Source organism: Elgaria multicarinata, chromosome 13, assembly GCF_023053635.1.
Source record: "Elgaria multicarinata webbii isolate HBS135686 ecotype San Diego chromosome 13, rElgMul1.1.pri, whole genome shotgun sequence".
Classification (NCBI taxonomy): Eukaryota; Metazoa; Chordata; class Lepidosauria; order Squamata; family Anguidae; genus Elgaria; species Elgaria multicarinata.
In genome coordinates, this window is record NC_086183.1 from 24403262 (window position 1) to 24460972 (window position 57711).

The 57711-nt window shown below is 46.5% G+C and overlaps 1 protein-coding gene across 1 annotated transcript; it reads left to right on the plus strand.

Moving 5' to 3' along the window:
- The first annotated feature begins 9473 nt into the window (after positions 1-9473).
- On the plus strand, positions 9474-42651 carry LOC134408389 (free fatty acid receptor 3-like). Its single transcript, XM_063140648.1, has 2 exons — positions 9474-9771; positions 41663-42651. Exons 1-2 carry the CDS (start codon positions 9474-9476, stop codon positions 42649-42651), a joined length of 1287 nt encoding a protein of 428 aa, XP_062996718.1.
- Positions 42652-57711: the final 15060 nt, after the last annotated feature.

Consider the following 57711-nt stretch of genomic DNA (forward strand, 5'->3'; position numbering starts at 1 on the left):
GGAAAGAATCCACCCTGCCTGGTCCATAAAGCAATCCTTCTCCCTGCAGCCAGAGAAGAATCAGAGGGGAAACTGCTTGTTCAGAACTTCCCTTGTCATCCTCCAACTAGCCTATTTGTCACAATAGGAATATCAACACCCTTGATTCATAGATGACACCTCACTGTTTGGCTTTAATCTACTAAAATTGTCATGGGGACAAGTGTCATGGCATTGGAGGAGCCATCTTAGGGTTTGAACTCTGGGCATGGCACCAAGACCCGTTACCCGCAGTGAGAGACTAATGCCACGTTGCTTGAAATAGGAGCAGGCCCTTCTCTCTTCGGGATACACCAGGAATTTCCAAGCTCAGACTTCCTGGACCAATGGAGAGTCCAGCATTGGTTGTAATCACTACTAGGGTGGTTGTCTTTCAAGCAGTCCCCTCTGAGCAATGAATGTGATAACAGATTAATAAAGCAAAGTGAAAGAAAACACAACCCATTGCTGAGGGAGTCTTGCCTGCAGCATTAATACAAAAGGAGTTTTATGGCAAAGGGATCAATACCTTAACAAACAAACCTTTGATTGCTGTTCAGGGTTGTTAATTGAAATCCAGGAACGGTTTATAGGGGACTCTACCCTTACTGCCCCACAATGTGATTAATTGCTTATTTGCTCCAGGAAGGAGAAAGATAACCACCTGCTCCTAATACATTTCATGGACTCTTCATATTTCCTGAACCCAGTCGGCAACAGCTAGAATGCTTTTTATTATGGACAGAATTGTGGGGTGGGAGCAATTCTGCAGGAGGAGAGGTTTTATCTCCTAATAAACAACAAGGTCAATTGCACATGAATGACAGTTTGTGCATTTTCCTCCATAATTCCATGTGTACTCCAGCAGCTTACAGATTGCAGCAAGCAGGCCTAACATCTACAGCATCTGGATGATTCGGAAGATTATGCTCAGTTGGGGAATGCTAGCCAACGTTAAACTGTAAGACTGTAATGGCTATGAGCCATGAGTTTCCTGTTTTTCAACATTGCATATAAGTTTTAAAACTATTTAAATGCTGTGGCTAGAATCATGAGTAAACCATGAGTAAACCATGAGTAAACCATGGTGACTGGGAGCTTCTTGGCATCCTGAGCTTTAGACCTCGGCATCCTGACAGATGGACACATTCCATTAAACATACTAGGGACTTACTCCGGGTTAATGATAGATGGAATCATCGGACTGCACACCATCTTACCCCGCTGTCACTGCATGTCTGGAGTGGCCATACTTTGTCATGCTAAAGAATATTGGTAAGCTTGGGAAGTTATGGGGGCTTCAGGAGAGAGATGGTTGTGCCCCCTTTCATCCAGAGATGACTTGCCTGCTGTGGGGTACACAGAACAACATGGCCAACAGGGTCTATGAATAAAGACAGTTATTTATCCCAACAAAATTCTGCATTTTTGCTGTTATGTGGATAGGGCTTCAGAGGGAAAAAACTAGAATCCTAAAACACCTGGTGGGTCCTATTTAAGTGTTCTTAACTCAAACTCTGTCCTACTCTTCAAATCTTCCACAAGCATCATTGAGCTGGAGGAGACAGTAAGCTTATGTACTGGGGAACATGGGAGGGAGGGCCCTACATGTGGGTTCCTGATTGACAGCTGGTTGGCCACTGTATGAAGAGAGTGCTGGATTGGATGGGCCCTTGGTCTGGTCCAGCATGGCTCTCCTTATGTCCATATGAGATCTTGTAGCCCCTCAAGCCTTTCTCAACATGGTATCCTCCAAATGTTTTGGAGAAGAACTCCTGGAGTTTGTGACCATTGGTCATGCATAGCTGGGACAGATGGGAGTTGAACTCCAAAATATCTGGAGGGCACCAGGATGGAGAAGACTGCTGTAGTCCAACCCCCTGCTTGATGCAGCCAATTGGTGGCCATCCAGCCTCAGTTGAAAGTCCTTCAGCTAAGAAGAACCCACCAAACATTTAGGTAATTTGTTCCATTTTCAACAGTGGAAGCTGGTGGCCCCAATACCAGTGGGGCAATGAATCTGCTCTGGGCTTCAGTCAGAATTCTCAAGGAGCTATCCAAGGTACAAAGCCACCACCCTCTAATGATTTTAAAACTGTTTTTAACAACTTGACATCATTGATTCTTACTATAGCCCCCTAATAATAATAATAATAATAATAATAATAATAATAATAATAATAATAGATGTCTGTCCATCACCAGCATAGCACGGAGACTGTGAAACCTAGACACTTGAAACTTGGAATGCATACCAAGGGGTCCTATTGGATGTGTGCTTTGGGTTTCTTCCCCCACCCCACCCTACCCCAGTGCATTCATTCATTTTAATTAGAATTGTTCACAAGTGACCTCTCAAGATTCTCCATCCTCTTTGTGGGTAGAGAAATTGGGAGGACAATTTCACTGATTTTCTCCAGGGGGAGGAGAAATTCTCCAACAATTTCTCACAGGGAGGCATCCCCATTAGCAAGGGTTCTAGAACAGCTTTTTCCTCCCCTTAGGTTTTTGTTTATTTGTTTTTGCACTGGCACTGCAAGTGCCAACAGCCTGCCCCCTATTTTGCATCCTCCACAATGCCCTATACATCTAGCAACTCTCCAGGGAATCGAGAGGGGTGGGGATGCAGCCATCACAATAAATAAAGGGGAAGAAAATAGGGAGACAATTCTGAAAAATGTCCTTTTATTTCTAGAAGGTTAGAAAAGAAAAGAAAATCGCAAATTTCCTGAAAGTTTATTTTCCCCATGAAATGGGCTTCCATAGTTCTGCCTCATTCTCAGGGCATTTTATTTTGAATGTGTGTCAGTGGTGTTTTTGACCAAAACACTGTGAAGTGGCTGAGGGGACTGTCTATATTTTTCTTTCTATCACACATCTCACCATTACTCTACAGTCTCACAGGTGGCCTGCAGTTCCAAACCAAGGTAGGAAGCCAGGGAGGCTACAGGCTGTCAGAGAGACGATTGTACAGTGAAACACAGGACATTCCCACACACTCCTCAGCCATCTCATGAACCACCCTGAACCAAACCCATGAGCATTTCTCCAAAATTTCTTCTCCTTTGAATTTCTATTTGAAAGCAATTTCTTTTCTATGTAATTGAATAAGAACGGCCAACATTTTCGTAGGAGAAATTTTCGGCACAGCACTCGTTTTAATTAAAGTAATTGTGTCCATGCTGTTGAAGCATGCAGTACATCCTCAGCCATTTCCCTAACCAGCGCATAGCTCTGCAGTCCATACAGTTTGAAAGGACACAGGGACAAGGGACAGTTCTATTTTTCTCCCTCTCCCCAAATACTAGAACCCGGGGTCATCCCATGAAGCTGATTGGTGGGAGATCCAGGACAAATAAAAGGAAGGACTTCTTCACACAGTCCATAGTTAGACTATGGAATTCACTTCCACAATATGTAGTGATGGCCACCAATTTGGCTGGCTTTAAAAGGGGGTTAGATAAATTCCTGGAGGCGAAGGCTATCAATGGCTACTAGTCCTGATGGCTATGTGCTGTCTCCAGTATTTGAGGCCGTAAGCCTGTATACACTAGTCGTTGGGGGACATGGGTGGGAGGGTGCTGTTGCACCATGTCCTGCCTTGTTCATCCTTGGCCGATGGCTGGTTGGCCACTGTGTGAACAGAATGCTGGACTAGATGGACCCTTGGTCTGATCCAGCAGGGCTCTTCTTATGTTCTTATGTTCTCAACTCTCCCTCCTGCTACGGGGCAGCCCCCCTCAGGGGAATGGAATGGCGATGGGATGCACCGTGGCAAGGGTCATGCATAGGGGTGCTAAACAGGCATGACTTCACTCAGACAGGGTAGGCAGAACGTGTCCAACTCTGACAGCTGCATAAGTTTGCTTACAGCCATTGCTGTATCAACGTAAGAGTCATTCCTACCCACGCAAAGCTGGATCCATTCTTTAGCATTAAAAACAATAACATCCTATGTATGAATCATAGTTTCATCTATACCCGTGGCTTGCTGTATCATGCGAACCCAGTGAGGATGGATTGTTGCCATGATTAACAAACCACCCACAACCCTAAAACAACCCATGGGTTATGGGTGGCTTGTTAACCACTCCAGCAGCCCACTCTTGCCAGGTTTGCCTGACACAACAAGCCACAGTTGTGGCTTAAATATTTATAATATCCGCCCGCACATGCCACTAAGCTCTGGGGCTTAATTAGCAGATGATGGCTTAGCATGACATGTGAACAGGCTAAGCCATGTGAACAGGTCAAACCCAGCAAGTGAAGTTGGGGTAGGCATTTAATTAATTAAATTAACTTCAGAGAATCAGATGGATGATAATGGGTATCAGGTCAGTAAATACACACACGAATGCACATAGAGTGATATATTGGGGAAACAATATTAACAGAGGGTTAATGGATAACAGATACTAGGCTGTGGCTGCAGCACATGGGATGGGGTCCAAGAGGAATCAAACACAGTTCAAAAGTCTTCCGTAATATTTGCATAGGCAAATCCATATGCCAAGACGCAAATTTAGAAATAATTACTATGAGTTCAATAGATGTGCAATGACCTTTGTGCCTTCTCAGCAGTAACAGCCTAAGTCTTCCTGATGCCCCACAACCCCAGGTCAAGGTGCCTAGCAGACACAAGCCGCCCAGTTATTTTGATGGAAAATCCCACAAGCGCCTCTTCACTCCCCTGGCAGTAAAAATAAAATAAAATGCAATCATGATAATTAAAATAACAAACCTTTTGCCAACTTTTCATGACAGCTAAATCAGCTGTGAGAAGGGACCACTGTTTTTTGCCCAATGGTAGGACAGGCCTTGCTACATGCAGGTGCTAACTGTGTCTGGGTGACGTTGAGACTACTCTTCTCCCTTTGTATGGTTCTTGCTATTTAAAGTAAACAGGGACTGGGCAGCATTCTAAATAATAATAATAATAATAATAATAATAATAATAATAATAATAATAATAATAATATTTCTTACCCGCCTCTCCATTCTGATCAAGGCAGGGAACAACAATAAATGATAAAATACATAAAACTGAATTAAAACATAATATACATTGTTAAAACCATCCTAAAAAACATCCTAAAAACATCTTAAAATTCTACTGGATAGTCCTGCTGGACAGAGGTGTTGAACTTCAGGCCTAAATCTGGCTCTCTGGACCCAATCCACTTTAACTTAGGGTGCCTCAGGCTGACTAAGTGCCACCTTTTACTTGGGGCAAATCAGGTCGAATTGGCCTGCCTCAGCTTAGATTTGGGGGTTCGGTGCGAGGCAGCCCACATTCGTGATCTGCCTAGCAACTCATTGTGCTCACGGGCCTAACCCTTCCCTGGAAGTTGCACTCTGCAACCTCCCCAAGCGTCAAACACCATCTCAATAAGGTAGAGGAAGCTGCACAGGGTTTTCATCTTGCCGTGTGAGCCCCCTTGCCAGGGGAGGCTGTGTATGAAGTCTTGTCCCGCTCCTGCAAACGTCCACGGAGTTATAGCTGTCACCCCCTTTTTCAGTGAAAAGATGCTTTTGCTCATGTGGCCTTGTCTGCAGACAGGGTTTTCAAGGGTCTCATGTGCATCCCTGATAGGGGACGTTGTGTTTGATGTTTCATCCCAATCCTGCAAACTTCCAAAGGGTTTATTTTCATCACCCCTTTTTTGGAACACCTGGGATTTTTACACCTATATGTGCAATCGCACAGGGTTTAGATAACTTCAAATTTATGTTGCTACATTTTTCAAAATTTTGTTTTAGAAACACGTCACAGACACAAGGGGGCAGTAGTGTACCACATGCACAGGTTTCCTTTGATATCATTGGGGGTTCTTCTTTTTCCACAACGAAGTATGGTCGACACTGACTCATCAGGTTTTCAGACATATTCCCCACCCCACCCCTTAGCCTTACCTGGAGAAGCCAAGGATTGAACTTTGGGCTTCCTGCATGCAAAGCATGTGGTTGACCATTGAACCATAGTTCCTCCTGACCGATGGAGGATGACATCCACCCCACACCCAATAAAATGGGTGGGGGAGGGGTCCCTGAAAGACATGCCACTTAATCCTTGATTCGTCTGCTCGGCTTCCTTTTTAAATAAAAAACCAAATGAACACTTATGCTCATCTGTGAATTTTTAGGCACTTAAAAGACTTCCTAGGGATCAAATTCAGATTGAATAACAGCCCACTGGAGACCAAATGTTGCTGAATCAGTAAGAGCCAGCTTAAAGCATTTTTATTTATTAAATTTATATACCACCCCATAGCTGAAGCTCTCTGGGTGGTTTACAAAAGTTAAAAACAGTGAACATTAAAAAAGTATACAAAATTTAAAACTATCAAAAATATAAAAACAGTATAAAACAACAGTATCCATTTAAACAACAACTGTTCTGGGGTCCATTAAAAAAACAAAACAACTTAGTATATGTTGTTAAGGAAGGAAAGGAACCTCTTGTGCAAGCACTGAGTCATTACTGACTCTTGGAGGGACGCCAGCTTTCGTTGACGTTTTCTTGGCAGGCCTTATAGCGGGGTGGTTTGCCGTTGCCTTCCCCGGCCGTTATTACCTTTCTTTTACCGACCTCGGGAGGCTGGAAGGCTGAGTCGACCCGAGCCGGCTGCCTGAAACCAGCTTCCGCTGGGATCGAACTCAGGCCGTGGGGAGAGTTTCAGCTGCAGAAACTGTTGCTTTACCGCTCTGTGCCACACGAGGCTCATAGTATATGTTGTTAAATGCTGTTAAATGCCTGGGACAGAGCAGCAAATTGCACCCATGTCTCAAGGTGCACAGTTCCTGAGGCAGGGTAAGTTCTTTTGGGCAACCACTAATAATATACTAAGGGGGCCTGAGAGATGTGCACCGCGGGGAGAGGAAGGGGGCAAGGGGAACCGGATTTGCCTGGTGCCCTTTCCACAAGGCTTAGACACCAGCTGTCTCTACAGTTGGCTGAGGATACCAATCCCGGGAGAGCTGCAACAGCGACTTCTTTTCTTCTTCCAGGTTGGGAAGTGGGGCTCTGTTTTGCATCAAGGGGAGGCAGAGAGTCAACCTTGAGTCAAGCGGCAGGGAAGTGAGAGCCCTGTGTCTCTTTCTACCCAGGTGGGCACTTTACTGAAGTGGGATTCTCTCTCTCTCTATGCACACACACACCTTTCCTTCCTTTCTTCCTACCAACCCAATCCCAGGCAGTGTTCAGTGCACCTAGTAGCCCCATGACCATCACAGTCAGTGCAGGGGTGTGTGGGGAGTTGTCCAACCACCAACGACCAATAAAGTGTAGAGGGAGGTATGAAGGAGATCCGTGGGCAGATGCAGGTGCACAGGGGAGGAGAGGTGTGAAGATGTATGAACCCCAAAAGCGCACAGGTGTAAGGGATCAGGGCTTCACACACTATGGAAACCAAGGATCATACAAGGGCAGAAGTGTAGGTGTGATGGAGCGCTAATGCTCATTTGTGGATATTTGGGCACTTAAGAGACTTCCTAGGAATCAAATTGAGATTGATTAACAGCTCACAAAGAATATCATTCAAACATCACATTCTTATGAGGAGTGCAGAATTGTCCAAGAATGTCTGCTATATATTTTAGTCCTTCCTCAGGAAATGCAAAAGTATTATATACTGCTAGGTCTTCTTCTTCCACACAGTGGAGCAAAATAGCTATATGCTGTTGCTGAAAAGTTTGAAGTTCATCAGATGAGCGTTTTATCGCACGCTCGCTACTGCCCACTTATGGATGTGCGTTGCGTCCTTTAGACGATGCCGTCCCCCCTCTTGCACACCTTCCGCTCGTTTTTCCTTAGCAAAATAGACCCTTTTTATTTTGACTTTTTTTAAAAAAAGAAACGGAATGTGCTGCGATCTCCTTCTGTGTGGAGGAAAAGCAAAGTCTCTGGGAAGAATGGGGAAGTGCAGAGAAGCGACGGTAAGGAAACATGATTTCCCCCCATGTGATGACGTTCATCACCAACTCCAGCTGCAGTAAAATAGAACTGAAAAGCTTGTTGCCAGCATTTCGAATTCTCAGCCAAATTACCTTGCAAAGCAAGTGGAAGCGGAGGCCAGGATGAGTCCGTATCTTTCACTAAAACAAACAGACTCCCAACTGCTGTGGACCCCTGCCCCACAATCCACTCCAACTTCTGACAACATGTAATGTCCAGCTCTTCAAAGCTTCCATGGTGATAGGCTCAAATATTCAAGGTTCCCATATAGAAGAGGGGAAAAAAAGGTTTATTCTTTAATCCAAATGCAGACACGCCCCAGCATACTCTCTAGACCAGGAACTAACTGACTCCCAAATTTTGATTATTTACTCACTCTTCAGCCATGCTCGAAAACCGTTCATCTTAAAGAGACAGTACACCATGAATGAGGCATGATGGGGCGATAAAAACTTCATCTGGAAACAACAGTAGCGCAAAACCCATTCCAGGCAGAATTGAACACTTGTGTGGAGGACTGAAACAACCTCCTTTCCAGGTCTCATTCTTTTAAACATCCCGTTAGTTTAAATATCACAGGTAAGCTATTTTCAGGTGTTGAAGTCCTGCTCCTTCCTTGCATGTCAGTGAAACCAGTTTGAATGGCTGCAAGGGCCAACATGTCCACAGTACACCCACCCCCTCCCTGTGCATTTACCCAGGTACGGATGAACCCCAGGAGGAAATACCTTCAAAGCTGGGAAGTCATAGGTGGGTGTACCTATGGGAAGTCACAATCTTCAACTGGAATGGGATTTGCATAGGGCTTGTATGTGAACGTGCTCATCTTCTCACTGTGCACAACCGCCACTGAATGCTGTGAGCAGAGACGCTGCCTTTAACAATCATATCAACCCCATGACAGGCAGAAGTTTTACAGGTTCCAATTTGTCCCTGTGGCTGCACACCTATGCCAGGGAAAGCTGCACCTGTTCAATTTCTGCCTGCTGAGTCCTGCCGTCCAACGCTTAATCGTCATAACCTAGCACCCCATTTTTCTACTTCCAAATAGAACATAGGATCAGGCCAAGGGTCCATCTAGTCCAGGATTCTGTTCACATAGCGGCCAACCAGCTGTCAACCAAACCCATAAACCGGACACAAGTGCAACATCACCGCCCTGCCCATATTCCCCAGCAATTGGTGTACATGGGTATTCTGATTCTGGAGGTAGAACAGCCATCAGGATTAGTCTAATAATTCGACCAATAACAATACTAGTACTATTACTAATAACAGAACTACTCCCATCGCTTCGTCCTGCTGCTCACTCTCTCCCAAATCCAGACACCTCGTTTTTCTAATCCGACAGCCTGCAACCCCATCTTTTGCTTTTTTGCTTGGAGGTAGCTCTCCCGGGATTCACGGAGGCTTCCTCTCCCAAGAAGTATGTCTGTGTGTGTGCGCACTGGATTGGATCCACACCCACATTTCCGGCATTGCTCAAGGAGGCTGCAGTGTTATGCCTGCTTACCTGGGAGGAAGCCTCCTTGAACCCACGCGGGAGCTACTTCCGAGTGAACACCCACAGGAGGGGATGCTCTATTCTGGGGTTTACCGATCAGCCTACAAAAGCGTCAAACGCCTCCAGTCGCCCACGCCGCGGCTTTCCTCGAAGCCCCGCCCACTCTCTTTAGCCCCACCCCCCGGGGCTGCCTACGGGACAGGAGCCGTTCAATCGCTCCACTATACTTTTGCTCTGTGTGGAGGGATCAGGGTTGAGGAGGAAAAAGGGCTCCGAGACTCCGCGAAGAACGGAGGTGCCGTCCAAGAAATCCTGGGGATATGGCTGGGCGCTAGCGAGGCAATATAGCCGCTCTTTCTTCAAGGGACCCAGGAGTCCGGCTCCTGCCCCAGCCTTCGGAGGTAAGTGGCAAGGTGCATGTCTGGGGGTTGGTGGGTAAAATCTTTGTTGAGAAGAAGCTGGCTGGCAGAATGGTAATTTCTGCACATCCTATTTCCGTCAGGAGTGGTTTGTAGTCCCGAAAAGACTTGAGACTTCCCACAAGGGGTACATTTTTTTATATCATCATCATCATCATCATCATCATCATCTTGCAAATCTTCAGACTCTATCAGATTCGCAGCCAGCTTGGATGAGAGAGAAAGAGAAATCCCTGATTGCACTGGTTAAAGACACTCTTATGGTTAGGGTGACCACATGAAAAGGAGGACAGGACTCCTGTATCTTTAACAGTTGTATTGAAAAGGGAATTTCAGCAGGTGCCATTTGTATGCCTGCAACACCTGGTGAAATTCCCTCTTCATCACAACATTTAAAGCTGCAGGAATTTCACCAAGTGTTGTAGGTGTTCTGTCTTAGAGCTGACAAATGTTTCAAAAGGGGGGTTCAGATTAACTAGGCTGACCATATGGAAAAGAGGACCCGGACTCCTGTATCTTTAACAGTTGTATAGAAAAGGGAATGTCAGGAGATGTCATTTGTATGCAAGCAGCACCTGGTGAAATTCCCTCTTCATCGCAGCAGTTAAAGCTGCAGGAGCCCTGTCCTCCTCTCCTAAGATTAACCTAAGATTAACACAAACAAACACAGGCATATTTATTTATTCATTAAGTTTATATACCGCCTCATAGCCAAAGCTCTCTGGGCAGTTTACAAAAGTTAAAAAACAGTGGACATTAAAAATTACACAAAATTTAAAACCATCAAAAATATAAAAACAACAGTATACAGTATCCATTTTAAACAACATTTCTGGGGTCCATTAAAAAAAAAAACTTAGCATAAGTCGTTAAATTAGGGTGACCATATGAAAAGGAGGACAGGGCTCCTGTATCTTTAACAGTTGCATAGAAAAGGGAATTTCAACAGGTGTCATTTGTATATATGGGGAACCTGGTGGAATTTCCTCTTCATCACAACAGTTAAAGCTGCAGGTGCCCTGCCCTCTTTTAAATCTGGTCACTCTAGTATAGCTCCTGCAGCTTTAACAGTTGTGATGAAGAGGGAATTTCACCGGGGGGGTGGGATCTACACTACAGCTTTAAAGCGCTTTATAACAGTTTTGACAACTGTTGGAGCCCAGGACACACTGCATATACAGTTTTCAAAACGTTTTCAAAATGCTTTAAAGCGCTTTAAAAGCAATAGTGTAGATCCCCCCCTGGTTCTCCATATATACAAATGACACCTGCTGAAATTCGTTTTTCCATGCAACTGTTAAAGATACAGGAGCCCTGTCCTCCTTTTCATATGGTCGCCCTATGTTAAATGCTATTAAATGCCTGGGAGAAAAGAAAGATCTTGACCTGGCACTGAAAAGATAACAATGTTGGTGCCAGGCGAGCCCCATCGGGGAGATCATTCCATAATTGGGGGGTAACCACTGAAAAGGCCCTCTCCCTTGTTGCCATCCTCCGTGCTTGGAGTAGGCACTCAGAGGAGGACCTTAGATGTTGAGTGCAGTGTATGGGTAGGTTCATGTCGGGAGAGGCGCTCCGTCAGGTATTGTGGTCCCAAACCATGTAAGGCTTTATAGGTTAAAACCAGCACCTTGAATTGGGCTCGGAAACATATAGGCAGCCAATGCAAGCAGGCCAGAGTTGGTGTTATATGTTCGAACCTTATCAATCTGGCCGCTGCATTTTGCACAAGCTGCAGCTTCCGAACTGTCTTCAAAGGCTGCCCCACATAGAGGTCATTGCAGTAATCTAATTTGGAGGTTACCAGAGCATGGACAACTGAAGCTAGGTTATCCCTGTCCAGATAGGGGCGTAGCTGGGCCACCAAACGGAGCTGGTAGAAGGCACTCTGTGCCACCGAGGCCACCTGGGCCTCAAGTGACAGAGATGGTTCTAGGAGAACCCTCAAGCTATGAACCTGCTCCTTCATGGGGAGTGCAACCCCATCCATCTGGCCAGAAGAACCACCCACCACCAGCATCTCAGTCTTGTCTGGATTGAGTTTAAGTTTATTAGTCCTCATCAGCACATCCTCATCCTCACCTGATGAAGATGAAAAGGAGAAGTAGGCACATGTGTTGAAAGAATGGGTGAGGAGGACCATGAGATCCTGTGGGCTAGCCCTACCCTTCTCCAATGTCAAGGTGCCTAGATGCCATCCGTCCCCCACTCCACATTTTCAGAACTGCATCAGAAAGGGTTCTGCACATATATGAATGCATTCTGATTGGGACACGATCTTCCCTTGCATGGAGGAGCTCGACAAGCACAACAGTACACAAATACATCCTCTTCTGATGTGCTCTGAATGTGTAGCCACTGGTGTGTCTGGGTGGTGGGTGGTGGGAGGCCATGGCAGGGGGCTAGCCCATACACCTCCCCTCCTCTCTGACAGTATGTGCATGGGGTGTGCTGAGACACTCTTCTGAATCCACCTGATGGGAGACTTGGAAGTGAATCCCCCACATAAGGATCCGTATGCCAATTTGATACTGCAGGGCTAGATCTCAACCTTTCCTGGATGTGGTCAACTCACCACAGCAAGCCATTGTCCTTCTTCAGATGTTTATTTTCACTGTTCCATGTAAGCCACGCATTGTACTATGACACACTTTCAGCTAACTCTTGTATTGCGGGTGGGGTGGGGGCAATATATTTTTCCCATTGTATATTCCAGGTTGGTTAGTGGATCACTTCATGAATGTCAGGATGTGACCGAAGACTCATGGAAGTTTATCCAGTCTTTTCCAACCGTGGGTCTCCAGATGGCAGTGGACTACAGCTCCCAGCATCCCCAACCATTGGCCATGCTTGGGATTTATAGGATTTATAGTCTATGGGACTATATCTATGCGATTTATAGTCAAACAATATCTGAGGATCCAAAATTGGAAAACGCTGGTGAATTGGAACACCTTTAAGGTGCTGTAAGACTCCTTGCTGGCATTTCCTGTAATGCCCTAAGATGGCTTCCCCTCTTGAATGGCATCCCATTGGAACAGATGTGACTGGGGCCTTCTTACCTTCCATGGAACCACAGATGGCTCCAGGTTTGATGCCACCACCACCCTGGCAATATGTGAAGTTGGAACCACGGTGGCTGGGCTTATCTGGCAGTAGCACTGTGATCAAAGGCACATGGCATGTTGTTTCCCACACTGGCCCAGAGCAATGCTGCATTGTGGGAAATTAAAATGGTGGCCTGCCACCCACAGTTGACCAAAGGGCTGAGCCTAAAGAGGGCATGGCAGCTAACTAATCATGGGCTTGAGGTTTTCAAATGTTAAGTACTGTCATAAGGTTCAACTTATTATGCAGCTATTGAAGGATCCCTGAACCCTTTGCATAGAACCAGTCAGCTCATGTCTCACACATATGGAACTGTAACCACTGGTCTTCCCTGTCTTCTTCTCCTGCCTGGGGTGAGAAAAGCCTTGGCTTCCACCGCTCTCCTTCTGAGACAACCAGGCTGTATTACACTCCTTCCCCAGAGTTGGCTGAAGGAGCCCCCAGATTCCAAGACTGCCTAACGACTCAATCCATAATCTAGGGAAGTCCAAATACTTACATTTGAGTTGATTTAGGGCAGGCTGGCACTTAATTTGTGCCAGGCGTCTGTTTTCCCCGTTAGGCCATTCTGCGCTGGAACATCTGACGTAAGAATAGATGAAATTGTTGAGCCGCTCAGAAGAGTCCTCACCCAGTTGGGAATAGCTGAGAAAGGAAAATTAGAGGATGGTGTTGAGCACAAAGGCCGCTCTTTTAAAAGAAATTAAGCTATTTACAAGGATGGCAGTTGCCTGACTGGGCCGCAGTGCCTGCTCAATATTTGGGGGGCCCTCAAGCAGGAGACTATGAATGCCCCCCCTCCTTCAAGGAGTTTACCTTCTCACTGTCATTGTCACCAGCTGCTATCGGTCCTCTTCCTCATCATCGCTACCACTCGCTTGCTTGACAGGCAGACAGCTAGTGAGCAAGTAAGCAGCGGTATCTCCTGCTCCATCTTCTCACCACCACCATGGTCCAGGTCAGAGCAAGAGGCAGATGAAGAAGCAGGTTGCCATGGTGAAGAGGAGGAGCAACTCCAGGGGGCTCTTGTCAGTGGGTTAAACCATGCCTGCTCTTGATGCCATAGCAAGGCCACAAACCAAGCCTGAACAAAATCGACCATTAAGTGACCTAAGCCTATCAGCCACGTATCATCTAGAGGCTCAAAAAATTTCATGTTCTTGGGGCTTTCTTCTCTCTTTCTCTCTTTTTACCCTTTTTTGTGGGATAGTCAAGCTCCTGATAGGCCACAATTCATGGCTGGTGGCTTGCATTTACGTTGGGTGGCTCTCAAATGATATAGGCCTGATTTCAGGCCTAGTCACACGGTCAGTCTCCACCTTTGTAATAGTCTTTTCTCACTCTTCAGCTCTGGTTGGTTGGTTCCCGTCTTGTGGCATGGGACGTCAGCCTAGATCTGCTTTTGGCACACCCCTGCAAGTATTTGGAACTAAGTTTTCCCCAAAGATAGATCAGTTTTGCTGGATGTGAACCTCTTCTGATAAATCTCCCATAGATGACAACAAGATAGATTATAGAGAAAAATAATCATGGCTGAAGGGCAGTAGACAAGAGCTGGTTCCCATGACTGTTCATGGCAGCCGCGTTTTTCCAGTTAGAGCATCATGAGGTTCAGCTCCTATTGAGGAATTGCATGTTTGAGGAATCTTTCCACATGTCCCCCTCCCAAAAAACCCCCCACCCGCCCTGCACTTAGAAGATAAGTATATCAGGGAGAAAGATAATCTAATATTTAAAACCCTGACCTACTCTTTGTACAGGGAGTTTTGATACAGGGGAATGGTGCTGGCTTCAGGTTTTGGAGGACTCTTGGGCATGGGAATGGGGCCTCTCCTTCAGCGGGTCCACCTTCTCACTGCCATTGTCACCAGCTGCTGTTGCTCATCATCCTCTTCCTCATCATTTCTACCTCTTACTTGGCAGGCAGAGAGCCAATGAGCAGAGGCATCTCTTGCTCCATGTTCTCACTGCCACCATTGACTGGGTGGCAGGAGAACAAGGAGTTTGCAGGGGAGAAGATCAAAGCCAGGGTGGGAGCGGTTGTCACTGCTCCCCCTGCTGGGATGTGGGCCATCAACAGGTGCCTGACCATGCCTACCCTTGATACCAGCCCTGCATGAGAGCCTTCAAAACCTACGTTCTCTCAAGTGCAGCCAAGAAAAATGGCACCCAAGGCTGCTAAAATGGCACTCAACGCCTTCTCCGGTGGGCAGCAATTATCAAGGGTCTCAGGCAGATGTCTTTCCCATTCTCTGGTACCTGTGATCCTTGCTTTTTAATGAGAGATGCCAAGGATTTATATGCAGCAGAAGGCTAGATCAAGCCTGGAGCTGAACAGGTGCACTGTGCAATAGTGCTCAGAAGTGTCTTCCATCTCCCGGCTACTGAGGTTAAAGGCCAACTTATTAAAGAAGTTCATAGACTTGCTGTGTTTACCAGTGTATATGTGTATAGTACAGGAGCTGCTCCTCTACTTTTTCCAAATCCCATCATGCACCAGTCAGCATAGCCACGACACTAATTAGTCCCCCTCCTGCTTCTGTCCCTCATTACTTCCTCTCTCTCTTCCCAGATGGGAAATAGGAAGTAAACAAAGACCACGTGACCCATTCAGGGGCTGTTTTGATCATGCCACTTTTTCTGCACACAGTAGGAGATTGTGGCACATTTTTTTTTTTTTTTTTTTAAAGGTGGTTTTTTAGGGTCTATTTTGCGATGGAAAAATGAGTGGAAGGAGAGGGAGGCATGTGAGTGGTAGATGATGTCATCATCATCTAAAGGACACAGAGACATTCATAAGTAGACAGTAGCGAGCATGCAATAAAATGCTCGAACGATAAACCTCAAGAAAGGGCTTTGGTCTGATTCAGCATGGCTTTTCTTATATTCTTAAGATCCCATTTTAATTAGTTTTGTATGGGGATGTGGGGAGAGACATTTGGATTTTCAGGTCTGTCTCTCAGACCAGGGAAATTGTTCATTGTAATATTCCCCTGCCTGCCCCCCACCCACCTCACTTGTTTCCAGCAAATGTATCATCATTGACATTCTTCCGGATTCCAGTAAATTATGGAATGCTTGTCTTAGCATACAATTAAAAAAGATGGAAAACATTAACTCTAATGATTCTCACTGTTGCCTGAGATGGGTGATTAAAGAGCAATTTACGGTGGGGCCTGGTGATGATGAGCCAACAATAGAAATGAGGTCTGGGATATATGAATGTTGGGAGGTAATTGTCATTACGGGGAGGACTGTTCGCCTTTGTTTGGACAGCCAGTCCTTGAAAAGCTTTGCCTCATGGTGTGGCAGCTTCCTCCAACCAGGCACCTTCCAGATGTGCCAGACTACAACTCCCATCACCCTTGGCCCCTGGCTGTGGGTGATGGGAATTGGAATCCAGCACACCTGGAGGGTGCTGGGTTGAGGAAGGTTGGCCTATGGGGGAAGAGTGAGGTGCAGGGCCACTGACAGACATGTGGAAACCATGTGCCACTCTCAGAGGGAGCTTCCACGAGTGGGGCCAACCGTTCTCTCACCATTGTCACTGCTGCCGATTTGTTTGCTCGCTCTCTCCCTAGCCTAGTCTATATCAATCAATTAGGGGGAGAGCACCGTTGGCATGGGCAGAGAGGGCAGGTCAACAGGAGTATAAAGCTGCCAAAGACTGAGTCAGAACCATGGCCCAACTAGCCCTGTGCTGTCAACACTGACTGGCAGCCTCTCTCCTGGGTTTCAAGCTGAATTGTTCCCTAGCCCTAACTGGAGATGCCGGGGATTGAACCTTAGAGCTTCTGCATGCAAAGCCTGGATTCTACCACCGAGCTAAGACTCCTACCTGATCAGTGGTGACAGCAGGGAAGGACAACTCCACCCATCCCTTTTCTGCTTCAAGTCTCCTGGTCTTTAAACCACAATAATCCTTTCATGACTATTGAAAGGTATTGAAAATTAGTGCCATGGTGAAAATTTCAACCATTCAACCATAAGGATTTCAACCATTCTCATTCAATTCGATAGAAAAGAAATTGCTTTAATGGAGAAGACATTTCGTAGAGATTCTCATGGGTTTGGTTCCGGGTTCTTGTGCTTACCTTAATTACCAGGTGGCTGAGGAGTGTGTGTGAGTGTCCTGTCTTTCACTGTACAATCCTCTCTCTGGCAGCCTGTAACCTCCTTGGCTTCCCACATTTCCTGCCCAGGGGAAACATCATGAATTGATTCCTCCCATGGGGCCTTTTCAGATCAGGAAGTGTAGGCAGCCTGGGAGACTGTAGAGCAATGGGGAGATGTTTAATAGAAAGAAAAATATTGACAGTACCATCAGCCACCTCACAGTGATTAGATAAGGTCAAAAACACCACCAATACACATTCAAAATAAATTATAAAATGCCCTGAGAATGAGGATGGAAAATGGAGACCTCTTTCATGGGGGACAAAAACTTTAAGGAAATTCCTGAGATTTTTCTTTTCTTACCTCCTAGAAATAAAAGAATTTTCACCACATTTTCTTCACCATTATTTTTTGTCATATCTGCATTCCCTCCCCTCAATGCCCTGGAGTGATGCTAGGTATATGGGGCACTGTGGAGGATGCAAAATGTAATGAAACTACCTCTCCCCCCAAAAAACCCTTAGGAAAAAGAAATAAAGAAATAAGGCAGCTGTTCTAGAACCCTTGCCAATGGTGATGCCTCTCTGTGAGAAATCGCTGGAGAATTTCTCCTCCTCTTGGAGAAATTCAGTGAAACTCTCCTCCCAATTTCTCTACCCACAAATGGAGAGTGGAAGCATCCGATCCTCATCCCATTCCCAGTCTTCAAACCCTTTCCCTTTTTGACTTCAGAAAACTTCACGGAACTGTATCAAAGGTGCAAGGAAGATTTCTGCTCCCTGTTGGTGCCTCTTCGAGGTGTCCGTCATTCAAGGCAGTTTCTCTTGCCTTGCTTCTGATGATGTCATGTGCAGCTCTGCCTGCCAGGCTCCACGCAGGCGAGCAGGCGTCGGGGCGGAATTGCTCCCAAAGGCCTCTAAGTATGCAGCCTCTTATTCACTCTAGTCACTGTCAGATAGTGCCAGTGGAGGTCCCAGGACTTGTGAGTTCTCTCTATGGAATCTCCAACAAAACGTTGCAGTGTTCATTCATGATCTAGCAGGAGTGTTCCTGTTAAGGGTTCCAGGCTGCCTGCCCTGCCTTCCTCCAGGATACTATAGGAGTGTACTCTTTTTCTCCTCTTTGTTATTCTGCTCTCCTCCAAATCCCGAAGTGATATTCAACATTCTGTGATGCCTGAGAATCATCCATTCTGATTCTTTTTTTTGGGGGGGGGGAATATTTGCTCCTTTAGGATATTGCTTTTTAAATGAGGTTGTTCTTGTTCTTGTACTCCTCATCTTTACAACTCTGTCTTGTTCCAGCTCTGTTTCTGTTGGCACTCTCCACCTGAGTTTGCTGTTAGAAGTGAGGCGAGCCAAAATGGTCATTAGTAGGGTGACCATATGAAAAGGAGGACAGGGCTTCTGTATCTTTAACAGTTGTATAGAAAAGGGAATTTTAGCAGGTGTTATTTGTATGCGTGCAGCACCTTGGGAAACACCTTCCGCATCACAACAGTTAAAGCTGCAGGAGCCCGGTTGGCCCCACTCGTGGAAGCTCCCTCTGAGAGTGGCACATGGTTTCCACATGTCTGTCAGTGGCCCTGCACCTCACTCTTCCCCCATAGGCCAACCTTCCTCAACCCAGCACCCTCCAGGTGTGCTGGATTCCAATTCCCATCACCCACAGCCAGGGGCCAAGGATGATGGGAGTTGTAGTCTGGCACATCTGGAAGTCTGGCACACTACAACCAGATACAAAACAGGGTAGTAGATGCATTTGTCCGTGCCCACATACAAACACACCCACACACCTCTTTCCTGCTGGATGTTGTTTTTCTCAATGTTTAGTACCAGGCAATGTCTGTATGGGGAAGTGATGCCTCATTTCTCAGTCTGATGACTCCTGAGTCAGAAGCCAAATTTGCATTGAAGAAAACAGGCGTCATAAGAACACAAGGGGAGCTGTGTTGGATCAACCAAGGGTTCATCTTGTCCAGCATTCTGTTCACACGGCGGACAACCAGGTTCCCACAGGAAACTCACAAGTAGGATAGGGATTAGCATGATTGTGCTGCTGTTCAGTCTCCTAAATTGCCAAAATGGGCAGATGATGAAGTTTGGGGTATGACAGTGGTGCTTTGGTTCAGCACTCATTCCCCAGCAAGCTGTGGTGTGGTGCTTTCTTTCTAGAGCAGGGATGGGGACCATATGGGCCTCCTCACCTCATTGGACTTCAAATTCCATCATCCCTCACCATTGATGGTAGTTGTAGTCCAACAACACCTGGAAGGAGACACGATCCCCACTGCAACAGCTCATCATACAATAAAACTGTTCCTGGAATCTAGCGCACAGTCATGTTTAGAAAATAACAGAAGCAGATAGAGAAAACTTGATTCAAACCATTGAAGTCAACAAGCTTGCTGATCAGTGGTGTAGTGATTAATCTTGAAGAGCAGGTGCTCATCATGGGACACCCCCCAAAAAAATCATGTTCCCATGGACAGTAAAAAAATAAAATAAAAAGGCAAGCCGCTTCATGGACCCATATCAACAAACCAGTTCTTGGACTCTGCTGGGCTGGATCTACACTACTGCTTTAAAGCACTTTATAACAGTTATAAAGTGCTTTAACTGCTTATAAAGCTTTATAAAACTGCTTTGAAGCAGTAGTGTAGATCCGGCCCTGGTCTATGACCATAATACATTTGATTGTTTGGTTCTTAGAGTTTTCATTTTCAAGGAGCAGGTCTTTTAAAAAGCAAATGGGTCTTAACTGCCCATTCAAGGCCAAGCTACCCCAAAATACTTCACATTACAACAGGGAACAATCTATCCTTGCAGGAAAAAATCATTTCCCTTCAGCCCCCAAGCTACTGTGAGGATTACTGCAGCTAAGCTTAAAGGGAACAGAATTCTGAGGGTGGTGGGAAATGAGGTCAGTGTCCCTGCTAATCAAAAAGTCTCAGCACTACCCCACTGGTTAAGGGGTCCCCTGAGATTGTGACAGTAAATTCACCAGTGTTACCTGCAGTTATTGCATTAAACTCAGGGTATGTCATGCCATCCCAGGAGTGAATCAACCCAGCCATGTAGCTGAACTGTCCGGAAATGCATTATTCACCTTATTGGGGACAAAGACAATAGAATTAAGTTCACAGCAATTTCCGCTCCTGAGCTTATAATGAGTCCACGGGTCAAACCAGCGCAGCCAGAAACAATTTGCCATCTGATCTGGCAGAATTCTATCCCTGCCACCTCTTTTGCTCATCTCCTTCTGTCGACTGCTCTGTTAGTCCCGGATGGGTTGTGTCGAGAAAATGGGCCTGGTTGGGCAGGCTGATGGTGTGATGATACCTCCAGGCTGGGGGAGGCAGTTTGTCCAGGAAGCAAAGCCCAGAAGTGATGTGCTGCATAGGATGCCTGTTGCCACCCTCAGTCCTCCTCACATGGCCTCTTCCAGGGCCCTCTGTCTGTGTAGTTGTGCGTCAAACTCCAGCTATCTGTTAGCCATTCCTTAGCAACCCTACAACATTAAATGGCTGGGAAACTAGATACTCCAACTATCCTTATCAGGACCTGATAAACCAGTCTCCTTGTTTTGCCTTTGCTTAGTTAGGGCCAAGCAGCGTGTTATGACAAATGCGTGGAGGCATTTCATTTCCAGAGGGACAGCCGTGTTCATCTGCTGCAACAAACAATAACAACAACAACAAGGAATCTTGCAAAACATTAAAGACTGACATGTTTATTATGGCATATGGATTCTAGTTCATGAAAGTGTATGCGGTAATAAACTTATTTGTCTTTAGGGCACCACAAAACCCTGTTGTTTAAGTATTTAATGTGTGTTTCTTTTTTTATTATGCTTTAAATAGAATTAGGATTCAGACAATGCCATGAAGCAGGGAGGAGTTTAACCATTTCTCCATCTGAATACTGCAGCCCCACTCACTCTGCCTTAAGTTGTTATTAACCCCAAGTTGGGATGATGGAAAGATCCATTTGGGTTTGATGATTTTTCCTAGGCTCTCTCAACCCAGACATTGTTTTGGTTCCTGTTACAGTGCCCAACTCAATCTGCAGTTTAAAAAAATGGAAGGTTCTGCAACTTGGTTCTGAAATTACAAACAAATTTGCGCAAATTCGGCAGTAATAGCAGAACTGCATTTCAGAACTTGTAAAAATGAGCAAAAAAATCCCGCAGTTTGGGGAACAGCTTTTCATTCAGTTTAGCTCTCAAACACAAAGTGAACGCTGCAGAACTCTGTTGTACCGAAAAAGAACTGGATTTCCCAGAGGTGGATACTCCTACACCCAAGAGGGAAACTTCAAAAGTTAATAGTTTTGGGGGATCACAGTGTGCAGAGAAAGGGCTAATAATTACCTCCCCATGACCCTTGGTCCTAATTCTGCTTCTCCTGTCCCACAGCTGTTGTTCAAAGTATTTAAAAACATGCACATTCAATGTTGTTTGACCGTTGGTGTATATTGTTACAGTAGACATCATCACGGTTAAATTTCCATCTCAGGATCTCTCTAATATACTTTTCTGAATAGGGAGTAAATGCCTCAATCCCTCGGTTTCTGATCTTCAGGTGTGAGTGTCATTGCATACATAGCCAAAATGGTACCACACATGCACAAAAGGGAAGTTTTAGCAAGCCCTGAAAGTTGTAGTACATCATCCTCTTTTTGGGGGGTGGGGGATCTCAAACAGTCCGGTGAGAAGCATGCTTGGTAAGCATGAAATGCTGATTGATTGTTTGGGAGGGAGGATAGAAAACTGGATGGAAGAATGGAAGAATATTGTGGATGGAAGGTGAAATAATGAGATGAGACAAGAAGTTGGATTTAAAATAGGGCCACATTTATTTATGAATACCTGCAAAGGAAGATGGAGGCCTCGGCGGGCATCCTATCTTGGCCAATGTCTTGGCCATGATTGGGATTGGGTGATCCAATGATGCGTGTCTATCACCACCTGTCAGGATTCCCCTTTTGGGGTAGGTAGGCCTTCTGATGTCACTCCCCCTCAGGTTGCAAAACTCTGAGTGAGTGAGTGAGTAAGGTTGGCCTAAGAGGTAACCCTTATCCTGTCATCTGGTGCTGCAGGACTCCCAGCTGAGGGCCTCAGGTATTACCAATCACCACAACGGTGCCTAAGAATGTTCACCAACCTTATCCTTGCTCCCGATGACTGCATGCCTGCCCCCAGTCAAAATGTGACCAAATTCAACCAATTAGCCTAGTTAATACTCCCCTGCTGTCTTTCAGTGTGAAGTAGATGAAGAAAAAAACTCCCAAAAGAAATGATTGAGAGCAAAAAAAAATTAAAAATTCCAACTTGGCCCCCTGGGGGCAACCAGTGAACCCACAATGTCTACAGGGAGGGAGGGAGCCTCAAAAGATGCTGAGAAGTCTGGGAGGAGAATTGCTCTATAAACAGGGTTCCCAGTCCCCTCCCCACATCGGTGGCACCAAATGGAGGATGCCTATGGTGAACCTCCACTCATCTCTCTCCCCTCCCCCACAATTGCTTCACCATGCCCAGGCAAGCCGGGCATGGTTGTAAGGTCTTTTTGGAAGAAGATATGTCTGACTGCCTGGAACAGTGAAGAGGAGCAACATTTTGTTCAGGTCACTGTCATCTCTAGTGCACATCCAGCAAAAGCAAGGACGGAAAATGAAGGCAGGAATTGTGGTCCATGCTCTAGTGGAGCCAGAGCTGTGTGTATATAGAGAGCTAAACACCAGCAGCTTTAATCTGCAATCCACATTTATGTCGGGCATTTCATTAGCTTCTTACAATAACATGTGATTGTTCCCATTGACGGTTATTAGCAGAGCAGGTATTAGCTGTGTCTGATATCATATGTCAACAAATGGATAATTTCTTTCTCCGGCTAATAAGTTGGATGCAATTTAACACTCATGATTCAAGCGCCTAGGTTTTATTTGAGTGAACGTTAAACAGTAACTGGGGTTCCTTTTGCTGCATTTACTGAATTAAAAAAAAGAGGGGGAGCTATGATAGAAAAGTAAAAGGTCATGATAGAAAAGCAGTTGAAAAGCAAAGTTCCCCTCCCCCCACAAAGTGGAAAATAGGAGAAAATCAATAAAAACCAGCACATGCACATTTACAGAACACATTTTACTTGTACAACTGCCCAGTCCTTTGAGTTACTGTAACATCAAATCAATGTGTAGGAGCTTTAACATGGTATGATGTGAATCCAGTTGCAGAGATTCTCAGTAAACTGAATTCTCCCCTACCTTCTGTCCCTTTTTCTGTTATTCACAAGCATTGTGGTACAACCCACCCACCCCCAAAAATGCAAAAAAAAAGTTACCGGAATTTGGGAAACAGCCCATAGCTTGGCTCGCAGACACAAAGCAAGTCATGTGCACCATGGAACTCAGTCGAGCCAAAAAAAGAACTGGATTTCCCAGCGATGGACATACTTAGATGATAGTCACGTGTTGGGAATAAGTGTACTTACTCTGGCTGCTTTTATTCTGGAGAAAAACCAACCCCAAGATCCTGATCTGAAATGGGCTCCCTAACTAGATCAGGGCCTCAGACCAGTTTTCTGTTTCAAAACCTTCCCCTACAAGGCTTCTATTTGCCTCCAAAGGTATTGTCCATAGTTTGGAAGCATGTTCCAGATTAGGACCTCATAGCTGCCTTTCCTTTTGCCCCCCACTTCTCCCCCCCAAAAATAAAAAATGCCCAATTTAACTGCTTATTTAACTGCTAACGTCTCCTATAGTTTGTTCCATAGCTTGTTGCAGAATGGAAGACAAACACGGCTACTGCCCCAGAATCCCTTTGGGGAGGTCTGTTTTAGCTTGCCCTTATTATTATTAGTAATTATATTTATTTATATCCCACCTTTTCCCCAGTACTGGGACTCAAGGCGGTTTACAAAATTAAAACATGTACAATTAAAACATATAAATATAAATTTACAAAAGTTAAAATAGAATTAAACCTACAGTAAAATTAAAAACGTGTGTTTTTTTTAAAATGTAACAGATAAAAAAGGTGGAGGGAATCCAATACATTAACACAGGTCCAGAGTAGCTCCAAAAGCCTGCTGAAACAAAAAAGTTTTTGCCTGCCTCTGAAAGTGTAGCACAGAGGGAGCCAGCCTAGCCTCCCTGGGAAGGGAGTTCCAGAGCCTTGGAGAATCCACCGAGAAGGCCCTCTCCCACGAACCCATCAGGCGTGCCTGAGATGTTAGTGGGACTGAGAGAAAGGCCTCCCCAGAAGATCTCAGAGCATGAGCAGGCTCATATGGGAGAAAACCTGGACCCAAGCCGTAAAGGGCTTTTATTAGGGGTGTGCACGGACCCCCCGCTCCGCTTCACTTGCAGATCCGCCATTTTTCGGAGCGGGTCGCTCCGCCCCGCCCCCGCTCCGCCCACTTCCGCTCCGCTCCGCTCGGAGCTCCGGATCGGATCCGGAGCTCCGTTTTTGCCCCCCCATAGGCTTGCATTGAAAGCTAAAAAAGTAAACAACTTTTTTTCCGTTGAAGTTAGAAACCTCACGTTTGGCACCATGACACCTCATGGGCGTATACACACACACGCCAAGTTTCAAGGCAATCCCATCATCCCCTGATTTTTGGCGAATTTTTGAAAATCGGGCACCCCATTCACACCCCTTGGGATAGCTCCGTCAATTTGCATGTTAGAAACCTCAAACTCGGCACCAGGGCAGCTTATCCATGTGTCCACATGCACGCCAAGTTGCAAGCAAATCCCATCATCCCCTGATTTTTGGCGCGGCTCTACCCTCTAACGCACCTCCCATAACCCTAATTCACACCCCTTTAGATAGCTCCGTCAATTTGCACGTTAGAAACCTCAAACTCAGCACCATGATAGCTTATCCACGTGTCCACATGCACGCCAAGTTTCAAGGCAATCCCATCATCCCCTGATTTTTGGGGAATTTATGAAAATCGGGCACCCCATTCACACCCCTTGGGATAGCTCCGTCAATTTGCATGTTAGAAACCTCAAACTCGGCACCAGGGCAGCTTATCCATGTGTCCACATGCACGCCAAGTTGCAAGCAAATCCCATCATCCCCTGATTTTTGGCATGGCTTAACTCACCCCAAATTGTCCCATTCTACAACTACGTCAATTTGCACGTTAGAAACCTCAAACTCAGCACCATGATAGCTTATCCACGTGTCCACATGCACGCCAAGTTTCAAGGCAATCCCATCATCCCCTGATTTTTGGGGAATTTATGAAAATCGGGCACCCCATTCACACCCCTTGGGATAGCTCCGTCAATTTGCATGTTAGAAACCTCAAACTCGGCACCAGGGCAGCTTATCCATGTGTCCACATGCACGCCAAGTTGCAAGCAAATCCCATCATCCCCTGATTTTTGGCGCGGCTTAAACTTTTTAACTCACCCCAAATCAAGTCCCATTCTACAACTACGTCAATTTGCACGTTAGAAACCTATCCTTTGGTCCCATGACAGCTTACCCATGTGTCCCCATGGACACCAAGTTTCAAGGCAATCCCATCATCCCCTGATGTTAGGGGAACTTTTGAAATTTGAACACTCCAGTATGTCAGGGATTTAAAGTTGCAATTGCAGACAGCTCAATGGGGCCAGTTCCAAGGCAATCCCAACATGCCACGAGATAACCCTAAATCTTCTGGCACATTTGAAAAAGGGATTATTGAATTTGATAAAGTCTAAGTGAGCGCAGGAAGGACTTCTCCCCTTAGTCAAAGCAAGACACATACACCATCGCTGCAAGGCGGGAAGGGGAGAAGGGAGGGAAAGCAGGCAGGCAGCATGCATTGTAGTGCCGCAAGGATGGCTTGAGCACTAACGCATAGCAAACCAACCCATAAGTGGGCGCAAAGTGAGGCAAAGATGGCTGGTTGTTTCTTTCTAAGCCAGCAGTTACGCCTTGAGGGGCACAGAGGAGGACGACTGGGAGCAAGCGTGCCGGAGGGTGCTGGCCACGAACCGCAAAGCCCATCTCCCAGGCACCAGGCGGGCAGAGCAGGCGAGGAGTCAGTCCTGGCAGATGCCCCACCACAGCAGCACCCCGGGGGAGGCGGGCAGACAGGCAGGCAGGCATGGGTTGGCGGGCCCAGAAAAGCTGGTACCTTGCACAAGTAAGCCATAGATCTGTGGGGGAGTCAGTCCCAGCAGATCCAGCTACCTCACAAGGATGGCTCCCAGGCAGGCGGGCAGGCGCCTCCACTGTAGTGGCTGTGCTCAACTCGGCGGGCGCACTACAAGACGAGTTGAAGTGAGAGCTCACTTCTCAGGAAATGTAGTGGCTGTGCTACGGGAGATCGGTGGACTGCTGGAGCTTAGCTTTTTCTCTGAGGGGAAGTCCATGAGTTGAAGTGACAGCTTGCTTCTCAAAGACAGGGTTACAGCGGAAGAGGGGTGGGACGAGACCGGGGAGACAAGCTCGACCAGTGACTACTACTAATCCCCACATCCTGGAGGACCACAGCATCCCACACAAAGTGGCTGTGGTGAAGTCAATGGCTGTCATGAGTCGAAGTGAGTGCTGACTTCTCAGGAGGAAACTTAAACTGTCCCTAGTATGCACTAAGTGGCTGTGCTATGGGAGTTCGGTGGACTGTTGGAGTACCAGCCACAATTGGGGAAGTGAATGAGTTTCAGTGAAAGGTTGCTTCTCAAAATCAGCACACAGATCAAGGACTCCATTTGATCCCCGAGCTATCTAAAGGGTGACCCGTGGACTGCTGGAGTTTTCCTCCGGTTCCCGGTGGCTGGGATGGGTCTCGGCTTCTCAAAGCCATGGCACTGCTGCATATGCAGTGCAGCTTCTCGAAAGAGAGCTGTCCCACGGAAAAACGGTGCATTACTGGAGCTTAGCTTTTTCTCAAAGGGGAAGTCAATGAGTTGAAGTGAAAGGTTGCTTCGGAAGTCTATGGCTTTCATGAGTTTCAGTGACAGCTTGCTTCTCAAAGAGGGCGTTACAGCGGAAGAGGGGTGGGACGAGACCAGGGAGAGGAGCTCGACCAGCTGCTGCGACTAATCCTCACCCACATCCTGGAGGACCACAGCATCCGCAGTAGTGGCTGTGGTGAAGTCAATGGCTGTCATGAGTTGAAGTGAGTGCTCACTTCTCAGGAAAATTAAACTGTCCGTACACACTAAGTGGCTGTTCTATGGGCGATCGGTGGACACCTGGAGTACCACCCGCACATAGGGGAAGTCCATGAGTTGAAGTGACAGCTTGCTTCTCAAAGATAGGGTTACAGCGGAAGAGGGGTGGGACGAGACCGGGGAGAGAAGCTCGACCAGTGGCTACTACTAATCCCCACATCCTGGAGGACCACAGCATCCCACACAAAGTGGCTGTGGTGAAGTCAACGGCTGTCATGAGTCGAAGTGAGTGCTCACTTCTCAGGAGGAAACTTAAACTGTCCCTGTGCAGTCAGTGGTTGGGGAGAGAGGCACGGCCAGCTGTGCCTCCACCGTAGGGGCTGTGCTCAAGTGTCTGAACTTGGAGTCGAAGTGAGAGCTCAAAATTGCTCCATATGAGACTGGGGAGAGAAGCTCGACCAGCTTCTGCTACTAATCCTCACCCACATCCTGGTGGAACAAAGCATCCACCGAGAAGTGGCTGTGGTGAAGTCAATGGCTGTCATGAGTTGAAGTGAGTGCTGACTTCTCAGGAGGAAACTTAAACTGTCCCTACGCACTAAGTGGCTGTGCTATGGGCGATCGGTCGACTACTGGAGTACCACCCGCACATAGGGGAAGTCCATGAGTTGAAGTGACAGCTTGCTTCTCAAAGATAGGGTTACAGCGGAAGAGGGGTGGGACGAGACCGGGGAGAGAAGCTCGACCAGTGGCTACTACTAATCCCCACATCCTGGAGGACCACAGCATCCCACACAAAGTGGCTGTGGTGAAGTCAACGGCTGTCATGAGTCGAAGTGAGTGCTCACTTCTCAGGAGGAAACTTAAACTGTCCCTGTGCAGTCAGTGGTTGGGGAGAGAGGCACGGCCAGCTGTGCCTCCACCGTAGGGGCTGTGCTCAAGTGTCTGAACTTGGAGTCGAAGTGAGAGCTCAAAATTGCTCCATATGAGACCAGGGAGAGGAGCTCGACCAGCTGCTGCGACTAATCCTCACCCACATCCTGGAGGACCACAGCATCCGCAGTAGTGGCTGTGGTGAAGTCAATGGCTGTCATGAGTTGAAGTGAGTGCTCACTTCTCAGGAGGAAACTTAAACTGTCCCTATGCACTAAGTGGCTGTGCTATGGGAGTTCGGTGGACTACTGGAGTACCAGCCGCAATTGGGGAAGTGAATGAGTTTCAGTGAAAGGTTGCTTCTCAAAATCAGCACACTGATCGGGTCACCCAGAGGTCCACAGCCTCTACGTAGTGGCTGTGCTGAAGTCAATGACTTCCATGAGTTTAAGTGAAAGGTTGCTTCTCAAAGGCGAGGACTTGCCTGTTTCATTTTCGCAGCGAGACAGGCAGCTGCAGTAACACTCACAACCACACACACAAGGACAGCTTTTGCACAGAGGCTCATGAGTTCAAGTGACAGCTTACTTCTCAAAACCATACTTCGGGATCAGGGAGTACGTCTTCCACTCCCAGGGCACTCCAAAGGGCGACCCGTGGACTGCTGGACTTTACCTCCCTCAGTTGGGGAAGTGAATGATGAGTTTAAGTGAAAGCTTGCTTCTCAAAGACGGGTTACAGCAGAAGGGGAAGAGGAAGAGGATGAGACTGAGGAGAGAGAGGTTGCATCGGAAGTCTATGGCTTTCATGAGTTTCATGAGTTGAAGTGAGTGCTCACTTCTCAGGAAAATTAAACTGTCCGTACACACTAAGTGGCTGTTCTATGGGCGATCGGTCGACTGCTGGAGTACCTCCCACACATAGGGGAAGTCCATGAGTCGAAGTGAAAGCTCACTTCTCAGATAACTTGAATTGCGAGACTGGGGAGAGACGCTCGGCCAGCTGCTGCAACTAATCCTCCTCACCCACATCCTGGTGGAACAAAGCATCCACCGAGAAGTGGCTGTGGTGAAGTCAATGGCTGTCATGAGTCGAAGTGAAAGCTCACTTCTCAGGAGGAAACTTAAACTGTCCCTATGCACTAAGTGGCTGTGATATGGGCGTTCGGTGGACTGTTGGAGTACCAGCCGCAATTGGGGAAGTCCATGAGTTGAAGTGAGTGCTCACTTCTCAGGAAAATTAAACTGTCCGTACACACAAAGTGGCTGTGGTATGGGCGATCGGTGGACACCTGGAGTACCACCCGCACATAGGGGAAGTCCATGAGTTGAAGTGACAGCTTGCTTCTCAGGAGGAAACTTAAACTGTCCCTACGCACTAAGTGGCTGTGCTATGGGCGATCGGTCGACTACTGGAGTACCACCCGCACATAGGGGAAGTCCATGAGTTGAAGTGACAGCTTGCTTCTCAAAGACAGGGTTACAGCGGAAGAGGGGTGGGACGAGACCGGGGAGAGAAGCTCGACCAGCGACTGCTACTTATCCCCACATCCTGGAGGACCACAGCATCCACAGTAGTGGCTGTGGTGAAGTCAATGGCTGTCATGAGTTGAAGTGAGTGCTCACTTCTCAGGAGGAAACTTAAACTGTCCCTGTGCAGTCAGTGGTTGGGGAGAGAGGCACGGCCAGCTGTGCCTCCACCGTAGGGGCTGTGCTCAAGTGTCTGAACTTGAAGTCGAAGTGAGAGCTCAAAATTGCTCCATATGAGACTGGGGAGAGAAGCTCGACCAGCGACTGCTACTTATCCCCACATCCTGGAGGACCACAGCATCCGCAGTAGTGGCTGTGGTGAAGTCAATGGCTGTCATGAGTTGAAGTGAGTGCTCACTTCTCAGGAGGAAACTTAAACTGTCCCTGTGCAGTCAGTGGTTGGGGAGAGAGGCACGGCCAGCTGTGCCTCCACCGTAGGGGCTGTGCTCAAGTGTCTGAACTTGAAGTCGAAGTGAGAGCTCAAAATTGCTCCATATGAGACTGGGGAGAGAAGCTCGACCAGCGACTGCTACTTATCCCCACATCCTGGAGGACCACAGCATCCGCAGTAGTGGCTGTGGTGAAGTCAATGGCTGTCATGAGTTGAAGTGAGTGCTCACTTCTCAGGAGGAAACTTAAACTGTCCCTATGCACTAAGTGGCTGTGCTATGGGCGTTCGGTGGACTGTTGGAGTACCAGCCGCAATTGGGGAAGTGAATGAGTTTCAGTGAAAGGTTGCTTCTCAAAATCAGCACACAGATCAAGGACTCCATTTGATCCCCGAGCTATCTAAAGGGCGACCCGTGGACTGCTGGAGTGTAACCTCCCTCACCCTCAATTGGGGAAGTGAATGAGTTTCAGTGAAAGGTTGCTTCTCAAAATCAGCACACTGATGGAGTCACCCAGAGGTCCACAGCCTCTATGTAGTGACTGTGCTGAAGTCAATGACTTCCATGAGTTCAAGTGAAAGGTTGCTTCTCAAAGGCGAGGACTCGCCTGTTTGCTTCTCAAAAAACCATACTTCTGGATCAGGGAGTACGTCTTCCACTCCCAGGGCACTCCAAAGGGCGACCCGTGGACTGCTGGAGAGAGGCAGCCTGGCTAGTGGTGGTGGTGGTGCCAGGCATTGCCTTGCCCCCTGCTTGCACCTCACCTAAACGTGCAGTCAATCATGGACAAACGGTTGTAAACCGCCCAGAGAGCTTTGGCTGTGGGGCGGTATATAAATGTAATTAATTAAATAAATAAATAAATAAATAAATAAATAAATGGAGTCTTTTGGAACTGGGTGGAAAACTATCCGGATGAGTTGACTAAGCTGTACCGGACGCCACAGAAATGAAATGAACTCAAGTGCGGTGCTTTGCCCTCACAGTCAGTCACACACACGCACGGTGACAAACTCTGCCTAGTGCCTACAGAGAAAAAACCAGCCTGCCTGAACTGTAGTGTGCCTGCCAACCCAAGGAGGGGTGGAATTAAAGGGAGCCTGCCTGTCACTCCCACGAGGGCTTGAGGGTGGGGTATCCCAGCAGGGGGAGATTGCCCTTCAGAAAGACCAGCTGCTCCACCAAGTCCGGCTCCAAGCGAGAGCGGTGAGGGGTCACTATGTCGCCCGCCATAGAGAACACCCTCTCGCTTGGAACACTGGTGGGTGGGCAGCTGAGTCGATCCATGGCCACCCGCGCCAGGTCCGGCCAAATCTGAAAACGGGATGACCAGTAGGCCAGGGGGTCCATGGAGGAGTCCTCGATGGGCTCTGACAGGTAACGCTGCACGGTGGTTGCAGCGTCATCCTGGCTGGTGGCTGGGGAGGGTCTCTGCCCAAACACGGTGTGCAGAGCCTCTTCCCAATACCCCTCGCCTGTGCTGCTGCTGGGAGGGATGCAGGTGAGGCTGCTGCTGGTGCTGCTGGTGCTGCTGCGGGGAGGGGTGGCCTGCTCCTCTGCCTCACTCTGCCCCACCCTCTTGGCCCATGCCGCCCGCACTTCGCCCACCAGCGTTTCCACCCAGTGCTGCCTGCTATTTGGCCCACAAAGCCCATCCTTCACACGAGGGTCGCACATGGCTGCCAACATGTGGACCCTGTCGGTTTGGATGGGCTCCAGCCTCCGCGTCACGCCGTCCCTCAGCCTAGTCACCGCTTCGCGGACCTCGGGCTCGAAGCGCCTGCCGGTGACGGGATCCCTGTACTCCAGAAAGTCGCCCATCTGTTTCTGGAGATGCCTGCATACAGGGATCACCTGGCTGAGGAGGGCAGAGCTTTTGCTCAGGGTCTCGGTGGCGTTCAGGAACGGCTTGAGGACCGCCACCAGCTGGGACATGGCGTCCCACTGCTGCTTGCCCAGGTGGTGGACGCCCATGTCCCTGACCCTGAACAAGTCGTGGATGGCACGCTGTTGCTCCACCATCCGCTCCAGCATCAGGTAGGTGGAGTTCCAGCGTGTCACCACATCCTGCACTAGCCTGTGCTGCGGGAGATTCAACTCCTCCTGCTTCTCCCGCAGCAAGCGACTGCCCTTGACGCTGTGGTGGAAATGGCCTGCCACCTTTCTGCAGCTCTCCAGGAGGTTACGGATCCCGGACAGGGGACCGAGGTTGGGCTTGCTGCTGCCCATCCCAAGGCCATCCCTCACCACCAGGTTCAAGACGTGCGCGATGCAGCGGACGCCCTCGAATCCGCCGTCGCGCACCGCCTTCACCATGTTGGCTCCCCCGTCCGTGACCATGTAACCGCGGGTGACCTTCTGCCCAGCTAGCCACCCATCCACCATGCGGTTCATGGCCTCCGTAATCTCCCCTGCCGTGTGGGACTGGTCCATCACTTGCGTGTGGAGGAGGGCCCAGCAGTAGCCCTCCTTGCCAGTCCCTGTAGTGCTGGATCCTTCCTGCCCCACGGCTGCCCACCAGTGTGCCGTCAGGGACAGGTAAGCGTGCACTCCGCCCTCGCTGGACCAAATGTCCGAGGTGAAGTGCACCATCCGTGCCTCTGCCTGGCACAGACGACCCAGCACTAACTCCCTGCAGGAACGGTACAGGGAAGGCACCACCCGCCTGCTCAGGGTGGTGCGACACGGCAGCTTGTAGTATGGCACCACAAGCGCCATCAGCCTCTTGAAGCCTGCGTTGTCGACGAGGCTGAATGGCTGGTCGTCCAACGCCACCATCTCACCGATTGACGTGGTGATCTGGGAGGGCGTTGGAAAACGCCATCTTGTGGTTCCATACTTCCCCCACCCCATTTCCGGCAGGGTTGCCTGCCTAACCCTTGTGGGGATGGGAGATGGAGAGCTGAGACTGGAAGTGCCAGCAGCAGCAGCAGCAGCAGCAGCAGCAGCAGCCGCCGCCTTCGGCTTTCCCCTGGAACCAGTCGCCTTGCCCGCCTCTTTCCCCAGCAAGACCGACTGGTGCTGCCTCTTAAGATGCATCTTCATGCTGCTGGTTCCATAATGCCCTGTCGATGAACCCCTGCTTAGGCTGAGTTTGCAGTGGCGACAGACAGCAAAGCGGGGATCCGCTCCCAACTCAAAGTGGTCCCACACGATGCTTGTCTTTCGTTTCCGTGGTGACACCACCAATTGCCCGCCTGAGCTCTCTGGTGTTGCCACAGAAACAGGGGTGTGGGATGAGACTGGGGAGAGAGCCTCGGCCTGCTGCTGCTCCTCCTCAGCCCCCACATCCTGGAGGCCCACCGCCTCCTCCTCCTCCTCCCCCCCCTCCACTGTGCTGAGGACCTCGTCTAGGTCCATCATCGGGCTCGTGGGCTGAAAGGAGAATGAAGGAGTTGGGGATACTCCTCCTCCTCTAATGGCACTGCTGCCACGTGCCTCTTGCAAACGGGCACTTTTCCCATTCCCACCCTCAAAAAGAGAACGCCGGGCACAAGTTGCAGAAGAGAGTGGCTCTGCCTGCTGCTTGTCCTGCTTCTGTTTTGGAGCAGTCAGCCAAGGAGTTGCCCGTTTGAGTTTCACAGGAGGAGAGGAAGCCTGCTTACTGCTGGCAGACTGAGCCTTGCTGCTTTCAGCACGCCTGCTTCCTCTTTTCATGATGACTAACAAAATATTAATACTACTAATACTATGTATAAGGTACTACTAAGAATATGTATAAGAAGATATAATATGTTTAAATGTAGGGAAATGGGACAAGAACAATAAAATATACTACTACTAATATGTATGAGAATATACTAATATATATATATATATCTACTACTAAGAATATCTACAAGAATATAATAATATGTTTAAGAATATTACTAATAAATGTAGGGAAATGGGACAAGAAATGGGACAACCACTACTATAACAAGAACAAAATATGAATACTACTACTACTAATATGTATGAGAATGTATACTAATAGACTACTAAGACTATGTCAAAGAATATAATATAATATGTTTAAGAATAGGGAAATGGTGTGCGTATGCTTTCCCCAAAATGCTCAATCTGTGGCTGCCTGTTGAACTTGACAAAAGCAGCCCACTCCGTCGAAGTTACACAGAGAAGAAAAAGAGAATCCAATTTTTTTGGTATATTTGGTATAGAAGATAGAAGGAAACACAATCAGGATTTAAGAGAGGGGAGGGGGGAAAAGAACCAACCACTACTATAATATGTATGAGAATGTATACTAATAGACTACTAAGACTATGTCAAAGAATATAATAATAATATGTTTAAGAATAGGGAAATGGTGTGCGTATGCTTTCCCCAAAATGCTCAATCTGTGGCTGCCTGTTGAACTTGACAAAAGCAGCCCACTCCGTCGAAGTTACACAGAGAAGAAAAAGAGAATCCAATTTTTTTGGTATATTTGGTATATAGAAGATAGAAGGAAACACAATCAGGATTTAAGAGAGGGGAGGGGGGAAAAGAACCAACCACTACTATAAGAAGAACAAAATATGAATACTAATATAATATGTATGAGAATATATACTAATGGACTATGTGAAAGAATATAATAAAATATGTTTAAGAATATAAATGTAGGGAAATGGGACAAAAACTGTGTGTATGCTTTCAAAAGAAAGCTTTCACAAAAGCAGAACAGTCAGGCTTTAATACAGGGAAGGGGGGGGGGCAACCAACCCAACCAACCCAACCACACACTCCAAAATTCAAAAATAAAGTTTATATTAAATCAAAGTAAGGGGAAAACACAGGGCAAACTAAGCTACAAGTCAGAAAGAAGCAAACAAACACACACACGCGCCAAACTAAACCTATATTAAATTAATCTATCTCCAAAGCAGGAGCACTAGCTAAGTAAGTGTTCCCTCCACGAACGCCAACCCACAAAGAGACACAAAACAGAAAGTTCTCAGGGTGGGTCTGCCTTAGTCCCCCCTCCAACGCTGGGATTGGAGGAGGATGCTTTCTGAGGAGATGAATTCTCATCAGGATTGGGAGTTGAATGTGCCTGTCATCGCTTCCAAAAAAATAAAAATAAAAAAATAAAAAAAACCCAAACCCCGATTTTTAAAAAAATATTGCACGTGAACCACAGCACGCAGAAAGTTGAGAGTGGTCTCAAAATGACCCCCATCCACGACTCTCTGTGCACAAGAATTTTCAGAACGATAGCTTAAACCCCCCCCCAGTTATCCCCGATTCTTTCCCTCAATGCAATCCTATGGGCGAAAAGCCGAAACGGAGCCCCGCGGTTGACCCTATTTTTAAAAAAATATTGCACGTGAACCACAGCACGCAGAAAGTTGAGAGTGGTCTCAAAATGACCCCCATCCACGACTCTCTGTGCACAAGAATTTTCAGAACGATAGCTTAAACCCCCCCCCAGTTATCCCCGATTCTTTCCCTCAATGCAATCCTATGGGCGAAAAGCCGAAACGCAGTTTGAGCCCCGCGGTTGCCCCGATTTTTAAAAAAATATTGCACGTGAACCACAGCACGCAGAGAGGTGAGAGTGGTCTCAAAATGACCCCCATCCACGACTCTCTGTGCACAAGAATTTCCAGAACGATAGCTTCAAAAACAACGTAGTTATGCGCGATTATTTGCCGCAATGCAATCCTATGGCGAAATGTTTTCAAGATGGCGACCGGAGCGCTCCGCCTGAACTCGGAGCTCCGAAAAATGGTCGCTTCTCTTCGCCTTGCTTCTAGGGGGTCCGCGGTCCGCTCCTACTCCGCCTCTGGGTAAGGCGGAGCAGGCCAATCCGCTACTGCTTCTACGCTCCTAATCGGAGCGGAGCACATCCCTAGCTTTTATAGGTAATAACCAGCACTTTAAATTGTGCCCGGAAACAGCCAGTGGAGCTGTTTTAACAGGGGAGTTGTGTGCTCCCTGTAACCAGCCCTGGTCAACAATCTGGCTGCAGCTCTTTGAACCAGAACAGTTTTCAAAGGCAGCCCCACATAGAGCGCATTACATTAATCCAATCTGGATGTAACTAAGGCATGTGTCTCCGTGACCAAGTCCGCCATCTCAAGGAATGGGTGCAGTTTGCGCACTAGCTTTAACTGTCCAAATGCACTCCTGACTACAGCTGAAACCTGGGCATCCAGGCTCAGGGCTGAATCCAGGAGTACACCCAAGCTGCAAACTTGTGTCTTCATGAGGAGCTTAACCCCATCCAGGACAAACTGACTCCCTATTCCCTGATCAGCCTTTTGACTGACCAGGAGCACCTCTGTCTTGTCTGGAGTAAGCTTCAATTTGTTTGCCCTCATCCAGTTCATTACTACCGATAGACACCGGTTTAGCATCTCTGGGCTGAGATCTCGCTGACTCCCTAGATGCAGCCGTTCTTTTCCGCTCCTCGGAAAAGCCATGGCAAACTTCCGCACTGTTATCGCAATGTAAACAGATAAGGACAAAGAGACATAACACAACCAAATCAGCAAGATATAAAGCTCCCATTTCCAAAGCAAACAGCAATTTTGAGATGGATCAGCTTTCCCTACAGTTCAGGCAGACTCCCTGCCACAGTTCCAGGGTCACCATTTGTCATGGGAAATGTTTCTCCTGGCCCTCTTTTACTGCCATGACCCCTCTCTCTGCTTTCTCAGAGGCTTATTGGTGAAGTTGCACAGACATCTCCAATAAACGGGTATCTTCCCCCTCTCTTGTTTGCATCGTAAATTTGGTTTCCGGATCCCATTGACTAGACTGGCGCAACTCTGGTGATGAATTCACCTACTCTCTAGCACCGCCAAAGCTGATGGCCAGAAGGTGGAACTGCAGGCATGATAAGTCAGCCTGAGTCATACTGATTCAGCAGTTCTGCCAGGTGACATGGCAGCTTTTGCTATAAACTCCTCTACAACCTGCCCCTACATTTTAATATGCATGTGTCTATATAGTGAGGGCCGTGCTGGTGCAGTGGAATGGCAGGAATGTTGGCCTTAGCTCAGTAAGATGTGGGTTCAAATCCATGCTCATTAACAAAGCTTTCTGGGTGACTCTGGGCAACACTAGATCTACACTATTGCTTTATAGCAGTATTGAAGAGCACTGATAACTATTGGGGCACAATCCTCATTCCATATACTGCTTTCATAGTGTTATATCCTACTTTTTATTCCACATTCATAATGGCTTGACACAAGGTGTAGATCTGGCCCTAGTCTCATCTCTGAGCCTCACCTACCTTGAAGGGTTGTTGTAAGGATAAACTGCTAGGGGCCATATGTGCCCTCTTGAGCTTTCATGGTCATAGGCAGTATACCACTGCATATAGGGTGACCATATGAAAAGGAGGACAGGGCTCCTGTATCTTTAACAGTTGCATAGAAAAGGGAATTTCAGCAGGTGTCATTTGTATATATGGAGAACCTGGTGAAATCCCCTCTTCATCACCACAGTTAAAGCTGCAGGAGCTATACTAGAGTGACCAGATTTAAAAGAGGGCAGGGCTCCTGCAGCTTTAACTGTTGTGATGAAGAGGAAACTTCATCAGGTTCTTCATATATACAAATGACACCTGGTGAAATTTCCTTTTCAATAGAACTGTTAAAGATACAGGAGCCCTGTCCTCCTTTTCATATGGTCACCCTAACTGCATACAAATTGCTTGACTGTAATGGCAAGGGAGGGTGACTGTCTTCAGCAATGGAGGCTGCTGGCTCCTATGTCTGTGGGGCAGTGAATCCATTCTGGGTTTCAATCAGAACAAGTTCAAACTCTAAAGTCAACATTCAAAGTGCTGACCCCTGTCCCCAAAATGGGTTCAGTACATTGGATAGCTGCTTTAGAGTCCTGACTGGTCCTGACTGAAGCTCAGAGAGGATTTACCACCCCATTGACATAGGAGCCACAGCCCCCGCTATCCATAAGCCTCATGGGCTTCCTGGAATCATTTGTTTGGCCACTGCATGGCAGAGGATGTTGGACTAGATCAGGGGTGTTGGAAGAGATGAGGGTGTTGAACCTGAGGAACACAGGCCAAATTTGCCCTACCTGGAGTCCCAGTCTGTCCCTCCAGAATTCACCTCTTTGTCACTCCCTTCCTAGGGCCCACCCTATTTCCCCCAGCCACCAATCATTTCCTGGTTTCCTTGTTTTGTGAACCTCTGTTTGCATTCTGAAATGTTGAAATGCCTCTCCTAAGACTTAGTTACTAGCCGGAAGAGCTTTAACATATAATGTGCTGGTGTTTTGACCCAACCCCTTTTTTGGCCTCCTTCCCTGCCCCCCACTGGAATGCAAATCCTGAGTACTTTTATGAGACAGAATTTGCCCATCAATGGAAATACATTTGTGTGCTGCTTGCTACCAAATAATTTCTCCATCGGGCCGCAGCCTATGCCAGATGGGTGGCTGACTTTTTGTTGTTAAAAGCTCCTCTTGTCTATGGGTTGCAAAATCTTATGTCTAGCAAGTCTTATGCCAGAAGGCAACAAGGTCATTTATGTCTTCAAAAAGCAACTGTGGCAGATGGGTAAATTGCCTCTGGCTCCGCCTCTGATGGCCCCTTGGCTCCGCCTCTGATGGCCCCTTGGCTTCACCTCTGCTAGCCTGGGCTTCGCCCCACCAACCACAGTGTGCACCAGCCGCCCTTGGAATCTAGGAAAAGGGAGACATTTATGAAAGTTGATTTTCCTTCGGCTAACATGGGTATCTCTGAATGGATGGGGGGCGGGGAAATGTGGTCTAATAATTTATTTATTTATTATTTATTTATTACTTTATTGCATTCATATCCCACCTTTTTTCATCCCAGGAACCCAAGGCGGCCTTCATAATCCTTCTCCTCTCCATTTTATCCTCACAACAACAACCCTGTGAGGTAGGTTGGGCTGAGAGTCTGCGACTGGCCCAAAGTCACCCAGTGGGTTTCAATGGTTGAATGGGGACTAGAACTCGGATCTCCTGACTCCCAGTCCAACACTTTAGCCACTACGCCACACCGGCTCACTGGCAAATATTACCATGTGCATGGTCATTCTCTCAGGCATTTACATGTGCTGGCAAACTGATACGAGAGCCTCACTTATAATCTGGAGCAAAAGCTACTTGACAGATGAGATCTCTGACCTGTACCTCATGCCTAGGGTGGCACTGTTCAGCCCACCAAGGTGACACTACCGCCTGAGGGACTCCTTCAACAAGTGGGCTCCCAGCTTTGTAAAACACTGTATTAGTTCTCAGAGAACTAGCACCTTTAAGGCCGGGACAGGGAGTGAGCAAGCTACTCCCGTGGGAACTTCTGACAAAGACCCGCTTGCACAGACATTCCAAAACTATTCTTCCAGCCTTGTTGAAGACTTATACCTGACAAATATATCTGCAAATAATTTTGTGGATGACTTCGCAAGGCTGGTGGGTCATCACATAAGAAACGTGTGATGACTGACCCGGAAAGCCAGGAAAGGTAAGGAAATAAGGGAAGGGGGGAGGCAATGATTACCCATGGCATGATGCCAAGCAAGCCAGGATGGTTTATACCAGCTGTGTGGTGCAGAACCTATAGCGGAATTGAATTTATCCCAACACATGGCTCTCGAGCTGCATACTTTATAAACCACAATACCTCATTGACCTTTTTCTGGGGATGCTGCCAAGCTGGACGAGATGATGTAAATCCACGCCAATTCCACAATGACCTTTATTATCACATTTTCGGCACACTCCTAAAATAAATAGTGTTATCCCTACATCCCCACCCATGTATGTAAAATAGGTAGATAAAGACAGTCTCTGCCTGCTTGTTCCCAATCCAGATAATGGAAAAGGAATGGTAGGGAGGTTAACGATTCAAATGTGGAGGCAGAAATGAAAGCCTCGGATAGGAAAAGGCGAGTAGGGAAAACAAGAGAATAGAGATAGATAAGCAGGTCATATGTTTGCAATTTCCCAAATATCCACAATAGAAAATCCCTGAGCCACAGTGATCCATCTGGCAAAAACTGAGCAGGGCTGGCACAGATATTTGCTCAAGACCACCACGGAGGACAAATTAACCGCCTCCAGGTTTGCTCAGGGCTGCTCTCTCTGTTTCCCTAGGGTGCTTGTGTTTTGCAATAAAAAATTGTGGTGCCTGTGCTTGGCAATCCTCCAGGCACCAGCTGATATCAAAGGGGGTCTGGACATCTTGCCTGCTCATGAAGGGCCTTCCTGGATGGTAAGTTCAGTGGGGGAGCATCAGATCTCTCTCTCTCTCTCTCTCTCTCTCTCTCTCTCTCTCTCTCTCTCTCTCTCTCTCTCTGTGGCCTTAGCTAGACCTAAGGTTTATCCCGGGATCGTCCCGGGGTCATCCCTGTTCATGTAAATGACACACAGGATATCCCAGGAGCAGGAACAGACGACCCCGGGATGATCCCAGGATAAACCTTAGATCTAGCTAAGGCCTCTCTTTCTCTCTTTTTCATGGGTGGATTAAAGGAGACTTGGAAAACAAACAGAAGCGGACACTCCGGTAGAAGCAGAACTCATGTTAAGGTGGCCACATGGCCTACTTTACCAAAGACAGTCCTCTGTTTGAAAGGTTTTCCAGTCCAAGTCCAGTGTAAAGTTTTTTTTTTAAAAAAAAAACTAAGAAGGGAGAGCAGAGTAGGGGCCATAAAAATGGCCATCAACAGTTAGCACCCAGCTTGGAGAAGGAGTAGGTACACAGGTCACAGTCTTCCCCATTATGGTGACTGATATATTGTATTTCTATTTACTTTTTAGTAATTACTTTGAAATTTGCTTCATATGCACATTTTATTCACTTTGGTGGTGTCACCTTCCCCCCTTTTTTGGGGTGTGTGTGTGTGTGCCATTGTCTCTTCTCTGGTGATGTTTAACTTTCCGCCCTATCGCATAGACCCTATTGTGTGAACATGGGGGGATCCCTGTAATAAATGCTACAGGACCTTGAGCCAATGTCCTTCCACATTTCTAGAGGGAATATCTAAGAAGAAAGTGTGACTGAGAGAGCAGCTTTTCTGCCAAAATACTAGAACCCAGTTGGGTCATCCCATGAAGCTGATTGGTGGGAGATTCAGAACAGATCAAAGGAAGGACTTCTTCATGCAGCACATAGTGAAACTATGGAATTTGCTACCACAAGATGTTGTGACGGCCATGCATTTGGATAGCTTTAAAAGAGGGTTGGATAAATTCCTGGAGGAGAAGGCTATCAATGGCTACCAGTCCTGATGGCCGTGTGTTACCACCACTATCAGAGGCAGTAAGCCTATATACATCAGTTGCTGGGCAACATGGGCAGGGGAGTGCTGTTCCACTGTCTCCTGCTTGTGGTCTGTGGTCGACAGGTGGTTGGCCACTGTGTGAACAGAGTGCTGATTATATGGACCCTTGGTCTGATCCAGCATGGTTCTTCTTACATTCTTATGTCCTTAAGAATTTTTGGGAGTGGATATATTATTATTATTATTATTATTATTATTTATTTATATAGCACCATCAATGTACATGGTGCTGTACAGAGTAAAACAGTAAATAGCAAGACTCTGCCGCATGGGCTTACAATCTAATCTCCCACTCCTTCTCTTCCTTAACCTACAAACTGGCTCTCACATGTCTCTTCTTCCCACCCACCCAGGTGAAAAGCTTCCAGCATGTCTCTCAGCTATGCAGCCCGGGGCACCTACCTTTCCATCTACCTGCTCACCATCCTCACTGGCTTCCCCACCAACCTGCTGGTCCTGTGTGCTCTCATCCAGAAGCTGAAGACCAAGGCCACACCCAACTGTGTCCTCCTTCTCAACCTGACCCTCTCTGATATCTTCTTCTTGGCCTTCTTGCCCTTCAAGGTGGCCGAGGTGACCGCTGACCACTGGCCGCTCCCCACTTTCCTGTGCCCTCTCAGCGGCCTTGTCTACTTCAGCACCATTTACTCCAGCACACTCTTCCTCACTGCGGTGAGCGTGGAGCGCTACTTGGGCGTGGCCTATCCCATCCACTACAAGATGAGGCGCAATTCAGCCTATGCGGTCATAGCTAGCCTGGGCCTCTGGGTCTGCTCATTCGCCCACTGCAGCATTGTGTACATCACTGAGTTTCAGCGGGACAACTATTCCTCACCGAGTGACCAATCCGATGACATCTGTTATGACAACTTCACTCAGGCGCAGCTAACCACCCTGCTCCCTGTCCGCCTGGAGCTGGGCATCGTCCTTTTCCTAGTGCCATCCTTGATCACGTGTTTCTGCTATTTTGGCTTCATGAGGATTGTGATGTCCTCACCCCACATTCACAAGAGTAAAAAGCACCGGGCCGTGGGGCTGGTGGCTGCCACTTTAGCTGTCTTCATCATCTGCTTCGCACCCTACAATGTCTCCCATGTGGTTGGCTTTATCAATTGGGAGAGTCCAAAGTGGAGGAACACGGCCTTGCTTCTCAGCACCTTCAATGCCTGCTTAGACCCCATCATCTTCTACTTCTCTTCCTCTGCTGTGCAACATTCGTGTTGGGGCTTCCTGACGCGTGTAGAAAGGACCTGTGCTTTGCCTTCTTTAATCCGAAAGCTCTTCTGCAGAGGGACTGAGAAGCTGGGGAGAGCAGGCTCTCCAGAACTGGTTTACTGTTCCAAGCTCTGACCACCCTTCTCCATGGACATTTACTCTATCCTTCCCTGGAGGCTTAGCAGACAGTGCAAAATATGTTCTGAGGTTTACTGAAATAGCTGCAGGCCTCCAAAACTGCACCTCCCAGGTTATTCATGTTGTTATAACTGTCATGTCTCCACTTCTGGGTTCGTTGGAGGAGAGAATGACTCTGAGCATCACAAGGTTGAGGAACCAGAACCAGTCTTCTCACTCTTTGGTTCTTGAAACCTAAAACTAGTGACGGGTGAGTTCTGCTCCATTGCAGCCTGATTTAAAATCGGCTTCTGCAAACAACAATAAGAACAACAACAATTTGGTCAGCATACATTAATTGTTTGATTCTGAGTCTAGGCCTCATAGCCAGAAGCTTGGAGACCTCCCTGCCAAAGCCATGATTGATCTTGCTACCCATGAGGCTTTCCTCCCACTCCTTCCTTTTTTTCTGTCTCCAAAAGTTAACTGGTGATAGAAGTGGCTTGCAAGAGGGCCTCTGTAGAGACCTCAAAACCATTGTGATTCTCACAGCAGCATGCAATGAACTGGGAACCATAGGAAATGCAGTTCCCTTGGCTCCCAATGCCCTCGATGCTGTTAGTGCTGTCAGATAAATTTGAAGGAAGGGGGAGGGATGGGAAGAAGTGGTGGCAGAGAAGGCTTAAGGCAAGGTGAGGTGCTAAGTATGAGTAGGGTGATCCTATGAAAAGGAGGACAGGGCTCCTGTATCTTTAACAGTTCTATTGAAAAATGAATTTCAGCAGTTGCCATTTGTATATATGGAGAACCTGGTGAAATTCCCTCTTCATCACAACAGTTAAAGCTGCAGGTGCCCTGCCCTCTTTTAAATCTGGTCACTTTAGTATAGCTCCTGCAGCTTTCACTGTTGTGATGAAGAGGAAATTTCTCCAGGTTCTCCATACATACAAATGACACCTGTGGAAATGCCCTTTTCTATACAACTGTTAAAGATACAGGAGCCCTGTCCTCTTTTTCATATGGTCACCCTAAGTATGAGCCACCAAAACCACAATCCTCCATGCTGATGCCTCCTACAAAATGGTGAATGAGAGTTTCCAGAATGGAATAATGGGACTCTGAACTCCTCCCTGTTTCCCGTACCCTTCTGGATAAAGGACTGATATATGCATTACAGTACTCAAACCCTTTTCTGGCTTCCTGTGTGGAAATGGGTACTCTGAGGAAATGAGGCTTCCAAGCTAGAATGGGTGAGGAGCATTTTTAAAATAGACAACAGCAGGTAATAGAGTTGTTGGAGGAGGATAGAGGAGGGGAAGCCAATACCCATGAAATGTAGCTTTACACATTCTCCCCAAAGGAATGGATGAAGTTGTAGGCCCACTTCCCCCATTGCATATTACAAAACAAGTTGGAAACGGAAGTGAAACTCAATGATTCCTGCCTTAGTGCTTCCTTATAAAGCAGCGGTTCTCAACCTGTGGGTCAGGACCCCTTTGGGGGTCGAACGACCCTTTCACAGGGGTCGCCTAAGACCATTGGAAAACACATATTTTGGATGGTCTTAGGAAACTGTATTGACTGAACTATGTCATGTATCATCTTTTATATTAAAGCTATTGTTACGTATTATTTTCATTAGCAAACCATCCCATGACAATGGATCGTGTAGAGAAGAACGAAAATAATTTTATGGTTGGGGGTCACCACAACATGAGGAACTGTATTAAAGGGTCGCGGCATTAGGAAGGTTGAGAACCACTGTTATAAAGTGTCAAGCCATTCTGAAGAACTGGGAGAAATGGAATGTTTGACCTCATAGGAACTGCTAATGCCTCCCTGGTGAACATCTGAGGAAGCCCTTCCATAGCACTGAGTGCCTTGGATCCAGATGGAGTCATCCGTAGAGCAGACCCATTGGAATTCGTGGGATTTCAGTTAAATCTAACCTGTCCCATCAGTTTCCATGGATCTCCTCTAAGGATGACTAAATCTGGATCCAACCCAGGAATTGCAGGATGCAATGGCTCCCATTTGCTAAGAAAGATGTGGTGGAGGTGGTGGTAAGCATAAAATAATGGTTAAAAACGGACACGGGTATATAGGAGGACAAAGTACAGGGAAACTGAAGACGTTTAGAAGAGAGAAAAGGAAACAAAATGGACATTGAAGGCAGAGAATTGTGATTTCAATGTGTGAACTCTTTAAGTCCTGTGATGCTCACATGTGAAAACAAGGACTTGCATTCCATGTGTTTGCACTGATTGTTGTTGTGTTGTTATTATTTTTTAAGTGTGCATAATCTGGATCTGCTGTCTGAATTTTAATGTATTTCGAATCGCCGTCATCACAATATGGAACATAATTTTAAATAATAAAAGAGACTCTATGAGGGAATTCCTTTGCACTTGTGGTGATCTCACATGGCAGGAGAAAGGAGAGGAAATATTTCTGGGAAATATTTGAACAAAGCTTGCAAAATCCCGGGAATCTCAGACATTGGGGTGCCCAGAAATGTTATTGCATAAGAGCAAGGCGGGCTCCAGGTTTGAAGGGAACTTGAGAAAAATTCCCCACGGTGAGACTCTCTAGTGGACTTAGAAGGAGTTGGGGGTGACCCAGGGGTGACAAGATGAAGCCTGGCAGCAAAGCTGAAAGGACACTGGATCTGAATAATAATAATAATAACAACAACAACAACAATTTGTTACCCGCCTCTTCCTCTGGATCGAGGCAGGGTACAACACAAATACAAGCACAATAAAATACATATAACTAATTAAAAATTTAAAATGAATACATTATTAAAAGCAGCAAATTATTAAAAAGGCATCTTAAAATTTGACTGGGTAGGCCTACCAGAAGTGATCAGTCTTTACAGCTTTCTTAAATTCTGGAAGACTGTTAAGTTGACGAATCTCTCCCAGCAGGCCATTCCACAAACTGGGAGCGGCAGAAGAAAAGGTCCTCTGGGTAATAGTTGTCAGCCTTGTTTTTGTTGGCTGGAGTAAATTCTTCCCAGAGGACCTGAGTGTGCGGGGCGGATTGTACAGGAGAAGGCGATCCCGCAGGTAGCCCGGACCCAAACCATGTACAGCTTTAAAGGTAGCCAACACTTTATACTTTGCCCGGAAACTAATTGGCAGCCAGTGAAGAGATTTTAAGACTGGTGTGATGTGGTCACCCCTAGGTGTACGGGTGACCAGCCTGGCTGCCATATTTTGAACTAGTTGAAGTTTCCAGACTAGGCACAAAGGTACCCCTATGTAGAATGCATTGCACACTTTATACTTCACCCGGACCACCACCCCCTGCTGCCATTTCAGTTCCACCACAATGTCAGAAATCTCCAAATGGGGAATGAATGCATATTTTTTTCTGGGGGTTAATTCCTTCCCAAGAGCCTCTTGAAGCTGAATCTCTGAGGTCAAAGTAGATAGTAATTGTGTAATTAGACCTTCTCCAGTAAATAGGAAGTATGGGGGTCCACTCTAGATCCACATAAGCAATTTCGTATGTCCCATTTTCTGAAAATGATCAATATGTGTTAGTAGGGATAGGCAAACTTACCACAGCCTGGGTCATGTGGCACTTGCCAGAACCTCACCGGCTGCCTCACCCTGTGAACTGCATGCAACAAGCTGCTGGAGAAAGTGGCACATGCCCCCCTCCAACACTGAGCCTCCATTTGGCATAAAAATGGCATCTCACCCTTTTCCGTAAAGGGCCATTTGCGTAAATGGCAGCCGTAAAGGGGGAGGAGGGGTAAGCCGACAAGAAATTGCTCGGCCTCGAGCACCAGTTGGAAGTCTGCAACATCCCTATGTATTAGTCCACAAATGTAAATTTGATGATCCCATGAAATGCACGCAATTGTTACAAGTCACTGTGTCTTCTGCCCATGTGCCATACTATATGCAATATCGTGTGCCCTGCTGTCTGAAAAGGATCACAAATGGTGTAAATGTGGCACTTTTATGAAAAGCCTGTGATTGTCATATGTATTTCCATAGAGGCGGCTGCATTAATCATAGAATCATAGAATAGTAGAGTTGGAAGGGGCCTATAAGGCCATTGAGTCTGCTGCAGTGAGAACAACAGAGTCTTGGGCCACCTTAAAGGCTAACAGATTTCTTCTGGTATAAGCTTTCATGGACACTCTGCTTTATCAGATGCATGAAGTGCTATTATTATTATTATTATTATTATTATTATTATTATTATTATTATTTATTTATTTATTTATTTATTTATATAGCACCATCAATGTACATGGTGCTGTACAGAGTAAAACAGTAAATAGCGAGACCCTGCCGCATAGGCTTACATTCTAATAAAACCATAATAAAACAATAAGGAGGGGAAGAGAAAGCAAACAGGCACAGGGTAGGGTAAACAGGCACTGGGTAGGGTAAAACTAACAGTATAAAGTCAGAACAAAATCAAGTTATAAAAGCTTTAGGAGAAAGAAAAGTTTTTAGCTGAGCTTTAAAAGCTGCGGTTGAACTTGTAACTTCAAGTTGGCAGATCTATAAAAGCAGGCTGGGGTTGGGAATTGTAAACTGTATTGTTAGAGGGAATTGAAATGCAAAAAGTACAGAAAGGTGATAAGAACCTACGAAGTGTCATGCTGGATCAGACCAAGGGCCCATCTACTCCAGCACTCCCTTAACAGTTGTCACTTACAAAATATAGAGGGATGATAGCACAGACATCATTGCAATGAGGAGCCAATTAATATATGTAGTGTGATTAAACAAACAAAGACCTTTGTTCTTATCCAAACCACAGGAAATGAATCGTATTGAATTGCTGAAGAGATTCTCTCCTTTTACAGTGATCGCAAACACAAATGAGAATCAGGTGTCAGATGTACAGAGAATCTTAATGGTACTGAACATCGCTTATTCACCCATCCCTAAGGAAAGCTTAGGCCATAATCAATAAATGTGTTCATGTTTAAGGTGCTACAGGAGTCTTTGTTGTTTTGCTACCATCACCCACGTGGCTGCTCAAATTGTGCCGGACCAGCCAACGCCAAGGTAATGAGCAGTGAAGAACTTTTCCCCATGTGTTCTAGTGGAGAGGAGGGTGGGACCCAAAAGAATCAGAGTCGAGGTGTGTTCCTTGCATGTCCCTTTGTTGGAAGCCAAGGTACTGTCTCTGTGCCTGCCACCCACGGCATGAGTCCTGCATGCCAGAGACGGACTTGCTCTAGCAAACCAGAGGACGGCTCTTTTGACAATTTCATTAACGCCTCCAGATGGATGGGTCGAAATGGCAGAGTTGAGCTTTGGGAGATTTTTTTTGCTGATGTCTCCCAGCAGCTGTCAACATCACCCACCTGCTATTGCCACTGGGATTAAACGTGCCTCATTAATGCCTCAGCAGGCATTGCCCAGCTGGGACAGAAGTGACAGACTAAAGAAGCTGTGTGACACAGACGTTTGGAAAAATAGCCTTTGACAGCCAGAGATTTATTATCCTGCTGACCATAATAACCCTTTCTTTGTGACGCAGAATGGCTGAGAGAGATAAGTGAATATATCGGAGGGTAAATACTGGAGATAGTTTCCCTTTTTTTATGCATTCATGGCAGTCTGTTTGGACGGAACTGGTTGCAGCAAGAGCAGAAATCATAGCTCCTCTCTAGGTTTGCTCCCCTTCATCTAGAAATGGACCAAAGTCGTTAAAGGTGAACGCTGGAGTAAGAGAGGGAGACAAAGACAGGGGACATGACTTCTGAGTTCATGGATTCACCTTCCTGTGCCTCTTGCCACATATCTCACACAATAAAGTAATTTGGCCATAGCAAGCTCCAGGGGAGGTTAAGAAAATATGGTTAGCTAATGTTTACAAAACACTTGATGCTGTTAGATGAGATGATAATGCAATAAAAGTGGTACAGTTCCCTCCTGTAGGCACAAAGGGGCATTAGCACCCTAGGGGTGGAGAGGAACTCATACACAAATACATCCACATCAGCAGTGGATATGAGTAGGTACCCTTACCAGGCTCAAAGGAAGTATGGGTGTACCGCTATGAGTGGAAGTTTCTGGCTCGAAATAGCCATAATGCTAAAGGAGCTATCCAAGGTGCTGAACCTATGTTGGGGGTAAAGGTTCAGCACTTTGGATAGCTCCTTTAGCATTTTGGCTTGTTTTGACTAAAACCCAGAATGGGTTCACAGCCCCATTGAAATCAGAGCCACCAGTCTCCACTAACTGCTAGGCACCATTAAAGTTTGGGATCTGTTGTACAATGCCATCAATGTGCACACAGCCATTTCCATAGTACAAAGGCACCGACCCCTGAAAGGAGATTGCAATCGTCTGATCTTACAGTGCATCTGATGAAGTGGGCAGCATATTAAGTAGGGCTTTAGGCCTGCCAAGTTTGCAGCAGATCCATTCATGCCTTGATTTCATAGGAAGTTTCTATTCCAGCCTTCTTCAACCTGGTGCCGTCTGTATCTATTGGATGGAGCCCCCACCCCCTCCCTGAACTGGAAGCCCAGCCAGCCAATAGGAGTAATAGTTTTATTGAAATAAAGAGCCTTCTTGACTCAGGTGTAGAAGCTTACTCACACATGATGCCAGATAACCCAGTGGCACTTTCACTGTGAATGATTGACTTCTATAAGTCCGAGCAGAAACGCGCGCCCTCTCCCCATCATGGCCAGAACCAGCAGCCAGTTAGTATTTCCCACTCTCCTGAACGCTGCGATTGGAGGAGAACACGGTCACAGACAGCGCTGTGGCAATTCCTGACACTGCCTCTGAATTCTGATTAAACTCGCCTGCTGTCCCGTGCGTTTGATCTTGACTACGTCTCTGACTTATCTCTCGATAATCCTTGTTTGCTGGTAAAAACTCTGCTTCGCTCTTGGTGGATTTAATTGACTCCTCCATTGCAATTAACTGCTGTGTGTGTTTGCATAGCACAGAGCTAAACAGGACATGTTGAAGTTGCTATTCAACATCTGGGGGTTACCAGAATGGGGAAGGCTGTGATAGGCGATTGCTCCTCCACTTGATTTGGAATTGGCCACTAATTAATTACATGTATAATTAGAGAACTGTACCACCACTAGTTGGAAAGTCCTACATTTACTGGTAGAGTTGGCTGCATTGTATTAGAACTGGGTTCAAAATATCTTTTGTTTTTTGTTGTCCATATCCAATAAAGTAATTTGGGGACTGTCATGCTTGGCCAAGACATTAAACAAGCCTCATGAGCTGCCAAGGTTTGCATTCGTGAGCCAAGGAATGTGAACTATGGTGACATCTCTAGAAATCTCATGTCCACTATGAACTTGGAACGCCAGTTCCTGATTTGCCATGTTTGACTGTAATCCAGGCCTCCGTTGGAGGGGTTGCTGGACAATGATGAGAAAAGTGTTTTGCGCATTTTGGGGGAAAGTTGAGATAAATAATCACATCAATGATTTAGCAGGATGAAGGAAACCCAGTTCATCTGGCTGGGATCCACTCTCTGTCACAATCTCAAGAATTGTCTGATAATTAAGCAGTTATCCAGACCTGATAAGAATATTTTTAGCTTGGATGAACAAGGCGGCAAGCAAATTGAACAAGAATTACAGTGAAATAGGGGAAGGAGAGGATGCAGGGTAGAGCGGGGTGTGTGGGGGTGGAGAGAGAAAGAAATAGAAAAACTCTAAGGAATTTGTTGTCTTCCCTTCTTTTTAATAAGCTGCTGTAGCTGCCCCTTTCATAGGAGTTTGACTGGCAGACATTGGCAGCTTGTTTCTTCTCTTTTCATGCTGTGAAAATGCTTATACTCCTGAACTGTTCACAGCAAGGTGCTCTTCATAGCATAAGAACAAGACAAGGCAGGTCCCTCCCACCTGGTCAATTAGAAATCCTAGGACAAAATGCAGAGAAGTGTTACCCCTTTAAAACTCAGTTATTCCTCCATTTATGTATTTCTTTATTTCTGATACTTCTATACTGGTTAATTAATAATAATAATAATAATAATAATAATAATAATAATAATAATAATATATTTATTTATTTGTTACCCGCCTCTCCCTCTGGATTGAGGCAGGATACAACACAAATAAACACACCATAAAATACATAAAACTAATTCAAACGTTTAAAACCAGTGCATCATTAAAAGCAGCACACCATTAAAAAGGCATCTAAAAAATTCAGCTGGGTAGGCCTGCTGGAAGAGATCAGTCTTTATGGCTTTCTTAAATTCCAGAAGACTGTTAAGTTGACGAATCTCTCCTGGCAGGCCATTCCACAAACTGGGAGCGGCAGAAGAAAAGGTCCTCTGGGTAATAGTTGTCAGCCTTGTTTTTGTTGGCTGGAGTAAATTCTTCCCAGAGGACCTGAGTGTGCGGGGCGGATTGTACAGGAGAAGGCGATCCCGCAGGTAGCCCGGACCCAAACCATGTACGGCTTTAAAGGTGATAACCAACACTTTATACTTTGCCCGGAAACTAATTGACAGCTAGTGAAGAGATTTTAAGACTGGTGTGATGTGGTCACCCCTAGGTGTACCGGAGACCAACTTGGCTGCCATATTTTGAACTAGTTGAAGTTTCCGGACTAGGCACAAAGGTAGCCCTATGTAGAGTGCATTGCAGAAGCTGAGCTTTGAAGTTACCAGCGCATGCACAATCGTCTTTAGGTCTTCTGATTCTAGGAAGGGGCGCAGCTGGCGTATCAGCCGAAGCTGATAGTAGGCACTCCCGGCCGTCGCATTTATCTGGGCTGTCATTTGGAGCGATGGATCCAGAAGCACCCCCAAGCTGTGAACACAGTCTTTCAGGGGGAGCGTAACCCCATCCAGAACTGGTTGACACACCTCCAAACCCAGGTTATGACTTTTGACAGCAAGCACCTCCATCTTGTGTGGTTTCAGCTTCAGTTTGTTTTTCCTCATCCATCCCATTACCGCCCCTAAGCATTCATTCAGAGGAGACACGCTATCCTTAGCTGACACTGTTGTCGAAGGCATAGAGAAATATATTTGGGTGTCATCAGCATACTGATAGCACATCGTAACATCCTAAGCATGTCACATATACATCTTGAAATAACTTTAAAAATGCAACATTAAAAACAATTCCAGATAGAATAATAGTACAGAACAATGCAAGGGCCGGTAAACTGGATAAGCATGATTAATTGAATTACAAGCTCAGGAATGCCTCATTTTTCAGGTGACATTTGAAGCATGCCACATTTTCTGTCTTCCAAACCATTTCTGGGCCCCATTGCCAAGAACTCTTCCCTTCAGATCAGGCCTAGAGAAAAAGGAAAGAAAAGAAAGGTACTTCAGACCTTCCTTTCCAAAGCCCAGAAACAGAGAACTTAACCCAAAACCTCTTAAATATATTAAAACACATGTGGAAGCTTTGTATCTATGTAGTCTATCATGTGGGGAAGAGCTCCATAAGAAACCCCTTTTAAAACAACTTGGCCAAATGTCTAGATATATATATATATATATATTTAAAAAGAAGAGCTTATTGGGGAGGGGACAAGGGAGGGGAACAGGAAGGCATCAATCACACACATACACAGACTTCCAAATGAAATCAAAAAGTCAGTCTTAATTACTGTAATTTACGCCTCAAAAGCCTAAGGTGGCTGGAACCAGTCAGCCCATTCAAAAAAAGGGATTAAGGTTTGGTTCATATTTTGGAGGACAAAGTAGTGACATCTGATTAGATAAAACTATTCAGGTTGCCAAGCAGAGTGCCAACTGACCAGATTCTCTAGGGGGCATTGTGGATCTGTAAAAGAAGTAAGGGTTTGTCACAGGGAGTAAGAGGATTCACCCCCACCCCCCACCCCCGTATCTGGTATGAGAAAGCCAATCGTGATAACAAAAATTGCCCCAATCTCCAGTAGGTTCAAAACCTCAATCACTGAAGGGGGTACGTTGGCCTGATGCTGGGGCTCTGGAAGAAGTGTGTGTGTGTGTGTGTGTGTGTGTGTCTATGGTTAATTAGAGTAGAGAACTGATCCAAGGTCTTCAAAAACTGTCAACATTTTTTTGTCCTGGTTGGGCTCCTCTGCCATCAGCAGAAAACCTTTTCCCATCACTGCATCTCTATGCAAGGAGATCGTTCAGCCATTGAATTGCTGCATGCCGTATCTGTTAAAGCCAGGGGTGTAGAACCTCTTTCAATTTGAAAGCTGAATTCCATTTTGAAGAAGCTATTGGGGGATGCAAGAACTTCTTCCCTGCACAACAACAACAACAACAACAGCAACAACAACTCTCCCTTCTCCTTAGCTCTGAACTTTGTGTACATCCACAAACTGCCAGTAGGAGGCAGATTACTTCTAAGTAATTTCTCTGCATCCTTGCATTACCATAAGAGTACTGAAGACTTAATGGTTTGACAGGTGCTCTGCTCTAACCTTTGGTCAGCATTAGGTAGATATCGGAGGCTGGAGGCCTCAGACACCAGTGGGGTCTGTTGAAATCTTGCTTGGGAAGATTTTAGCTTGAGTCCAAAGTGATACCATATATGCCTCACAGAAGCAGGGAAGATGCAATCAGTTCTGGGAAGAAGCGTCTATCCTGACTTTGGGCTCACCTACACCAAGCAGGATATTCCACTATGAAAGTGGTATGAAAGAGGTATATAAAAGGCAGGAGCCACACTACTGCTTTATAGTGGTAATGAAGTGCACTGACAACTGTTGGGGCCCATTGACACATACCATATACTGTTTTCATACCACTTTCATAGTGTTGTATCCTGCTTGGTGTAGATGTGTCATGGGCCCCAACAGTTGCCAGTGCACTTCATTACCACTATAAAGCAGTAGTGTAGATCATGCAGGGCACTTCAATATCACTATAAAGCAGTAGTGTGGCTCCTGCCTTTTATATACCACTTCCATACCACTTTTATAGTGTTATATCCTGCTTGGTGTAGATGAGCCCTATGGCTCAGTTTGGAGCTGCAGGGGGGAAAATTGAGGGGAGGGGCGAGCTGTGGGATGGAAACAAAAGTAGTTATCAATCACATGACCCCATCTCTGATTCATAAAGCTAAATTGGCCCTGCTGGTTTCTGCAGCTCATCGACTTTCTGATGTTTCTTCAGACCAAAGCATGGCCTGAAAAAGACAAGAAGCAGCTACTTTGCTGAAGCTGAGCAGGTCTGGGTCTGGTCAGTGCTTGAAGGGGAGACCACCTGCGAACCTTTGATAGCCACCTTGAGTTCCACAATAGAAGAAAAGTTGGGTAATAAATAAATAGGGCAGCAGCAGGCCAGATATATTCCCATCCCATGCCACTTGCATTCCTACTATCCCTAACTAGATACATTGTTTCCACATTTTCACCACCAGGTCAACTGGACCCTGACTGTGTTCCAAGAAACCAGTGGCTGAAAAGGTGGCACATTAGGCCTTAAGTCATGGGAGAGGGACCTCTGGCCTATGGGCTTAACCTGGCCCATGGAGGTTCCCCATCTGCCCTGTAAATCTTCTTTACATTCCTACAGTGGATGGGGCTCCAAGCCCCACCCCATGGAGGAATCCCCTTTGTTATCTCTGATTGGAAAAAACGACATGTTAAATTTGTTTCAGGGCAAAAGTGGATCTTGTTCCTTCATTGCCTTTTCTTAAGGTGACCATATGAAAAGGAGGACAGGGCTCCTGTATCTTTAACACTTGTATCGAAAATGGAATTTCCTCTTCATCACAACAGTTAAAGTAGCAGGTGCCCTGCCCTCTTTTAAATCTGGTCACAGTATAGCTGCAGTATAGCTCTTGCAGCTTTAACTATTGTGATGAAGAGGGAATTTCACCAGGTTCTCCATATATACAAATAACACTTGCTGAAATTCCCTTTTCTATGCAACTGTTAAAGATACAGGAGCCCTGTCCTCCTTTTCATATGGTCACCCTACTTTCTAGTATAACTAGGGTGGCCCTATGTCCTACTCCAGAGAGGACAGTCCTCTAGTTAGAGGTGCCCTTATTTGAAGGTCTGTCCACCAAATCTGGTTGCAAGACAAGGAGTCCTAAGAAGGGAGGACAGCAGGGTCCTCTAACTGAACAGTTAGCAACTGACTGAGCAAGCATGCGGGTCGCCTGGGCACAGCTTTCCCCATAATGGTGAGATGTACTGTATTTCTATTTACATAATTGTAATTATTTCTAAATGTGCATCTATCTACATACATCAGCATATGTGCGTTTTATGCAAACCAGTCTCCTCTTTTTTTTCTTTTTGAGCTGCACTTGTATACCCTAAGTATATCCCATGGTGGGTGGGGGACACTTCCTTTCTAAAGATCGCTCTTTCTAGAAATTTGCCTTTTATACTTAATGCTGCCTTTACTTATATCCCTTGATAACTCACCCTGGAATCAGCTTTGTCAAACTCCTCTGTGAAGGACCTTATCTTGGGTGGCGTTGGAGCCCAAATAGACCATATCTCCTTGCCCTTTTTAGTTTACTCCCTTGAATAATGCCAACAGGGTGGAGATGCAAAACATTTGGCATTAGACCTTCACCATGCCTAGAAGAAGACAATACCCTCTGTTGCTCCTTATCTGTGATCAACTGTTTACCTATTTGTTGGTTACCAGGTCATCCAAATGAATGTGTGGGTGACAGGCAGAAAACAATTATGATATCTTCCCCCCCCACACACACACATTAACTCATGTGTGGAACTCTCTACCACCAGAGCAGGGCCAGCGCCAGGGGTTGGAACTGTTGGGCAGGGGCCCCATTTCTAACTGCCAAAGCCCCTGGCCTTTTTGTCACTTTTCTTGCCATTGGCTCAATCTTTCCGTCCCTCTGGCACCAGCAAGCAATGGAGTTGATCAGAAAGCCAGGCTGGCTGTAGAGGGTGGTAAAGCTGGGCATTTCCCAGGGACCTCAGCCATCAAAGGCCCACCACCCTAACAGTATTAACTACATCTGCTTTGAACAGGGTATCCAAGTACATCTGATTCAGGATAAGGACTGTTTTTATTTGCTTGTCCCACCTCTTCCAGGTGAAGGGGGGCCAGAGGGTCCCCCCAAAATTCCCTAGCCAGCCATGTTACAAGGAACAGCACAGGGCTGGTCATACAATTAGGGAGAGTGGAGTGCCCCCACCCTTAGGCACCTGATTTTGAGCATGATTAAAGGGAAGTAAATCGTTGCTTTGAAATTTATTGTGATAATATGTTTATTCCCAGGGACAGGTAGTTGTGTGATGTTCTGTCTCTAGCAAAATCATCCAACCACCTTTGGGTCCTATGCACCTTGACTTTGAAAAGGGGAGGGAGAGATTTTCTGTTCCACATCAAATACCAAAATCATTTAGGGCAAACCTGGAGCATCAAGCTGCCATTGGCTGGTTACTCAGCTACCATTTCTCTGGGCAGCAGTGAGGCCTGGGCTCAGAGGCAGAGGGAGAGAGTGGGCAATTGCATGGAGGAGGAGGAGGAGGAGGAGGAGGAGGAGGAGGAGGAGGAGAAGGGCCCACTAAGTCCCCCACAAAACCTGGAGCTGGCCCTGCCAGAGGTTTCTAAGTTGGTTCATGTTTATGCTTAGCGGTGTGGCCAGAACTACCAGTTTCTGCCCAACAGAGTTGTGATGGAGAACAAAATGATTACATTCTGCTCTGGAATGGATCAGGAGTGCCGGAATAGCTCCTGCAATTCACTCCAACAGGGTAGAAATGTTGTGGAGTGGGGGTGAAAGGGGGCGGAGAATCACTGCAGAACAATATGGACATCAGTACAGATAGCCCTCGTCTGCTGAAGCTTCTTAGTGATCAGTTAAACAGGATCTAGCCTGCATGTTTTGTCCTTATTTCTCCACAAATAGAAGTGTGTCCCTGAGGTTGCAAGACCCCCACAGCACCTCCCACCAATGTATCCCTGGAGGCTGCATCTGTTCACTTGACATGTGATGGGATCTAGCACATTTATGGAGTTGGGGTAGATCACCCCCTCTCCCATCTAATTATTATTATTATTATTATTATTATTATTATTATTATTATTATTATTATTTACATTTAGCTACCACTGCGGAAGTAACTGAACAAATAAACAACAAATCACCCCATACCTGAAGCTCTCTGGGCGGTTTACAAAGATTAAAACATGGAACATTAAAAACAAATATACAAAATTTAAAACCATAAAAAGCATAAATACAGATTACATACAATATGCATCCATTCTGGGTCATTTAAAAACTCAACATATGCTAAAGTGTGTTTTTTTGTTCACTTTCCCTTGCAAGAACAAGTGATTTTAGGCACAGGCTATGAAGGGCAACACCATTCTTAGGGAACTTATTGTGAAATATTTCAAACATTGTAAAGGGGGGGGGATCTGTGACGATGGGTCCTTTCTGTAATGTTTCCTGTAACGTATGGAGGAACACATATGAAACTGACATGGACTGTCTGTTCATGCTTCCTTCCAGCCAATTGCAAAAGAACAATGCTAAATGCGGCTCCCTTACAATCCACAATGGGAACATTCACACAGTCCGGATCCCTTGCAATTTCCCTCTCCCTTTCACTTTATCATTCTAGTCCTTTCGGGTTACAATCCGAGCCATCAAGCTCTCATAATGAGCCTATTTTTCTTACTTGTTATAAGAGGCCTACTTTCTGACTCGGTTCCCTGAGGGTTTATCTGGAGTCATAATGATTGCATTTTGATGGATTCCCCATTTAGCTAAATGAAATTGATTGCTGTTTTATACGTGTTTGGCAGCAAAGACTTATATACGTTCTGGCCTTCAGCATTTCACAGACTCCGCACCCCACCCACCCCGCTGCTACAAGATTGTTCTTTTGTTCTAAACTGAGGGCAGAAATAATCCACTATATTTTATTGAGAAACAATTGTAAGGCTATCATTAGTGCAGTTGTACTGTTGCCATCAACACTCATTTTCATTTCCTGCGTGCGTTTGTGTGGTGTGAATGGATGCATGTTCACTAATAAATGGTGGGTGTGCAAATGTGGGTGTGAATGGATTGATGGAGGAGAGAGAGAGAGAGAGAGAGAGAGAGAGAGAGAGAGAGAGAGAGAGAGAGAGAGGAATGCTGATGAT

Bases quoted from the DNA above. Each gene is read 5' to 3' on its own strand.
- LOC134408389 (XM_063140648.1), top strand. From the start codon at position 9,474: ATGCCTGCTTACCTGGGAGGAAGCCTCCTTGAACCCACGCGGGAGCTA. The intron at 9,772-41,662 runs GTGCCGTCCAAG...CCAGGTGAAAAG, and splicing joins AGACTCCGCGAAGAACGGAG to CTTCCAGCATGTCTCTCAGC.